The 72,089-nt window shown below is 38.3% G+C and overlaps 1 protein-coding gene across 6 annotated transcripts; it reads right to left on the reverse strand.

Annotated features, from left to right (window-relative positions):
* Positions 1 to 12,094: 12,094 nt before the first annotated feature.
* On the reverse strand, positions 12,095 to 54,228 carry LOC132053656 (kinesin-like protein KIN-7K, chloroplastic). Of its 6 annotated transcripts, none has more exons than XM_059445764.1 (23): positions 53,799 to 54,220; positions 53,624 to 53,721; positions 52,431 to 52,520; positions 47,224 to 47,276; positions 38,620 to 38,685; positions 38,490 to 38,543; positions 36,603 to 36,662; positions 34,591 to 34,669; positions 24,933 to 25,000; positions 24,744 to 24,806; positions 23,797 to 23,901; positions 23,130 to 23,234; positions 22,905 to 23,012; positions 22,683 to 22,826; positions 21,478 to 21,660; positions 21,131 to 21,289; positions 20,076 to 20,297; positions 19,588 to 19,728; positions 19,374 to 19,499; positions 19,179 to 19,229; positions 19,010 to 19,057; positions 18,719 to 18,922; positions 12,095 to 13,031 (listed from the first exon to the last, which is right to left on the reverse strand). In XM_059445764.1, the coding sequence occupies exons 1-23, from the start codon at positions 54,041 to 54,043 to the stop codon at positions 12,438 to 12,440; spliced, it is 3,066 nt and encodes a 1,021-aa protein (XP_059301747.1). In that variant the 5' UTR covers positions 54,044 to 54,220; the 3' UTR covers positions 12,095 to 12,437. The 6 variants fall into 6 exon arrangements, with proteins under 6 accessions (XP_059301747.1, XP_059301748.1, XP_059301750.1 ...); XM_059445765.1 differs by having other exon boundaries at positions 18,725 to 18,922; positions 53,799 to 54,214; XM_059445767.1 differs by lacking the exon at positions 19,179 to 19,229 and having other exon boundaries at positions 53,799 to 54,223.
* Between the last annotated feature and the right edge of the window lie 17,861 nt (positions 54,229 to 72,089).

Consider the following 72,089-nt stretch of genomic DNA (forward strand, 5'->3'; position numbering starts at 1 on the left):
GCGGAGCCTCCAGTTCCAGCGGTCCATCGAACCGCATATACGCGCTAGCCCGTAGACAGGACCAGGAGGCATTACCAGATGCAGCCACAGGTATATGAATCCTTATTAGAATTTATATTCTCATATATGCGTATCTGTAGTATAATTGCTGCTTAACGGCGGCAGGTGGAAATTCGAGGGTCGATAATCAGGTATTGATAAATAACGGTGATTAAGGCGTATTCATTGTTATTACGGATTTGAGAGTCTAGGGTAGGAAGTAGCAATATCCATAGGTGACAGGTGAGTATGGAAAGTCGAGAGAAGGGCAAAATAGTAATTGTGTTACGAGGGGTCGGAAAAGCTGTCGAAGACTTTACTTTACTTCAAGTTACGTGACAAAGGTCGTGTGGTAAGGTGAGCGTGATTTTACTAATGCTAGAGCATCGTATTCCATCGGGGTTCCGAGGTTAAGCGTGCTAGAGTGAGGGAAATTTTAGGATGGGTGACCCCCCTGGGAAGTTTTGAAGGTCTTACAACTTCAGTCAAAAGAGGTAAATGGGGAGCTAGAGTAGTCTAAAGGGACTTAGAATATACTGGGCAGGCGGAAAACTTAAGAGACCGCGTAAGCCGGAAGGGACTAAATCGGGCACAGCAAAAGAGCGTGCGTCGGCGCTAGAATCGGGGCCGATTGAGGAGTATTTGGGGGATCTTTTGTGAGGGAGAGTATATGCGTGTATCGGTATAGGTTAGCAGGTAATACCCCGTGCATGACCATATTAGTGGGAATACAGATTCCGGCAACCAATGCGACGATATAAGAAAGGCATTAATTGGACAAGACGACGAAGTTCAAGCGAAAAAGGGGAATAATGATAAGTGGCAATAAAATGAGGCAAACCAATATTGTTTTAACTATAGGGTAGACTTGGAAAGTACTGACATAACGCTGTTGGGAAGAGGAAGGAAGTGAACCGATAAATGCAGACGTGAGGCGAATATCATCAGGTAATAAAATGAGTGCACCCTAAACGGGGGGCGGGCGCGAGAACGTAAATACCGGACGAAGTAGTCAACACGATAAGATGCTTGATATGGATACTCAAGCCACAGGCAGGATTCCTTGCCGAGACTAGGTAGCAAACGATCCAAAGAGGAGAAGAGTAAGAGCTAGGACGGCAATTGGGATGATACCGAGAATTAGTTGTGGAGATTTACAGGGAAGGATACGACGAGAGAATGATAACGGATAATTTACAGCGACGTGGTGAAAGAGAGTACGACTGTGCTGGATTAAAGGCGGCGACGTGGCCAATAAAGGAAGACCCCCGAGACCCTTATACGACCTTATAAGACTAGTTGAACATTCGAGGACGAATGTTCTAAAGGGGGGAAGGATGTTATACCTCGCATTTTTGTATATTGAAACATTCCGAGTTAATTGCGGAAAGTTAGGGACAAGACTACTTAGAGATAAGAAGTCGAGATTTTTAACTACGATTCTATTTTAAGTCGTGAGTTGCTTGCAAGTGTTGGTGGCATGAAATACTAAGGAAGTTTGGGACCAAAGATGAATTATGGGAAAAATGGAAAAAATTTCATGAAACTTAAGGAGCCATGTGGCCGGCCACATGGGATGTGGGCCATGGCCACATGGAAGGTTATTATATGTAATAAGAGGGATGACTATTAGTCATCTTCATCATTTGTGCCCAAGGAAATTTCAAGAAACTTTGAGAGAAAGAGAGGAGCAACCATTCGGCTCCCTCCCTTAGCCGAACAACACCAAGAAAAAGTGAAGAAAATAAATAGTTTTCTCTAGCAACTCAACTCATTAGAAGGTAAGGAACAACATAGAGTGATTGTTGAAGCTTGCAAAGCACTCTTCTTGCTAAAGAGAAGCCTAGCCGAAGTGGAGAGATGAAGAGGAAAGGTATGGTTCAATCTTTGTTCGTATGTGTTATGCATGGTTTGTGGATATTGTAGGATGTGAAAATGAATGAAAAACATGAAAATATAAATGTTGAAGTTGAACCGTGAAAGTGGGCATTTGGTCGTGTATGTGTGTTGTATGTTATGAGTGATGAGTTAATTGTATTTAGCTTGTTGTGTGTGTTGTTGTAATGTGTTGAAATGGATGGAAATCATGAAATCTTGAAGGTTGGGTGTTGACCGTGTATGGGCGATTTTGGGGCAGCCATGGTAGACTAATGTTATATGGTGTTTTGGTTGTTGTCGTCATGCGTTATATGATGTAAAAATGATGGTTAATGATCCCAAGTTGAAGCAAAAATTGTGTGGGCTGATTTAAAGATTAATGTGGCTTAATGTAGTTTCTTGAACTTGTAAGAGTAATGATGTTAAAGTATGGTTTGTTGGTGTAGTTTATGAATTTGGAAGGAGAAAATGCGTTGTTGTTGTCCCTAATGTAGTTGATGGATTTCGGGTAAGATGGCCTAGTGCTTGAGTTGTCTTGAATATTGTATGGATCACTTGGAACGTTCTTAAATCGTATTTGAATGGCCGCGGATTACTACTTGAACATGTAAGTATTGACGTTAGTTTGAATATATGAAGTTGAATTGAACATTTGGAATGTTGTTGAAATATTTGGATAAGAGTTATTGGCATTATAATATATTTTGAATTGAATGGTAATGTTGTTAGAATGTTTGGTTGGTATTGTGTTAATGAAATTGGCCGAGTTTAATTCTCGGGGTGGTGTATTTATAGGGGAAGTGCTGCCGAAATTTCTGTAGAATTCGGTGTACGCTTGGAATCGGGTTCTAAATGCCTTTAGCTAATGTTTGACATTTAATGACGTATTGTAGATTTTGGAAAGTTCACGACGTAAATTTGGATTAGCTTGGAGAGCAAACAAGGTATGTAAGGCGCTACTTTCTATTTCTTTTTGGCATGTCTTAGTACTACTAGGCTATGACCCGTGCCTCGGGGGAAATTCCACTCTTAGAATCCGAGCTTAGGCATGTACTTTATCCGCTCCTAAAGGTCTACTCTTTAATGTAATCGACCTAAGACTTCTTATGTTTTCAAATGATTGAATTCCAAAGGACTTATAAAGAACTTTGACTACAAAAGGGTCCCGAACTTCAAACGTCCGTAACTTTTGCATACGAGCTCGGAATGCCCCAAAACATATTAGGTAAGTTTATAAGACATAAGTTTCCCTAACTATTGTAGTCGGGCTCGGATGGGGGTCGGAACCGTCCGTGGGACCCGCGGCTTTTCTATGCTACCCTTAATGACTTTTTGGGAAAAACTTATTACTATTTTCGTCTTGACTTCCCGCATATGGACTTCTTACTTATTTGATGACTTATGATTATGATTTTATGCATATGGTTACTCGCGACTCTGCTCGTGCTTATGGTCATTACCTCGTTCACGGATCTCGCCGGTTATGCTTCCGTGCGCACTATGATATACATTCCGGTGTGATGCGTGTTACGGTTCACCGAGCTCCTCTCCGCAGGGCCGGGTTCCGTTTGGTGTGATGTCGTGTTATGGCGTTATGGTTGGCTATGATGTGTTACGGGGATATGTCGGGTTACGGAGATTTGAAACTTTCTGGTGTGATGCTGTGGTATGGCGCCATTGACAGGCGGGCGACCATCGTTCTAAGAGCCTATGCATGATTTGTATCTTAACTAAATATTTTGATACTTTGCATATTACATCTACTTTCTGTATTTTGTTCCTATGGTTCTGTATTTCTGCTTTACATACTCAGTATATTAAAATCGACCCCCTTTCTTCGGGGGGCCGCGTTTCATGCCCGCAGTGCCGACGCTCGGGAGGATCCACCCGCCTAGGGCATCTACTCCGCTTTTTGAGAGCGCTCCCGTCCGGAGCCTATATTTGGTATATATACTTTTCGATGCATATACATATTTATTCGGGGGTACGACGGGGCCCCGTCCCGTCATATGATTTTGTTACTTCCGTTTAGAGGTCCGTGGACACACGTCCGTGGGTGCGGTTACGTACGTACGTGTGTGTGTGTGTTATGTGTTTTTGGGCGGTCCACGCCGCGCGCGGCCGGCCGGCTTGCCTTTGTGTATATTACGAGATTCGTACATTATGACATATGTTTGCTATTTTGCGACAATGCGAGGGCCATATGTGATTATGTATGATTATGCGTGGTAGTATGCCAATTCTGAGTGTTAAGTGCGTACGAGTGTCCAACTCGGACATTAGTCACGGCCTACGGGGTTGGGTCGTGACAGGTCTCCTCCTACTGGAACCACATCCACCAAGGGGTCCGTCTTAAGGGAATAGCTGATGCTCTTTCTTATATCTTTTGAAATCCTCGATCTACGAGTCGACAAGTGATATGGGTCTCATGTCCACCTTGAGCCTTACTTATGCTCCCATTAACAGAACTTGTCCTCTTCGTCGCACAATCACGCAATTTAGCGAAAATAGTACCAGAACGAGCTTTCCTATCATTGGCTCTCTTTTGCACGACCTATGATAAGAAAGAAAGATGACCATCCTAAATATCCTACAGCCTCTTGCCTATAAGTGTGGTGCACGACACACCCATAGATAAGACTCTGCTGGATACGACTCATAGATAACCCTAGGACGAACTGCTCTTATACCACTTTTGTCACAGCCCAACCGGAGGACTATGACGGACACCTAGAAGCTGACCTCCTAGATGCCACTAAACGTACATGACATATTTGCTCATGCTCATTCTGGGCCACCTGAGGGCACTCACAACATGATTTGTTGACTGATAGATGTCATAAACTGGAGGGTCACAGCCCTCAAAAGATATATATACATGCACCACTAAACTGAACCGGGGTACAACCCGACAAAGCTACCTAATAAAACTAGATAACCAAACATGTGCTGAGCGGGCCATACTGTCTGACTTAGTACAAGCGTCTATGAGCCTCTACTGACATACTGGACATGCTGTGGACGGGACGGGGCCTCCGCCCTACCCATAACATCAGGACACATACCCGGTCTAGATAGCAACTCCGACAAGAGAGGAGTGCTTCACTATCAAGCTGAAGAAGCCGCCTAAGGATGCGATGCTCCGTCTTCACGGCTATCCGAACACTGCGGGCGTGAACGCGACCCGCCCCCCCCTCCCTCGTACAATAGGGGGAGTCGGTATAGATAATGTGCGAGTATGTAAGGCAGAAAAGTAACATACACGGAGTCGTGAAGAAAATGCGAAAATCATAAACTAAATCGACCGACCGAATACATTTGTATGAATGCATCCGTATGTCCGCTATCCGAACATATCCGTATGAATGCATCTATATGTCTCGCATATCGAAATTGCCTGCGCGGCATATGATATGCATAGGTCATAGTGCCGAGAACGTACGCCCGATCCATATCCCATATAGGCCCTTTCGTGCATAATAACATAATGGCCCGCCCGGGCATAATAGCATAATGGTTTCCCCTTCGGCATCATAATCATCATCACTGTGCACCAGCTGATCAGGTGGTAATGCATATATAACGCCTCACCCATTTCCCCATACCCCATATATATATATATATATATATATATATATATACATAATATACGCATATATAACGCCTTCTTGGCACGGGTCAATATGCATATATGTAAATGACTGCAATGCATGACTGTGAACTAACATAATCATGATATAAAACTCAGGACCCCATGAACAGAAGGAACAAGCATAACAAGGGGTATAGGATCATCAAAAACTGAGATACTCCTATTACTTCTAAGAGTAGAGTAATATGGAGACTCGATTGGTCGTTGTTCGCTCATGTCATAGGATCATGCCAAAATGAAAGAAAGAGAAAGCCTTAACATACCTTTCGGTAGCCTTATCCACTTAACGTTTTCCACATGTAAACCATCCATATTATCATTAGGCTCAATATCATACACTTGTCTCAAGCATCCAAATGAAATCTTTTTAGAATCTGCCGAAATTTGGGCAGCATCTCCCCTGTTTATATGTCTAGCCCAAAATTATAATCCAAAGAACCAACAAAAATAATAACAATACCAACATCAACCACAATATTATCAACACCAATAGGTTCCATAAAACATCCCACATGATGTTTTACAAATCTCTCAACTAACCATAACCATTTCCACAGTACCATAATCAAGGAATTATATTTAATTTAATCTCAAATTAGTCCAAAATCTCCTTTCAAATTCACCTCATGGCCATCAACTTCAACTTAACACTTTATGATTTTTCTCCTATGATTCTTTCCTCTCTAAGAATTGCTAAACCTTTATATCATCTCAATCATGTAAATAATAGGAAGAATATACCTTATAGTAGAAGAACTTCACTTTATTCAGCCCTTTCCAAGACCAAGTTCATCGCCACTTTGAAGAGAAACAAGAACAATTACCTTCCATGGATTATCCTTGGGGTTTTGATGTTGGTATTCTCTCTTAATAATATGGAAAGGTTATGTAAGATTATGGAAGGTTATGGAGGATTATGGAATATTATGGAAGATTATGGAAATTTATAGAGAGTTATGAAAATTTATGGAGAGTTATGGAAGCCTTAAGAGCTCTCTAGAACTCTTTAGAAGTGTGGTGAATGAAAAATGATGGGTTAGAGGGATATTTATAGGTGTGTTGGGTCGGGTACTGTAGCAACCCATTTCTGCTCTGTCAGCCTAAGTTGTAACGTCCATAATTCTCTACTCCGATGTCGTATCGATGAGCGGTTTGTTGCGATGGAAACTAGACTCGAAAAACTTCATTTTAGGCTATACCTTAAAACTCCCAATATACTAGGAGATATACCCCTCCAAAGTTGACCCAAAATTCTATCAACTTTTTTCCAAATTTTCGACAAACTTATTTTCTTCGAATTGCTTGATCCCGAAACCTTTAGACGCTTGCTTAACACTTGGTAAGAGTATTCATTAATCTTATAAGGGTTCCATGACCTCTTCGAGCTTACTTTAGTTTACTCACAACGCACATGACGCGAAAATTTTTTCGAGGTGTAACAGAAAACCCTTGCCCTTGATGTTCACAATAGAGTTGCTCATTTGTGGATTCATTTGATTAACTAGTGTTGAATTTCAATTAGTATAGGTTCTTTTAGTTTGAATTCAATTGAGAGGATTTAGGTTTCATATATCCAAGTTTGTCCATAAATCCTTACTAAATGGGTCTTGCTTCTATCCTTTCTATTCACATCTCTAACTTATTCCTATCTTAAATTCCGCGTTTAATTCATCTTGTGTTTCCTCGTGTCTCCCAAGTCGAATCTTATCATCAAACAACAAGAACAACTCCAAACTCCAGATTACTTCACCTTGAAGAGTTCTCCAAATCAGCCACAAGAAGATCAACAACACTCTAACAAGTATCACTAGCCTCTTAGTGTGTAATTCACCGTGATTCCCTTTAGTTTTTCTCTAACTTGGTATGAGAACTTGGGGAGAGGGCTAGGGAGTGTATGGGGTCTGTAGGAAATGAGTCAAAAATTAAAGCCACGAAATAAATAGCTCAAAAACTAAAATTGACCGCCTCAATGTACGGTGGAGAGTACGGACACGGTTCGTATTTTTGGACCGTACATCCCATGTACGGTCCGTATTTTGGAACCATGTCTAGCAAATGGAAAATCCAACATTTTGCTTAAGAAGTACGGAGGGTACTCCACAATGTAAGGGTCGTACATACTATATACGGACTGTATATCTTGGCCAACAACCCGATTTTCGACGAAACGTATTTCCTTCGATTCGTTTAACGTCTAAACCTTCCAACACCTACTGAACATGATCTTAAACCTTTGTACTCTTTGGATTAAAATGACTAATTACTTATAACCTCAAAGATAATCTCACCCTCCATTTCCACGTCGGTTAGCTTACGGCGAAACTCAAAGTACAAAAGTACGAGGTGTAACAGATATATCGTATTGTAGTTTTCCCTTTAGTCACGTTAACTCTATTGTCGTTTGTTGTAGATTTAGTTGTTATACACTTGAGGATATGATACGATTCGGCTTTGTGGAAGACACGAATTCAATCAACAAAACGCGAAAACAAAGATAACAAACAAATTAAGGGATGAGAAGTGAAGAAATCGGAATGAGAAATAGAGGGATAAAAGCAAGACCCAATTAGTAAAGGAATTATAGGCAAATCTAGGTATATTAAACCTAAACCCTCCTAATAGATTCCTACTAACGAACCTAGACTATTTGATAATCAACCAAGAGTAATCCAAATGAACAACTCAATTGAAAATCAATGAAAAAGGGTTTCATAGCCAACAATGGAGTCCACTATGATTAACTATCACTAATCACTAGATTAACACTAATTCTGCCAACAAACTATCACTCAATTTAGAGTATTCATCTCAATTCAACATTCAAAAACTAAGTAATGAAATGACCAAGTATGGTATTTGTACTAAACAAGCTAAAGAAGACTAGACTAGCTATTACAATAATACCCTTAATGAAGTAAGGGCCTTGTTTGGTAGTCTTTTTTATGGATGATGGCTTTAATTTAGAGATTAGCCTCTTTGCATGGCTAGCCACCATAGTTTCCCTTCTTGATGGCATGAATCTATAATTAAGCGAGTTCTGAACGAACGTGCAAAGAAGTATCCTTCATCAGATCTCTTGTTCATGTTGTTTCATGTTATCTATGTCATAGTGATCCCTTGTCGAGAATTCTTATTCGGTTTAGCATCGCTCCATGTCTAGTTGAGAAGCAAAGAGTATATTTATGTCATTTATAGTATTATTATTTGCCTTTGGGGCTATATACATTTGCCTTCGAGGCTATACACTTGCTTATGGGGCTATTCAGATACACACCGAGCCCTATATGAGGCTAGATAGTTTATTTCAGTATTACTTATATGATTTGAGTCGGAGATAGGTAAGTCTACTTCCAAATTGCTACTGACTCCTCAGATTGCATTCAGTAAATCATATATATCAGTTCAGTTCAGTTTCAATTATTCAGTTGTCTTACATACTCGGTACATTATTTCGTACTGATGTCCCTTTTGCTGGGGGGCTCTGCATTTCATGCCTGCAGGTACTAATAAACAGGTAGACAAGCCTCTTCAGTGGATGTTGCCGAGTTCCAGCTTGATAGGTAAGCTCCATTTCATCCGGAGTTACCAGGTCCAGAGTTTGGGAGTCTTATGCTATATATAGACATGATGGGTGCGAGTGATAATGAATTGATTTGGTGAAAACACCAAATCAATCACAAAAAGGCGGAATTAAAGGATAACAAGAAATTGGGATGAGAATTGAAGAAAAGGGGATGAGAAATAGAGGATAAAAGCTAGACCCTAATGATAATGAATCTATGGACAAACCTAAGTATATGAAACCTAGGCCCTTCCAATTGAATTCAATCAATAGAACCTAAGCTATTTGAAATCAAGGCAAGAGATATTCAAATGAAATCACCAAATGAACAATTCTTCATGAAATCAATGGAAATGAGGTTCAAAACCAACAATGGAATCCACCATTAACTAAGTCTACAACCTAAAGGCTATTAAGCCAAACAAACTATCACTCATTTAAAGTATTTAATACATAATTCATCCAAATCTCCCTAATCAAATGAAAGACAAGCTAAGCAAAGAAGACTAATAGGCAATTACAATGCTACCCTTAATGAAGTAAGGGCCTTGTTTGGCTAGTCTTCTTAGTATAGTCTTCAATTCAAGGATTGACCTTCAATGGCCAAACACGTCCCTCCTTGCATATATGGCCCTCTAATCGACCTTGCATGTCTGGCCTTCTTGCAAGCATAACCCTCCTTGCGCAAAGTAGCGCACAAATAGCCTTTTGCGCAAATAGCCCTCCAAGCTATCTTCCAAGTCTTGCGGGTAAGGACCTCGAGCTCTAGATCTCCCAACCAAGCAATCTCCCAAACCTTGTAGGATTCCATCTCTATGAAGCTTGTAGAGACTTGGCTCTCATCATTGATCATCATCGAGTGTGTAGTGTGGAGATACACACTTGAGGCCCTTTGAAACGCTCCAAATGTGGTGAATAAGCTCCAATGAAGATCATACACTCTATGTTGAGATTCACCACGAATCATAGGCTCTATAAATGCACTCGAGCCAATGAGAATCATATCACCGAGGCCCTGTCCTGACCATAGTACAGTTATATTCTCTTTAGAGGCTTCTAGACATGTCCGGTATATTCAGTATATCAGCATGGTGATCTTGTTGGCCCTTGTATATGTTTCTTTTGGGTTTGCTGTTTGTAGACACTCATGGTCGTCTTGTCGGCTCCGTAGATGTATATATATTTTTTTGGGTGACCCATTTCAGTTGAGACAGTTGTCATTTACCAATTATTCTGAGCATGGCCTTGTCGGCATTATATATTGTTTTACAGATTGGTCTTGTCGGTCTAGATTGCTTGTATGTTCTAGGGTTTATGAGTTATAGATTGGTATGCTCGGGGTCAAATAAGGCACCGGGTGCCGGCCACGCCTCCCCAGGTTTGGGGCGTGACAATACAATATTGAGGGATACAACTCGTTCAAGACCTTTCACACGAAGCCAAGCCAAAGCCTTATAAGCCATGCTCATGCAAAGAGAGACTTTGGAGACCTTTGATGATTAACACACAAAAGTATACAACATTTGGAGGATTGCTTGGAGCGAAGGAGAAGATGCGACCCAGAACGCGGTTATGTATGCGACCGCATCCAGCCATATGCGTCGCTTCTCCTCAATATCCTAACTAGAAGCTCAAAGGGAAAACCTCCCAAATGCTGCCATAAGAAGTGACTGCATCTTGCCTTATGCGGCCGCAAATGTCACCACATCTGAGCATGATTAGTCTATTTTAGGCTAATTTGCAATTCATGCTAAGGTCACTTTTAGATCTAGTTGTAATGAAAGGCCAACACTATAAATAGTGGCTCCCAAAGTTAGAATAGCTAAGCTTGAATATTGATGAGAAACTTTCTCTTAGTTATAATCTAGTTTCTTGTGATGGCTTAAGGTAGTGTAATTCGTTAGTTGATTATCAAACTATTGTCCTTGATTTTCGTAAGTACAAATGATATCCAATCATTGGACCTCGAAAAACAAGTCATCATACGGCGATGACAGAAACTTCTTCCTTATTTTTCCATCAATAATTATTTATTAAACCTTGTGTTTTAATAATACAAAGATTACTTTAGAAAAATGTGCACTACATAACTCGCATCACGTGCTACACACGTTCCGAGAAACTAGAGATACAAGAAAAAGGCCAAATTGTCAAGGTGGTTAAGATTTTTCATTAAAGCTACGCATGTAGTGGTTTTGCAACCAATAGAAGGTCTTCATTATAAGAGAATAACAAAATGTGAGTTCAAATGACGGAAGTACCTTAAAATAAATATTATTGACCATAAGCTAACATGTCGATCCCAACATTTCACTCATGCTTCTATAATAGTAGAAATTTCTACAACTGAAAATCAAAAGATTACCGGATGTTCAATGAGACTAAGAAAAATTGAAATAATGCACTTTTGAGTACAAAGAAGTCGGCATCAACAAAGTCTTTGACTAGACAATGAAAAGACCATTGTTCAATAGAACTAACTGTTTATAGTGAACGCTAAACTGGAATTACAAAGTAGTACGTAAATTCAAGAGACCTAAGAAGAAAGGAATGAGAGTTAGAATGATACAAAATTGAAATGAGGAAGATACAGGGCAGAGATGAAGAGAGAACTAAACATACAACACGCATAAACCGTTCTATCTAACCCCTAGTCCCTTTTAACCAATTATTAATTGGGTCTGGATCCCAAATAAAACTCTCTAACACTTTATTCGGCCCAATAATCTCAACTGAATCAGTCCTATTCACCACTTCTAGCAATGTAGTCAGCTTGGTTCACAACAACCACCAAGGCTATGCAACTATTAAAACGACAAAACAACAATAATTTCAATTAAATGAGCTCTCAAAGTAACGCACGTGTTCAAATACCTTTCTGACATAATTTGTGGCAAAATTTTCTTTTATTCAAGTGACAGCATTTTGAAAAGACTCGAAAGTGAAACGTCCAACTCAAAGGGGAAAAAAGAATTTTTCTTTCTTCCATACGATCGTTATTGCCTTGCAGAGACAACTGGTAAAGGGTAGCAAACCCATTTGCCAGTTTCCCAGAATTAGTGAGCCAAATGCATGCCTATCATTCAATATTCCAGCTATAAAAATTGCAAACATCAACCTCTGTACAAGAGCAGCAAGTTCAACGTGCAGAGAACAATTCAGAGAGTCCCTCACCACTGATTTACCAACAGTAGCATAAGGGGGGGAAACAGAATAAACAGAATGGCCCTCCTAATCTGCAATAATCCCACTAAATTATCATACAGACAATCACAACTCACTGTTGGTTCTAAGTACTAACATCCCTCACTGACGCCCTCTAGACTGCACAAGACTTTCCCAAACCTCAAAACCATCAATTCTCTGGCTTTCTGATATGGTTGACTCAGGAAGATCAGATTCAACTCCCTGAGACTTCTTTAGTCTTGCAACAAGAACCCACATATTTGCCAGTTCGTTTTCAAGATAGGCTTCTCTTTGTTTGGATTCTTCGACCTTACTCTGTAATTCAGCCTCTCTCTGATCCCTTTCTGCAAGAGCAGCTTCATATGAAAGCTCCCTTTCACGGCTCAAAGCCAGTTCTCTTTTCATATCTGCACTCAACACATTTTGCTCATTTCGTCTCGGATGAGCATCTCTTCTTCCATATCGCATGGCAACACTTGGCTTACGCTGGGTAGAGGAACTCTTCTGGGTGGCTAGCTCAGCAGCTAATTTCTCATTATGATTCATTAGCTTTGCAACTTCTTCAGAAAGTGCCTTTAATTCAACAGCTGCTGCAGATGCTAGCCCTTTGGCATATGTACTCTCTTCTGCCAATTTCTGGTTCCGGAGCTCCAGTTGCTCCTTCGCCTCAACCAGTTCCGCTACTTTCTTGTGGAGTTCTTCAATCTCTCTTGCCTAACAGGAGCAAAAGCAACAAGTCAAATTGACATACTGTTGTTGATGAGGACAGCCGATTCATAACACAAGAATGTTAATTCCAACTTAAAATGTATGGGGTACCTGTTGGCACCTCAAGTATTTTGAACATTTTGTGCATAATACAAACATGTATGCATAGACATAAATCTGTAATCGTCTTCAAGTGCCATAATGTGACAATGCCCCACCAGTGAAGTGTTCATATCTTTTGTTTTTTTCTTTAAAAAAAATAAAAATAAATTTTAAAAAAAGGCTATGTTATTTCGTACCATACAATTCTATTCTTTCTAGAATTTTTTTCCGAAGACGGGTAATGAGAAGAATTCTAGGCTGGATTGCTACCTATGCCTAGTACACAGATAAATGGAAACTTTATTGATAAGACCTTTTAAATTGTAGCCAATATGAGTAATTCCGACAACTTCATAAAAGAGGCTGTTCCGGCGAACAAATAAAAGTCCTCCTCTTTCCAGACAACACATAAGTTCCTGCTATTTTATATTTCCTCTCATTTTTTTCTATTTGTATTTATTTATCATTGCTTCCATTGGATTCCGTGTTCTATAATGAAAAAACTTCTTATTTTATTGATCCACGGAATCTAAAATTCGGGCATTTCCTTTAATTGGGTAGTTTTTCGTTTTTCATTGTTACTTTACTAAAACTAAAAAAGAAATCAGGTTTGTTCATCTCACCAACCTTTATTGAATCCATTATGGATTAAATAAAGCTAATTAAAAATTGTAATTTTGTTTTTCACTTATTCTTTATTTATTCTCCCATCTATACTTTTTTGTATCTATTTTATTTGGTAGTGCCAATCCAACACAAGTCATATTTTAAAAATATTTTATTGTTTTCAATTGAAATTGCTTTTTTTTTTTTCATGTTGTTTTTTCAATATTTATATTGATAACGGTGTAACAACAACAACAACATACCCAGTTGAATCCCACAGTGTGGGATCTGGGGAGGGTTAAATGTACGCAGACCTTACCCCCACCTTGGTAGGGAGGCTGTTTCCGAAAGACCCTCGGCTCAAAAGAAAACAAGAAAACAAGGGGAGAAAAGTCAGATACCGAGAGGCAAATCAAAGCAATGCGAAAATGAGAAAAAAACAAGGGCAAAGAAGTCATGATAATACAGCATGGAGAGACAAGACCCAACCCATAAAAGCAGGAAACATAAGGCAATAAAAGGTAGAGCAAAGCTATGCCTACTAGTGCGACAGAAAAGCGAGACTACCTACTAGCCTTCTACCCTAATCTGAGCCCTCCACAACCTCCTATCTAAGGTCATGTCCCCGGTAATCTGAAACAGCGCCAAGTCCTGCCTAATCACCTCTCCCCAATATTTCTTAGGCCTTCCTCTACCTCTCCTAAAACCGTCCAAAGCCAACCTCTCACACCTCCGCACTGGGCATCTATGCCTCTCCTCTTCACATGCCCAAACCATCTCAACCTCGCTTCCCGCATCTTGTCCTCCACCGATGCCACTCCCACCTTGTCCCTGATGTCCTCATTCCTGATCCTATCTCTCCTAGTGTGCCCACACATCCACCGCAACATTCTCATTTCCGCGACTTTCATCTTCTGCACGTGGGAGTTCTTAACTGGCCAACACTCTGCCCCGTACAACAGAGTCGGTCTGACCACCACTTTGTAGAACTTACCCTTAAGTTTTGGTGGCACTTTCTTGTCACACAAAGACTGCCGAAGCGAGCCTCCATTTCAACCATCCGCACCAATACGATGTGTGACATCATCGTCAATATCCCCGTTTTCTTGTAAAATAGACCAAGATACTTGAAACTTCCTTTCTTTTGAATGACAACGGGTACCAAGCTTCACTTCCACGTCGACCTCCCGAGGTACACCACTGAACCTGCACTCCAAGTACTGCTTTGTCCTACTCAACTTGAACCCTTTAGACTCTAACGTTTGTCTCCAAACCTCTAGCTTAGAGTTGACTCCGCTGCGAGTCTCGTCTATCAAGACTATGTCATCCGCGAACAACATACACCATGGCACCTCACCTTGAATCTGTCGCCTCAATCCATCCATCACCAAGGCAAATAGAAATGGGCTAAGGGCCGATCCCCGACGCAAACCCATCGAATCGGGAAGTTGCTCCGAGTCTCCTCCTATAGTCCTCACTCGGTCTTGACTCCATGATACATGTCCTTGATCGCTCTAATGTACGCCACGTGTACACCTTTAGCCTCCATGCATCTCCACGAACCTCTCTGCACTTTATCGTAAGCTTTCTCTAGGTCGATGAAAACCATGTGCAAGTCCCTTTTCCGCTCCCTATACTGCTCCACCAATCTCCTAACAATATGAATGGCTTCAGTAGTAGAACGCCCCGACATGAATCCGAACTGGTTCTCTGAAATAGACACGACTCTCCTCACCCTCATCTCTACCACCCTTTCCCACACTTTCATAGTGTGGCTTAGCAGCTTGATACCTCCATAGTTGTTACAGCTTTGAATGTCGCCCTTGTTCTTGTACAAAGGATCATTGTACTCCACCTCCATTCTTCGGCATCTTCGCCGTCTTGAAAATGACATTAAACAACCCGATCACCCACCCAAGCTCGCTTCTTTCCTACACCCTTCCAAAATTCCACAGAATTTCGTCAGTCCGTCGCTCTTCCCCGCACATCCTACTTCGACAAACACCCTTAACCTCGTCGACCCTTATACTCCTACAATAACCACAATCGCGATGCCTCTCAGAGTACTCCAAATCTCCCAACACAAAGTCTCTGTCCCCTTCTTCGTTCAAGAGTTTATGGAAGTACGACTGCCATCTCCGTCTAATGAGAGCTTCCTCCACCAACACTTTGCCATCCTCGTCCTTGATGCACTTCACTTGATCCAGGTCGCGTGCCTTCCTCTCTCTGGCTTTGGCAAGCCTGAATAACTTCTTATCCCCACCTCTGTCCTCTAGTTCTGCATAAAGGCGTTCAAACGCCGTCGTTTTTGCTGCCGACACTGCCAACTTCGCCTCCTTTATCGCCATCTTATACTTTTCCCTATTCGTCCTCTTCTCTTCGTCATCCTCGTCGTCTACCGCCTTCGCATACGCCCGCTTCTTTGCTTCCACTTTACCTCGACTTCCCCATTCCACCACCAATCCCCTGCCCACCACGGCGACCTCGAGACTCCTAACCTCTCTAGCCGCTTCTCTAACGCAACCGGACGTCTCCATCCCACATCTTTGCTCGCATCTCCCCTGCTCTCCCACGCCCCCAAAGCCATCAACTTCTTCTCTAATTCTTGGGCACTAGACAAAGTCAAACTCCCCTACCTGATACTCGGCCGGTCATCGGCGACCCTCTTCTTCTTCTTCCTCTTGATCTCTAAATCCATCACCAATAGCTTATGTGGGTCGTAAGATTCTCACTCGGAATGACCTTGCAGTCTTTACAAAGGCCTCTATCATCCTTTCTAAGGAGCAAAAAGTCTATCTGCGTCGCAGCCACCGAGCTACGAAGGGTTACCAAGTGCTCCTCCTTCTTAGGGAAACTCGAGTTAGCTACCACCAAGCATTCATTCAGCATGATAAATGAAGTGGATCTATTTTTGTTTGATAACTGTGTATCGAACAAAAATAATTCAGCATGATAAATGAAGTGGATCTATTTAGTTTTATTTTATGTTTTAAATTAACTAGAAAATTGTGAACTGTCCTTTTTTTATTTCTTTCTTCAATGGTTTTTGGTTGTCTGATCTAATCTCTTTATTTCTTTTTCTTCGGATTGGATTTACACAATTTTTTCGATATTTTCTTCGGGTTGCTAGCTAAAGCTAACTCAACAAAGAAAGTACTCGGCTTTTAAGTGTGGCATATGGACAGTGAGGGATTCATCCATACTCTCGGTAAAGTTTGGAAGACCACGACTTCTTGGAACGGACAAAATAAAGTTGCTCAAATGAATGAATGAATGGTTAGGGTTGTGAATTAGATTATAGGGAAAGAAAACGCAACGAGCTTTTGTTTTTTATTTGAATGATTCCCGATCTAATTAGACGTTAAAAAATTATGAGTGCCTGATGCGGGAAGGGTTTCCCGTCCCATGAGTGGGTTCTTGATTTTCTTTTAATGAATCCTGGCAATTACCATTTCCTATGATGGAGATGTGTGTACAGAAGATATAATATATAGATAAAGAGAGTTTAACGAAGTCAAAAGAGGGATAAGGTTGAAAAAATAACGTATTTTTTCACCCTTTATGCATCTAATGGATAAATTCCAATTTGGGTAAATTTATGTTAGCGGAACTGAGGTGATATTCTGTTCAAAGTGAATATCAAACTGTTTTTTGGTAAGTATTTTTATTTATTTATAAGAATGGTTATATCTTTTTTTAAAGGAAGAGTGGTAAGCATCTCTTTGTATGGAGAATGAAGAGTGGTAAGCATCTCGTTTCACACTGTATTGTGTAAGATTGGTGTTTATTTATGACCATGGCCAAATAAAAAAGCGTAAGTGTCTCTCTCTCCCTCACTCACACACACACACAAAAAACACGAGAACACACTTAGAATTTTCAATAAAGACTATGTTGTTCCTACATTCTCATTAAAAACAGATACGGATGACAAAAAAACCAAATGCTGCATGAATCACATAGATGGAGGAGCTCTGCCTCCATACCAAGTTACAGACTTGGAGATTTGAAAAGCAAAGCTTCCCAAAGTTATGAACGGAAATTCAGTGATCTAAGCTGTTTCAGATCTCTGTCACTCTTTTTGGGATTACACATATTAATAGAGTAGATTATCTAAAGAAACATTTCCTGAAGACAACTTGAGGGATCTAAATCTGATGCTAATATAACCCATCCCTCTAATTTCAGAATATCTCTACTTCGGATCTTGCCAGAAAATGAAATGTTCTAAACCAACCAGATAATCTGTACTTCTAATCTTGTCTGAAAAAATCAATGTTCTAAACCAAATAGTGGTGTGCTTACTCAAACAAAAAAAAAAAAAAACTTTTACCTACACAGTTATGAAGCTCCATCTTAAGTAGAGAATACCATAACATAATCATCAACTAGAGCAGTTAGTTCGCATTACTATTAAAGATGAAAAACTTAATGAATATGAATAAATCGAAAGAACAAGCCATTTCTAGGGTGTATACTTGTGGCGGAAGGCTGGAAACTGGGTACAGAGCCCTTGCACTCTGGAAAAAAATAGCTTAGCCTCAGAGATTAGGTATTGCAAGGAGAAAAAATAAGGAGCCAAAAATTACATACATGTACACTTACATTTCTACAACAGTAATATGATTATCAGGGAATGTTGCATCAACAAGAAATTTGACTGTCAGGTTGCGTATTTAACAGTAGGTGGCAAACGCGATAAGAAAGCCTAAAGACATTTGCTGAAGGTTTTCTAGATGTAGAGAAACACTTCGCAAATCAAAATCGGAACAAAATGTAAAATGTTGAGAGAATATGACCTTAAGCTTGGGGCTGATTTTATCCCTCTAGTAAGATTCTTTTTGTTTCATCTTTCTCATTCTAGCAAATCATTTTCTTTGTGTTGCAACAAATATATATCCCCAAGGTATATGAGTCGAGTGGCCCACAAGACAGTAGGCGATATGCAAGAGTTTCTACTCTAACAGAGACAAACAGATGGGAACCTGGACCTGTAGGAGTAATGCTTCTTTTGCATCCTTTAAGGCAACACTCTCCTTTTCAGCTCTTAGTTCCACAAGTAAACTTTTGGTTTCAGATAGACGTTGTGAATGGACTACTGATGGACTGCGGTTTCTCTGGTCTGGGGTATCAGAAAGCTGTTGCTTTAAGGACACAATTGCTTCTTGTAGATTTTCACATTCATGGGTCTATCAAAAATAAGAAATCTTATTAGAACAGAGTTTCCATGGAACAATCAAAAGTCCATGAGGAAACAGCTGAAAGAGGCAGTCTACCTTTTGATTTAGCTGGTCCTGAATTATTCGATTATCGGCAGCTTTAACCTGGAACGATCAATATAACTGGATGATGTTTGCTACAATTGGAAGGGATAAACATAAACTAGAACTCCAAGGAGAAATGGAAGAAATAATATTCTTAGTGAAGACATGCAGGTCATACTACCTCAAGTTCAAAAGACTTCTCATTCAACTGTGCCAAGAGCTCAGCAACAGACTAAACAGTGCAGACAAAAGAACAAACAGTTTAAACAAGGAGAGATACTTTTGACATAGCTGCTGCCATTGAATAGTAGAAGAAGCCAGATGCTTCTATTTAATAAGGTAAACATTTTATTGATGGAGAAGAAGCCAAACTTACAACAGTTCTTTCTTGGTTTTCCATCTTTTCAAAGGGGCTAATAATGGACTCAGCAATTTGCTTCTCCAGTGAATCTATTTGTTCATTCTTCATTCTTATTTCATCCTTCAATGTCCTAATCTCCATCTTAGGCACTCAAAGAGTTAAACGTCAGAAAATATAACAGTTGCATTAAAATAAAAAGATTCAGAAGATATTGTTTCATGACTTATACTTGCACTTGTTCTTTCTTTGGACTGTGTGTAGCTTCCTCTGACAACCGTTTTAAAGCACTTGTATGCAGTGCCACTTCACCAGACAAAATCTTTTGCTGCTCCCTCAGGAGGTCAATTTGATCAATTGTCTTCATGCTAGTCTATCACACAAGAAGTAAATCTATGAGTAACCAGACCATGAAAAAGCACTGTAAACATGAAATTGTTTATTTATGCTTAAGCACAAAGCTGACAGTGTTTCCAAGTCGGAGCTTTCTAGTCTCTATTTCATGAGGTAAAACTTTGGATCCAATCACTAGGTTCCTCATCTGGGACTTCTCAGAGAAACTTCACACACCCTAGAAATGGAAGAATTCAAGAGCAGCTTTTCTTGATCAACACTATATTTAACTTTGCTGACCCTATATTGGGGTTTGCTACATGACATCCAATAGATATACTAATATTCACTTCTTTATCAAACTTCGCAAAAATATTAACTTCCTACCAGAGGATTCTCCTGGTCCAAAAGGTTATCCTCTGGAACTTCTTTATCCAATCTGACATCAGATAAAAACTCCGCCGAAGGCATGCTTTCTGTGGGTATAGAGTGTGAGTTTCTCGATTCCATGTGATTTTCAGCTTGAGGAGTGGATGGTGTACTAGTTGACTTGAGTCCACTGGATCTGTCACTGGTGCTCGCCAAGGTACCTGACCCACTGTCTCGTCTCTGCGAAAAATAGAAGAATTTGAAGCAGCACAGGTAATAAGCTAAGAAAATCCAATTGAAAGCAGTAACTTAGATTGTGGTGACTATTTTCACTAGTTTCAAAGGCTTGATTGACCCTTGGGATTGAAACTATACAACACTAGAAATTGTAGCAATGTAAACTGCAGTAAAAGAATGAAATCAAGGTAGGCATAGAATTAAACCTACCATGCTATCGTTGATTAACACAAACTTCTCAAAATGTTATTCTATCAGTGGAATCAGACTAGCTCACCTTTCCACTATGTAGACAGAAATTTTGGTTTAGTATTCGCCTAACCAACAATATTTTTGAACAAGAGGCCTAACCAACAGTTTATATATATTCTTTCAACTAAAACCTCTGATAATCCTTTTCTACAACTTTTTAAGTGAAAGTCGGAACAATTATAGCGAAAAAAGGAAAACGAAAGTACAACTAAGAACATAATAAGCTCCCCCTCCACTGATTCCATAAAACGGATAATTTTCCTCATTTGAAATAAACGGCATGTCAGAGTCTATCCACATTACATTCTGTGTATACTGCCATCTGAGTATAAAATGAGATTTTGAATAACCACTGAGATAACAAACGCTTAATGAATCTTTTGACATGTCATAGGCTGGAAAAATCATGTCACATATAGTCAGATAGAAGAGTTTTAGATCGTCATTATTAACTGTAATATGTTTGTTACTTTGATAAATAAAAACAGTTCCCATTTCCATGCCACTAACATTATTGCAAAAACATGAAACAGACATGTTAGAAGTGAAGTAGTTGTAATAACAATAGAGTAGATTCCAAATACCCGTGGCTTAAACCAGTTAAGCAATCCATTTTTCCGAGTCTTCTTTTCCTCCTTGAATGTATCATCAGAAGTGTCCGCGTTGCCATCAACCGAAACATACAAATCAATATTTTCATCTTCCAAAATGAGATCTCGTCTTCGATGTGGAAGATATGCAAGCTACACATTCAGCAAAGGAGAGAAAAAAGGACAGTTACTAAAGTCTGTAAAGGCAGGTTTCCCCCTTGTCTTAAGTGTTACATCATATTATAACCAGTTACCCTTGGAAAGGCTACTAAATACTGGAACTAAATACACATACTGCAAAGGCAATTATCAAAAGAAGGAATCATTACGAGTAACAGCACCTCTTCTTCCCCAAAGGAATGTCTTCTTCTAGGACCAGCTCGATGAGGAAATCTTGTGGACTGTGAAGTTTTAGTGGATACTAGAATTAGTTTTGTTAGACGCTGTATTCTACCAAGCAAAGCCGCTTTAGCTTCCTCTTCTTGTTCCAACCGCGACTGTAGTCTGACTTGACCATCTTCTAACTTTACAAAGTATGTCAAAGTAGATCGACTTTAGTTAGATAATGCATTACACAATAGTCACAAACCATTGTACACCCCGAAACACAATATCTTAAATGAAAACTTCCAATTTACGGTAACCAAACACTGTTAATGACAATGATATACTAACTGTACAAAAAACACACCACATTCCTTATTCGGATTCTGCCATATAACAGGAACAATTTCAGAGCCAGCTGTCTGAGACAGCCAACAACAATTTCAAGATTCCGCCAGATAACAGGAAAGCTGCTAAACCTTTGTATTCTTTACAATATAAAAGCTTCAATCAAACAACAATCTCACATAAAATCTGTTAAGAAAAATGCACAGGGAAGGAACAAACATCAATTATGCCGGTGCATAAGATATAAATCTTTGGCAGCTAAATTTCAGCTGAAAGAATTATTGAATAGTTTTCAAAGAGGGCTTCAGAACATAGCACCCTATAACCAGTAATAAAACATTACAAGCCCATTATCAGTTAAGGAAAACCTTCAGGTACAAACCAATCAAAATAAACAACTATGCCTCAATCCCAAACTTGTTGGGGTCTCTAAATTCTAACAAAATAATTCAAATAAATCTCGAACAAAGAGAAAGATGACAAATACTATTACTGACAAAGCTACAACTATGGCCGCCCATAAATGAATACCATAACTAATTATGATTGCCCTATTCATTTTTATTTTTATTTTTTGGTAAGGATGCTTGACCTATACATTTGCTTTAGTTTCGCAGAAGGTATCCCTTCCCTTCCCATCCCACCCCCTTCCTGTTATCACTTCCTTCAAGACCCTTCTTCAACAAAACCAGGCTGAAATTCATATGCAAATTGATAGCGAGGAAACGGCATCAACTCAGTCTCACTGAAAAGTAGCTGTAATCTTTTATGAAGTTATGAAACAGAAGTATGACCTTTCCCAGTCAATATTGCTGACTGGTGAAAGGGAAAAAATGAAGAGGCCAGAGGACAAACCAGCATCGTCCAAGGTTACCTTTTGTTTCAGGAGCAAAAGATCTTCTCCACTATCTTTCATTTGTGGAACTGTAACGATGCCTCTCTTCAGTTGTTCTAACTCTTCTTTTAGACGACGAATTTCGTTTTGATATTTCTTGATAAGTGATTTTTCATCAATTATCTGCGAATTGACAGTTTCCATCTCAAGCACTACTGACAATCAACAATCAAAAGCGACATGTATCTGGACTCGTCTGACCTTGTTTTGTGCTGCTTGAATCTCAATGTGTTTAGCACGGTGAGCAAACTTCAATGTGTTATGTGTCTCTTCAGAATTGCTTGACGAAGGAGTCACAGTGCAGATTAACTATTAGGGATGAAGGAAAAAAAGATTGGTAAGATATTTGGATTATTTGTATGATAGCCATGGTTCACCAGAAACATTATGCTGGTAACATCAACACATAAGAAATGAATAACTTACAGATACGCGTCCTAGACCACTTAATGAGGATTGAAGAAGCCTGGTCAATTTTGAATCTCTATACGGTATATGAGTAGCTTTCCCATCAGTTAACTTCGAAATAACCTACAAAGAAAACAAGTCAATATTACCCAAAACAAATGAAACCCAAAGATAAGAACCTTCTTTCCTTTATTCTTCTTTTTGTTCTTTTAATCACAAGCCTCATCTTGTCTAGTTATTTTGTGAAGAAATGGACCTTTTAAATAAACTTAGAGTCCATTAGTCACAACCAACAATAAAAGCATCTGCAAAGCACTCATGTATTGGACAATGCTCACACAACATTTTCTAAACCCCTTTCATAAAGCCATCATTTACCAATATACACTACATACCTCTTGCAACATGACCTTGTTCATCAAACACTTAAAAGTGATATAGCCATAGTTTGGTTTTTCAAAAATAAATCATCAAACAGTCCCAGGGTTTTAAAATCTTCTGTCCTTTGTGCACATTACAATGTCAAGTCAATATACTTGATGACTGATCATAAAACTGGTATTTTCTGTATATAAGTTTTTCTTAAACAAATAAGCCACTTTATTACTGAAATGTCAAAAAAGCAGATATTAGGTCAAGCAAAACTATTACACTGATGATACGATAAAGTCGTTTGGGTCCTTACAGTTCCAAGAGTCAGTAGGCTTTTGTTGATGTAAGATCCCTCCTTTCGGCGCATGCCGGTGGTTTCTGCCTTTGAGCTCTCAGAACCTGCCAAATCAATAAGGTGCTGCAAGCATTTTTTTTAAACAAGAAACAGAAAAGTAGGAAATGGAGAGTTAGAAGTTCTCTACTAAAACGAAGATAAACTCTTTCAGACAAATAACAGAACTTTTTTTTTTTTGAACTTAAAGGAGGGATACAACACTTTCAGACAAATAACAGAACTTGACCTAATAATTAGTTGTTAGAAAGAGAGACAAGTAGTTTAGGCCAGTGACAGCTTGTTTGGATGGTTGTTATGCATCGTTACATAGTGTTTTGTATCATCTTGTATTGTATTGTTTTGATAACTATAAACGTTTGATAAATTGTATCGTTTTTCGTCATCTCATAACACCACGTACCAGCAATATGAATAATTAACTCACAATATTAAAAAGAAAATGTTGGGCACAACTGGAATTATTATAAAAAATAAAAAATAAAAAAAGATGGGGTAAAGGGTAAAATAGGATTATTAAATATAATAAGGTCAAAATGAGAAGCGGAAAAAAAGGTAATAACGCGACCACACCAAATAGGCCGTTACATAAAATGGCACTTTTGATCGTTACATAACAATGAATTTAACAATACGATACAGTAAAACTCAAGTAACCATCAAAACAAATATTGTATTTAAAGTAATAATTTGACACAATAAAATAGGTAACAACCATCCAAACAAGCTGTAAGGAATGTATTAAGGCAGCCTGGTGCACAAAGCATCCCGCGTTAGCAGGGTCCGGTGAAGGGCCGCACCCCTTCCCCAAGGGGTGTGATGTAGACAGCCTACGCTAATGCAAGGAATGTACGATTTGTTCAAAGTAATTACGTTGAAGTCTAACAAGTCTAGAGCAGAGTTTTTACCAGCTGTGACAAAGTAACTGCCCCTCCTTCACTATATTCACCGCAGGGGCTACTTTCTATTGTCTGTCCAAAGAAAGTTTGCCAAAATTACTATATACGCATTGTTTCGACGAAACTCAAGATGCAAGTACGATCAAAATAGCATAACTAATCACGGATTTATAGTTCATTGGTAAAAACATAAAATACCAGCGTAAATATTGTATGACTTCTGCTACTGAGTAGATTGAAGTTTGTGGAACCAACATGCCTATGCTCTGCAAGAAGAAAACGAATTTTCATAAAACTTAAAACATTAATATATAACTGTAAACTCTAACGAAGGGCATAAAAGAGATATGAACAAGGCAACAAGGAGGATCAGGAGCCCTTTATTGTTGTGTTTATATGTTTGGTGTAACTAAGTGTTCCTTTATGTATAGGTCGTAAAACTTGGCACAATCTTGGTGCAATTAATAAAAAGACTTTTAACAGTTAAAATCACTGTAAAGTTAAAAATAAAAGAAAGAAGATAAATACAGCCTGTCCAAGAATTGACCCGTCAAGATAAAAACAATATATGTCTGTGCATTATAGGTCGTAGTTTTTTTGTTTTTTTGTTTTTTTTTTTTTTTTTTTTTTTGACAAGATAACAGAAATAGGTCGTAGTTTCAAACTCTAAGCTTCTGAACTAACATATCCTTGCCCTTCTGGCAGGAAGAATTCAAAAAGGCATTCATTCTACTCGTATTCTCCACTTATTATGCCTTTCTGAGTTATCATTATATGCCATCATCCCATTATGCCTTTATGTTGTCGTCGTCAATTGTTTATATTCCTGAGTCGTCTATGGGATGTGATTGACCCGTAGCGGATAAGATGAAGGAAGCGAGATTGAGATGGTTCGGGTATGTGAAGAAGAGGTGTGTGGATGTGTCAGTAAGGAGGTGTGAGAGGTTGGGTATAACAAGAGTTAGGAAAGGTAGAGGTAGACAGAAGAAGAACTGGGGGAGGTGATTAAACAAGACATGATACAACTCCAGCTTAATCAGGATATGACCCTATTAGGATAGAAGGTTAGTAGGTAGCCGAGTATTCTCCTTATTAGTAGTATTAGTAGCAATTGCATAGATTCTTTTTTGTTGCTTCATTTGCTTTTTATCTTATTATTTTATTGTCATATTTTTTCTTGATACCATGCTTCAAATCCTTTTCTTTTTATTCGAGTTGAGGGTCTATTGGAAACAGCCTTTCTACCCCACAAAGGTAGGGATAAGGTCTGCGTACATCCTACCTCTCCAGACCCCACTTGTGGGCCTATACTGGGTATGTTGTTGTTGTTTTGTACCCTCTACTGATACTTGAAAACTCATTCATGTCCCTCCAACTAAATCTACTTTTGGTTGTCAGTAGGTCTTAAAAGTAAAGGTTAGTCTTGATAGTCAAAGTGATTGCCTCAACACGTGTTAGGTTGTGAAAGGTTACATATAGATTTTTTAACTTGACTATGGTGATAATACCTTCTCCCTACACCTAAGAATTGCTTTCATCCGCCTTTTTCTGTTCATGGTGGTGTTCATGATTGGCCTCTTTATCAGCTGGTATCAAGAATGTATTTTTCCAAGGGAATCTAGAAGATACGAGATATATATATATATATATATATATATATATATATGGAGCAACCACCGTATTTTTTTGCTCAGGGAGTTTGATTTGGTGTGTCGAGTTACATCAATCACTATATTATCTGAAGTAGTCCCCTTGCTAATATCAACATAAACATTTAAGAGATTGGCGTGAGTCACCCTAATGTTGATCATGTATTTGGTGGTTTATTGATCACATGTAATGATCAAGTGGCAATTACTAAGTTAAAGCACCATCTCTTTTAACATTTTTCTATCAAGAATCTAGGGAAGTTGAAGTACTTCGTAGGCATTGAGATCGATCAATTTAGATCAATTGCCATTTCATAGGGAGCATGCTCTTAAAATTCTAGAAGAAACAAGATGACAAATTGTAAGGCTATTGACTCTTCTACGAATCCAAATGGTAAGTTCCTACCAAGTCTGGGAGCTGTTTAGAGATCCTCAACGATATAGAACGTTGTTTAGCAAGTTGAATACTCAATATTACTCTCCTGATATTGCCTTCTTGATAAGCGCTGTAAGTTGATTCATGGAATTCCCAATGATATTAATTGGGATGTAATAATTCGTATTCTTTGATACATAAAACCTGCTTCAGAGAGAGATTATCAAGCAAAGATCAAAGGAAATAAGCAGAATTTTGGGTATAAAGATGCATATAGGCCGGATTACCCTCTGGTAGATGTCTACTTCTAGTTTTTTGTTGGACACAATTTAGGGCTTTTGGAAGGGGATGAAACAATCCAATGCATAAGCAGAATCTCATGCTATGGTAGTGGCGGATCAAGCAACTGCTCGAAAAACCGAAGTTCGGAGAGATTAATCAGATGAAGCTTGTATATGATAATCAAACTGCACTTTCATATTGCATCTAGATTGATCTTTTGTGACAAAACAAGCAAATCAAAGTTAATTGTCAATTTATCAGAGAAAAAAAGATATTCTCAGGAAGGCCCAAGCGCTTTGCTCTAGTGGCGTGACACGTGATGCATGAATCAGGAACACAAAAATATGGTATTTCAGTTGAGAATTCCATAGGAAGGGGCCCATCAGCCACCGAACCGTGCACCACTAGACCTTGCAGATTTCTCGATTATAAAAAGAAAAATAACTCTCAGAAAGTATCATCATAAGGTTTATAAAGTCGAATAATCAACTTGCAAATATATTCACCAAGACACTTCCCGGTCTCCGAACTAGTTATATGTGCCGCAAGCTTGGTAATTACGATTTGTATCCACCAATTTGATAGTAGGAACATATTGTAAATATACTGGATATCAATTAGGATCAGTAAAATTAACTAGGAAGACTATTTAATCTTGATGCTCTGATAACAACAAGATTAGGGAGATCCCAAATTTAGAACTGAATATTAGAAGTGCGGAAGAAAAAATAAAAAATAAGAATCTGAAAACTACAAAATAAAAAAATGGGAAATTCGAAGGAACAATCTAAGAATTTCCCAGACCGTAAGTTTTAAAGTCTTGACAGGAACCAAGTAACAACGTATAGATAAGACAAATCTAACGCCTTTACCTAAGATAACGAATCAAAACAATAGATTCGGATCTCGACCGCTTTGTGAGTAACTTAAGACAATCATAGGTGGTGTGGAAACAATATTTTGAAACTCACTTTTCCTAACATGTATTGGATTTCTTGCCAAAAAAGGATGTCGATTTTACAATTATGGAGTTTACAAGGGGGAGAAGGGTTTTGGGATTTGAGGTTTAGAAGAAACTTGCAAGACTGGGAAGTTGGAGAATTTCAAAACTTGGTTAGTTTGGTCAACCAACAAAAAATTAATATGGGTTGTCAGGATGTTTGGAAATGGGAAACGGCGTCTTTTCCGTTAAATCTTATTACATGAAGCTTTTGGTGAGAGGAGATTGTTTTCCCACATACCTCGATATGGATCCCTAGAGTACCAACAAAAGTGTGCTTCTTCACTTGGTTAGCTACGAGGGGGTTGATCTTGACAGCGGAGAACTTAAGGAAGAAGAAGATTACTTGTGTTAGTCGGTGTTTCTGTTTCATGTGCAAAGAATCAGGGGAAGATGTAGATCATCTGCTTTTACATTGCCGTGTAGCATCTTCGCTATGGGGGGAGTTGATGAGCTGGTTTGGTATCGAGTGGGTAATGCCGAAAATTGTGAAAGAAACCATGTTTAGCTGGGCTCGTAGAAGACCGAGGTGGAGATGCAACGCCTGTGAAATTGCCCCTTTAGCACTGATGTGGACCATATGGAGTGAGAGGAATAGGAGAGCTTTTGATGGAATAGAGAAAGATATTGTACACTTGAGAAATAGCCTATTTTCCCTTATTTCTTTATGGTGCACCCATGAGGTTACTTTTTGTATAGATGATTGGGTGACTTTCATAGAAAATCATGTATTCTTGTAGGGTTTTCTACTTTTTGGTATACTTCTTGTACACGGGCTAGTTAATGCCTTTTTTGTTAATAATATTCTTACTTCATAAAAAATAAAAATAAAAAAAGACAGCGAAGGCATTTACAAAGTGAGCACAGCATACAAATTTTTGAACCAGAGTAACCAGCAAGTGCAACTTTGGCCTTGGAAGCACATTTGGAAAGTGAAGGTACCATTCAAAGTTGCATGTTTCACATGGTTGTTGGCAAGGAAAGCAGTACTGACTCAAGAAAACCTAAAAAAGAGAAAATTCTCTCTTTGTTCCGGATGTTACTTGTGTGGTGAAGAGGGTGAGACAGTCAGCCATCTATTTTTACATTGTCGGATCACAATACAGCTTTGGAGGATCTTTGTGAATCTTAGGGGCATTGTCTGGGTAATGCCAAATAGGATTACTAATCTACTCTATATTTGGGAGGAGGCAGGAATAGGAGCCTCAGACAGAGATAGATGGAGGATTGTCCCAGCTTGCATTTGGTGGACAATATGGAAAGAGAGAAATTCAAGGTGCTTTGAAGACAGTAGCAGTGATGTACAAAAGATCAAGCTGAATTGCGTCAAACTTTTTTGTTTTTGGTGCAAACAAATTTACCTTGAGGAGACTGAATCCATAATTGAAATCCTAGGCTCTTGTTAGATTTTCAGAGTTTTGGATCAGCTTTCTCGCTTTTGCTGTAACTATGGTTCCAGTGCACAGTATGCACTGATCAAGTCAATACATACCAATGTTACATTTTCAGAAAAAAAAAAAAAAAAAAAAAAAAGGACAATAATTAGTATTTAGAACTAACTGCCTTCGAAAGAATACTAGAAAGAAATCAAAGATATCACAAGAAGTTATCTTACTACCTTGAACTATGAACTAGTTAAGTTGAAAGATAAATCCCAAAACAATGCCACAAAGGTTCAAAAGAACTCTCAATATAATATTCTTCAAATCTAAGTTACAATGAAGGAACAAAAGGAAGAAGCCAAATATGATCTAAAATCTTTAATCTTTAGTTCTATGGGTTTCTTTTATTTACCCAATATTTGTGAAATTCTTGTGAGCCAAGTTACTTTCTTGTGAGCCGTGAACAGTTAAAAAAAAAAAAAAGACTTGTATTGTTTGCTCTCCAAGAAATTTCATTCATCTATTGTTTTCTAAAGGTTAAGATAGAAAACAAGAAGAGGAGATCCTAGATCTTTAAGGGTAAGAAACAATCAATTTTTCTTACTCCTTTGGTCTTGTTTTAAAAATCCTTTCCTTTTTATTCGAGTCTTGTTTCAACTAAATCCTAATTCTTTCTAGGATTCATCCTTCACTTTCTTTAGTGTCCCAAAATTCTTTATTTTACTATTAAGAGCTTAATACGAGTGGGGTTTAATTATAGATCCACAAAGTAATTTCCCAAAGGTTATTTGAGGGGAAAAAGACAAGATTTGGTGAGAACAATTGAGGGAAAAAGCCAAAATTTGAGTGATACACCATTAAAGTTTTTTTCTTTTATAAATGAAGATGGTCTTTGACAGGTGCAAGAATATATGATTATGAAGGATTGGCCAAATGGGGTAGTAGTCATGGGGTACTGCCAAAATTGCACATGTATGCTAGTGAAGAAACTGACCTCCAATGGGAATATTATATGAAGCATATATTTGCTTGTAACAATTATTGAGAGATAGAGAAATTGGAGTTTGCCACAAGGGCCTTGTCCAAGAAATTACAGAAGCTAGTGAATGATTATAACAACCCCCATTGGGTGAGATTTAATCAACTACTTTTGACTTGGGGCAATTTAAAAGAGGAATTGAGGCGTATTCATTCTATAACACAGTGTCAAGATGAAGTTAACTCCAAAAGTAATCATCCTACTCTTTCTAATAAGATTGTGAAGTATGTAATCTTCCAAGAGGGGAGTCAAGTTGCGAAAAAGATAGTGACTCTTCCTCATGTGTAACTTCTCCTACACAAGTAGAAGTTCCTCCTCCTCCAGAAAAAAGAGAAGATGAGAGAATAAAAGAATTGAGTGAAAAAAGAAAACGAGAAGGAAGAGAGATACAAAATTGAGAAGAGTTAGGGAGAGCAAAATGACAATCCAAGAGAGGAGAAAACGGAGTTCCAGTTGAGAAAAGCGAGTGAGTTATCACAAGAAAAGGGAGGAGAGAAAGACAAAAGCAAGATTGAAAAGAAAGAAAAAAAGAAGTTGAGACAAAAGACAAACAAGAGAATTTGAGTGAACTTTAACTATTATTCTTATACTAGCACTAATGATGCTTCTGCTTTTTCTTTTGGTAGTTTTTCTTTTGTAGGTACTCATGGGAAGGAACAAAAAGAAGAAGCCAACTATGATTAAAATCTTTAATCTTCAGTTCTGTTAGTTTCTTTTATTTACCCAATGTTTGTGAAATTCTTGTGAGCCAAGTTACTTTGTTTGGAGAGATAATCTTTATTGATTTTGATGATATTTGGCAGTACCATAAAAGTATTCAATTTGATGCATGTTGTAGAGATACTTGGGCTAAGTTGGTGCTCGAACAATCTTGTACATTGCCTTCTTTACCATACCAACAGCGGAGAAGTCTTGGTTGGCAAGATGGTTTGGGGTACTTAATTGGTGAAACCAACTTACATATGTAAGTTTTATTCCTCAAGATTATTGGTGTTTCAAAATCTTGTGAGTATCTCTTTCTTCCTTTCCAAGTGAGTAGTGAATTGCTTGAGAGAACGGTCTTTATAGAATTATATGATTCACGGCTATATCTGAGGAAGGAAAGATTTCCTGCCGAAAGAAGACCCAAATTAGACCCAAGAGGAAATGGTCCATTTGAAGTCCATGAAAGTATTGGAGACAATGCTTACAAACTTGATCTTCCAAGCGAATATCAAGTTAGTGCTACCTTCAATGTTTTTGATCTTTCCTTATTTGATGCAGGTTTGAATTCGAGGACGAATGTTGTTCAAGAAGAGGGGAATGATAGCATCCATGGCAGCTCAACGTCATTAAAGGACATGGATGAAGCTTTCGAGGTTCCAAGAAGACCCATGACAAGATCTCAAACAAGAAAATTTCAAAATAAGCTCAATGGCCAATTAGCTATTAAAAAGTGTCTTGTGATGGAAGAAGAGCTCCAGCCAATGAAGATATTATGTCCAAGTCTTACACCTATTTGGAGGCCAAATTAAAGTCCAAGATGAGATGAAATGAGGCCCAAATCTGCCTCAAAAAAGAGAAAAATACAGCAGCCCAAATCTGCCCCAAAACTAGTTTCTAGAATCTATATTTAAGAGTTGTTTTAATCTATGTTGACTTGCATTGTTCTAACTGTGGGCAGCCTTCTATGCCCCTAGAAAATATCATTCCTATTTAATTTTGTCTTTGACCAGCCCCCTTCTTTACTAATATATAAAGGGGTGCTTCGTTCCTTCGTTGAAACTTACATTTGAAAAATATTTTATAACCAAGAGTTCTTTTGAACCTTTGTGGCAGATTGCTTTGGGATTTATCTTTCAACCTAGCTAGTTCATAATTCAAGGTAGTAAGATAACTTCTTCTTTGATATCTTTGGTTTTTTCTTGGTATTCTTAGAAGGCGACTAGTATACATACTAATTGTTGTCTTTCAAAGAAGAATTAGTATTGGGGCAGATTTGGGGTCAAGATCCGAATTCTAAGTTTGATTCATTTAAAGTAAAGGCGTTTGGTCCACCCAATAATCAATTCGTTGTTACTTAGAGCTTTTCAATCTTCAAAACTTGTGTTCTTGGAAGTTCATGGAACTATTTCCTTGAATTTCCCATATCTTTATTTTCTAGTTTTCAAATTCTTTTCTATTTTGGTTTCTGATCTTTTTTTATCAAGTAAAGGTATTTTCATTCATAAACTGGCCAAACTAGCCGTATACAAGGTATATACCAAAAGGTAAAGCATCTACACAATATGATTCTCTACAAACTCTGCCCAATCATCTACACTACAAGGAACTTTCTGTTTTCACCAAAAGAAAATAAGGGAGCGGAGACTACTCCTCAACTGAGAGAAACTCGACTCTACTCCATCAAAAGCTCTCCTATTTCTCTCTCTCCAAACCACCCACAACGCAAGCGAAACCATATTCCAAGCCCTTCATATTCTCCTCCTCCTCCTGCTCTTCCAACTGACCATCAACTCTTTCACACTTATTGGCATTGCCCAAGAAGTTCGAAATCACTTTAACATATCCCACCATAATCTCATGGTAAAGCCGCAATGTAGAAGAAGATGGTTCACGTTCTCGCCCGCAAGCAGCAATGTAGAAGAAGATGGTCCACGTTCTCGCCGGCCTCCTTGCACATGTAACACCAACTAACACAGACAACCTTCCGCTTTCTAAGATTTTTCACTGTCAAAATCACCCCTCTAGTGGCTAGCCAGGTGAAGAAACACACCTTCCTCGGCACACTTGGAACCCATATTACATTACATGGGAAATCAACCTCCTCCCTAACCAAAAGCTTCTCATAGAAAGACTTCACAGAGAACACTCCATAATTTTCCAGGCCCCACCACCATGACTTGCCTATAAAGCAATTCTATCAATCTTTGAAACTCACTCACTTCCCACTTCTAAATCTCAAGTCCCAAAAAGTCGCTCCATCTTGTGTCCCCCTAATTTGTTGAATTGACAAGTCTCTTTGACAAGAAATTCTGTACAAACTGTGAAAATCATCTTTCAATAAAATGTTCCCACACCAGTTATGTCCCCAAAAAAGTACTCTTCTCCCGTCTCCAACCTTGAATGAGATATTTTCCACTAAATGATCTCATATATTCATGATATTCCTCCACAACCCATATCCAAAAGGCAAAGCGATGTCTCTAGTTTTCCACCCCCCTTCCGTAATCCCATACTTATCAACTATCACCCCCTTCCACAAAGCTTGTGCCTCCACCCCGAACCTCCACAACCATTTGCCTAATAAAGCTTTATTAAAGACTTTTAAATCTTTAACTCCAAGGCCTCCCCGTTTTTTAGGAGATGTGACAGTCTCCCACCGCACCAATTGAAACTTCCTTGTCCCGTCCGCCAAATCTCTCTGAAACTTTTCCAACTTTTCAATGACCGAAGTTGGAGCAAGAAATAAAGACATTGTTGTTATCATGCTCCTTCCGCACTTCTAATAATTTAATTATTTATTTAGGATCTCCCTAACCTCGTTGTTATCATGCTCCTTCCTATTTTAAAATATATACATCACAACCCAACTCATAGTTTGATGTAATAATCTCAGTATGCGATTCCCCCCAGTTCTTTCTCCCATTCTCTTATATTTCTCATAAAGGCAACTTAGCTAAGGGCCGAATAGACGACGGGCTGTAACCCTATAAAAATATAGTCAAGGGCTATACTGAACAATACCCAAACTAGAGGGATGAATTTGGGGAAAGAAGTTTCCCAAAAGGTATAAAGCATGAAAACAGAATTAATGTTGCTGCATTCAACTATCATATATGCACTTTAGGAAACATTACCAATATACATATGTTCTCTTGGCATGATATCTGTAGCAAAATTTTGGTTCTTAACTTGTAGTGAAAGAACTTCCCAACAATGGAGGAAAAACTGGTCTAATACAATTTATGCAGAAAAATTAGCGTGAAATGCGGGCAGTTGCTGATCAACATCAGTTAAATGTATGCTTTTGCAGGGATACAAAGGTAGACAAGGAAAAAGCAAAACATGAAAATGGAAACATTTCTGTTTATATTTTCTCTTGTTGAAGATAGTTATGCTGTGACTTGTAAAAGCATCGGCTTATACCTTCCCCAGCAGCAATAAGGGATAGAGCATGAGCGGGGGATAAAACAACTTCTTCCTTAATTCCTTCCACAAAGGTCCCCTATAACCAATAAGGAGACAACAAATAAGAACACTGTATGTTTAGAAATCAGAAAATTGAAGGGCAATGTGCTATAAAATTTCAAAGCAGCTTGCATCAAATAGAAGATTCAACACACTGAAATAGCTTAGGATGAAGAAAAATGTGCATAAGCAATACTTTACAAACGAACCTGAACACTGTAAACTGCTTTAAATGAAAAAAAAAAAAAAAAAAAAAAAGACCAGTGCAGATTGAAAAATAAGCATCTAATACTCTGTTTAAAGCAGCTAGAATCTCAACAAATGTCAACAGCTTTAAGGACTCTCTGCATGTGAGATTGGCTTCTATGAGAAGGTCCTTATTGCAGATTTAGTAGCACCTTGGACATCCCATCAGGAAGATGCTTAGTAGAAATTTAACACAGAAAGTTGGCTAGAGATATGTTATATACCTTGCAGTAGATATGTTATTTAAGTGAACTTAGTATTGTCCTGCTTATTATCTCAAGAGGGCTCGCACAATTTTTATTAGTCAGTAAAATCATTCAAGTCACACACTTGGGTCACGTTAGATGTGGACCATGAATTCATGAATCGTGATAATATATCTGTAATGTTCCCGGATTCTCTCCAACATACCAGGTAAGCTCTTACTAGCTGAGCCTTTTTTTGGATTGAAATGTTAAGAGAAGTTCTCCTTTTCGATTGATAAGAATTGCTAGCCCAAAAAAAAAAAATTGCTAGACGAGTTGCTTTTCAAAAATTTAGTTCAATGGAAACATGGATGTATGGGAGGCACATGTCACAAGTTCGAATCTTACCAGGCGAACCAAGTTCGATACTTAGTGAAGAAGGGAAAGGTGCAGACCATTATTCATCGAGTTTCAAAGTTGGAGTACAGTGAATTCCTCGATTATCAAAATCCTTTCCAGAATTAGAAGCCACCTTTGTAAAGTTAGTCATGTAGTTAAAGTAGTTATGGTTCACATTGTAAATGAAAGGACTCCTCCAATACAGGAACAAGCCTTTTGCTTACATTCCAGAGGATTACCTCCTACACTTTTGTCAAAGGTTTGAATGGTTTCCTTTCTTAGCTTAGGGATTGAACTTGTTCATTTCTTATTTTTTGAAGAGGTAAGGCAGTCAAGTCCCCCCTCTTTGTACTTTATTCATTAACTATTAAATTACCAATGAAGGGTTTATTTCGACAAAACAAAAAAATAGTAGAATAAAAAAGAGAATGGCTAGGAGAGTTAAGAAGTTTTTTTACTGTCTACTCAATATTAGTTCAGAAGTAGCTTTGCTTCGCAAGTATATCTCAATTTTATTTCCAAGTTATCTTAGTAACCAAGTAGTTCATGCAACTACTTAACCCCCAAGTTATCATATGCTCCATGGCCTATTATGGTAGTTGTACTAACCAATGAGACAATGATTAGTCCGAGGCAATGGAGATATATGTGCAATAACCAGCAGCTAGAGCGCTTTCAGATTTGGTAAGCTTGGAGGTGAATCTAGTATTTGGAACAACCTGCTGACAATGCCATTGTAGCATTTCTAAGGAAGCAACTATTCATGCATGTCATTTATGATTTTCCACCATTGCAGGTTCACAACATTTTACATGTGTAGATATATTTGTCCAATAGGTTGATCACTGAACCTTTTGTTTCTTTTTGACAAGTAAAATTTCATTGATTGAACCAAGAAGGTGCAAAGAATAGATTGATCACGCTTAATTAAACTGCACTTCCTCCAAGATGTAGAAGTGGCAGTTTCTTATTATTAAAAGGGCTACCTAGCAGAAAAACAGGAGCTGCCAAATGAATGGAAGTTATGAAACAAGAAGGAAGTCATACAGTTAATGACTTGATACAGCATCATAAAGAAAGATAGGTGTGTACCAGCATTGTTTACATGAACATGCATAAGAATCTTAATGGAAATAAAACCTGAGTGTCCTCTCTGATTCTTAAATTCTGCCCAGCTGGATTTAGCAAGTCATTAACAACCTGAATAGAGCAGACGTTACTGATACTATCAACTAACAGAAAAATGCTTCATCTTTAAACAGAATCAACCCTTTAGTTTTCAAGTAACCACAATTAAGCAAAAGAAATTAGTAGTCTGATATGAAAGAGGCATGCAATTGAGACTGATGGTAAAAGATAGCAAATGAATGGATTTTTTTGGCCAAATACCTAGATAGCCCCTTAAACTTGGCACAATTTGTAAGAGTTAGCCACATAAAAAAAAACTTAGCTAGACTTGGCAAAAGTGTGTCCCCTAAACACATAAATCCTACATGGCACACTGTGTATCGCAAATTCCATTTTGAGCGCATGATTGTGCTATTGTGCTAATACGGCAGAAGCTCTACTTTTAATATCCCAAAATCACCCATGTATTTCAATTTCTCTCTCTCTCTCTAAACCATAGAATATTTAGTACACACCCACAATCACTGAAACAAATTTGACATTATGAAATGAGAATAAAAAGTTTACTCTGCATTTAGGATAAGCACATCTATTTAACTCATTCGACCAACTAACTACAACAGAGAATCAACAAAAATAGCCAAAACGTGTGATATCAAAATGGCACCCTATTTTTGTCAAAAAATATAATAATATGGCACCCTATCTGTGCCTATGGTGAACTGAAGAATGGTATCTCTGTTTCTGAACTAAATCAAAAAGAAGATTGAAAAATAAACTCATTGAAAAATAAACTCAACTCTGCCATCCTTTACGAACCCACATTCAATTCTTTAATAATTTTTGCAAATAATGAAGAGAAAAGAAAACAGAGAAAGGGAGACGGTTCCGAGGCTGAGGGAGAAAGGGAAAGAAACAGAAACAGAGAGAAATATGGAGAAAGAGAGGGAAAAAAGAGAAAAAAGAAAGAGAAAAATAAATGGAAGGTTGGGGGCGGGGTGGAGTTTGGGGAGAGAGAAACTGTTATTCTTTCTGAGCTTTTTTTTCCTGTGATGACACGTGTCTTTATTCAATTAGTTATCTAACATATCATCGGCGTGTAATTTCAAGCACCTGGTTTTGCTGAATGGTGTGCTTAGCAGACACATTTTTGCCAAGAAGGTATCTATCTGGTCACTAGCTAATTTAAGTGGCTAACTTACATATTGTGCCAAGTTTAAGGGGCTATCTAGGTATTTAGCCTTTTTTTTAATGTGTAAAGAAAGCAGCTCAATGAATCATCAAGATGATGTCAAAGCCTTAGGAGCTTATGCTTTACATGAATCAAGCTTACAGGTCAGATGATTGATAGCTTATATCTCAAAAACAGGAAACGGAAACATATGGGTCATAGTTTTGTTTTTCATTCCAACCATTCATTTTTAGAATAAAGAGAGAAATTTCTCAAAAGAAAATTGTTTCAGAACTTTCTTATAACTGGTAATGGTGTTACATTTTTTTTTTTTTTTTTTTAATCAAGTAAATATATTTCATTCATAAACAAGGCCTTAAAACGGCCATGTAACAAAAACATGTTACTCATTTTTTTAATAATTGTATAGATGAATTCTTATAAGCCATTCTCGAGTTTTATCTATATGTATAATTATAGTTAATGGAAGCTATTTGTTGAAAAGATGTAAAATCAAACTTTATCATTATCCCGTGGTAGAAATCATGGAGATGGAAGAAGTTCGGCATTTAATTAGAAGGGGTCAAGAAATTAGGATAAACAGCAAAAAGTAGATCAAGAAAAGGGATTAACAGTTGACATTTACTACACATTATATAGAGAAGAACTACGGACTTTAAGCAGGAAAAAACACAAGAAACAGTCTCCATAAATGGTTGGAAACTCACCTCATTGTAGATCTCCAAGTATGAGACACGAAGCAGAAATTCTCGGCTCGGAGTCTAAACCAGCAACAAATTCAGCCAAGTATTTATGACAGAGTATATAATCCATAAAGTTTGCACTAACAAGAAGTACCTCTTGGATAATGCTGAAGGCATCCTTCACAGCCAATGGTATAATACCAGGAGATCTTTGATCACCCTATGATGAGACACAAGTTACATAGAATTATCAGATTCCGTCCCTCAAATGAATAGTAAGTCGATTGGATAGGCCCCTATTTAGCATAAAGTACAGAGAACCTGCGCAGCTCCAATTTTTAAGCAAACAAAGAGCCAGCCTATCATGTGAAACCTACACTTGCCAAGACAGTTTAAAGATTTGTGGACTCCTTGTAGTATGAATTAGCCTTATTAAAAGCCCCATGTTGTAACTTAAAGCAATGAAAAGGGGTTATCGCTTCATGGGTGATGCCATCCACTTTTACTTTTGCACTATCATGTGAAACCTACACTTGCCAAGACAGTTTAAAGATTTGTGGACTCCTTGTAGTATGAATTAGCCTTATTAAAAGCCCCATGTTGTAACTTAAAGCAATGAAAAGGGGTTATCGCTTCATGGGTGATGCCATCCTTTTTTACTTTTGCACTTCAAACAATAGTGCGCAAAGTGAACCCAACAAGGATCCGTCGCTTCTTTGAATTTCAACTTTTAGGAGTTGGATTAATATTGGCATTGGATATTGAATGCTGAAATTAGTTGCAATTTAACTTTTTTTTGTACTAAATCCAGTGTTCTCTATTTTTTCTGTGTGCTTCACTTCGATCCCCATGGGCCTTGTCGTTCTTTTTGCTCTTTTTGCTTTTAAAAACACTAGTATGGATGGCGCATGAGTTCAGATATTTCAGGAACTAGACAAAGAATGGTATATAGATTTCACTGTCTATTCTTGAAAGTTGCCTTCATCATTTTTCTCATTTCCAATGTTTGTAAACAACAGACACCTTATCTTCCAGTATGTGGTTTTCAATGTTTATCATTAAATATCATTATTCTCACAAATAGTACTGTTAGACAATGATCTGATGTAGTTTTAACTGCAATATCAATAAGAGACAAGAAGCTGCAGAGAGAGAATGTCAGTTTACCCTGATGGTCAAAAGCCCAAGACATCGGAACACCACTTGCGACTACTAGTTCATAGATCCGGCCACAGCCAAGGTGTCGGAAGATCCAGGCGACCAAAACACAAAAGTGGCTTCCCAACTGGAGCAGCTACGCACTGACACACACTGGAAGGGAGGAGGTAAGTTCCGTGAGTATCAATCATGCGCGGCACTTGTGATGGATTCTAGTGCAACACCACTGTTTCCAGCCCATTCAGTTTTCAACATACCTCATTGGCCGGGATTCTGGCAGCTTAATTTTCAGAGAATGTTTTGCTATCTGGCTGAACAAAGAAATGTCTGGCGAGAGAACTTTCTGGACAAGCCAAGATATTCAAATCAGGGAAGCATAGGCGTGGCCAGCTTTGAACCTGGAGGGTTATAGGAAGATAGACAGCGGAAGAAGCCCGGCTTCAACTGGTCTTGTGAGAAACGCGCAGTTGAGAAAGAATATTTGAAGACCTGTTTGGTAGGAATCTTCGCAATACGGGGTGAATCGTAGTAGCTACAGCGGACTGGGCAGCGGAGACTGAATGTCCCACTGCTAGGGGCCTTCGATTTCTCCCCAGATTTGCTGACTAAAGGGAAGCACCGAGGTTGTTGTGAGAGGAGGGGGGGGACAAAGTTTAGACAAACAAGGAGAGAGTAGAGGAACAAATAAGGAGGGAGATGAGAGGGTGGCTGGAGAGGGACATAGGGAAAGAGGAGGTTAGGGAGGTGGTGAATAATTGTGAACAAGACAAAACTCCTAGGTCTGATGGTTTCTTTTCAGCTTTCTTCCGAAAGTACTGGAACACAGTTAAAGGAGAGGTGAGGAGACAATAGCTCCATTCGACAATATCAGAAGTTCGAGAAGAGCCTCAAAGCATCCCTTATTGCCATTTTTTCGAATAGGGAAGGAGCAGTGAGCATCAAAGACTATCAGCATATTAGTCTTTGGTGGGTCATTTGGAAATAAGGGAATCATAAATGTTTTGAAGGAAAAAGTGAGAACACACAAAAGCTGAAGTTCAATGTCTTATCCCTCTTAGCCTTTTGGTGCAACACACAAAATATGTATGATGTGGAGAGCTTCTTAGATTTTCTGAGAGAACTCTCAGGCTAGAGTAGGTAGGAACTGAGTTTCCGGAAGGTTCCTGGATATGGAATTGAAATACTTCTAGGGCTCCTGATGTAATCACCGCAAAATCTTTGTGCTTTTGTTAATAAAATGCTCACTTATAAAAAAAATTAAAAAATTAAAAAATAGGAGGGTGTTTGAAGGGATAGAGTCTAGCTTTATACGTTGGAGACAAAAAAGTCAAACATGCTCCCAGGCACGAAACCCAAAACACTCTCTCTCCTACTTTCTAGGTTTGCAGAATGCCCTCTTTCCGGTGCCTCTACCGGAATTTGACCCTCTTTCTTTCTAACACTCAGTCTCTCACCTTCTGTGACCACTGTTTAATTAACTTTTCTCTTCTTTTCCGACGAAATCTTTTCTCCGGTCATGGGAGAGAATATCTTCTTCATCTCATGTGATAAATCTTTCGAAAGTTATGAAGATTATGGGGGCTCGGACAGATGATTCGTATGGGTAGAACGAGATCGCAGATTTACTAGTCAGATCAAGATAGATGAGGAAAATCTTAGATGGGTGTGCACTCAACTGCGACAAGCCTCGACAGGGCAGGGGAACCTTTATAGAAGGTGGGGAAGAAAGATTCAAACTTTTGTATACAGGGTCTACCAAAATTTCAACATCTATGGTAGATATCTCAGAATCAAAACAATCACAGGGAAAAGGAGAAAAGGCATTATTATTCCAGAAAATTATTACAATGGGGGCTGGGGAGATATTTCAGGAAAGATTTTACATTGGTTGGGAGAAGCCTCTAATAAAAAATTCAAAGTGATCACTGATATGCATAAAAAGTCTTTTCCTCAACTCAGCCCGGATCTCTTCATGGCCTTTGCAACAAAAAGAGCAAACTGGCTACTCTGGAGAAGTGGGTGAAAGCAGCCTCTTCCTTTCAAAGTGCCTGGTGGGATGTTTCAACGATCCCTTTCATCGTAGCCCCAAAGCTGATACAATCCAAACTTGGTTCATCAAGAGATGGCAAGTAACCGCTGGTCTTCGAGTTTCCCTGATATCACACAACGCCTTCATCTTTGAGCTTCCATCTAGGCAAGAAGCAGCAAGAGTCAAAGCAGGGGATTGGTTCTGGAATGGGAGACATGTAAAGCTTTACTGGTGGACTCCGGAATCTGGGTTAGAGCCGGTGAAGATGGATTCGGGTCAAAAATGGATCAAAGCCTTTGGGCCTCCCTCTAAACGGCTGGACTATGAGATCCTTTAAGTCTATCGGTGACGCTTGCGGCAGATTCATAGGGATAGATGAGGATACAAAGGATAGATCTCACTTTTTTTGGGCTCGAATTTGTGTGGAAAATAATCTGGAAGAAACACCGAAAGATGTCAGTTTGGAGATTGGGAAATTGAGGTTCAAAATCTCAATCTTGGAGGACCATCTCATTCAGATTATCTCCGACCACCAGAATGAAGAAAGAAGAAAGGAAGGAAACGCCAGAAAAGGGATTGAGGAAGCCTCTACGAGCCAAGCGGTGAATACTCTGGTTTATCCGCCGGTCAATAACCAGAAACCCAGTCACAATGGCAGCTTTAATTCAAAAATCTGGCAAGGGCACGTGCCACCTAAAGTTGGGCCTCAGATTCAGAATAAAAATGCAACAGCTGTTTTTGGCCAACATCTTGCACAATCTTATTACAAAAGAGGCCCAAACCCTAAGCCCAAGCCATAAAAGAAAACAAAAGCCTCTAAAACTAATTGGAGGGCCAGGGGACCACTTATCGATCCTTGTCAACAAAAGATTAGCCCTTTCAAACATACGAACTATTTTGACCCTCTGTCAGTGGAAATTGAAGCCTCAGAAGCAACAGTTGTCCATCACTTGGATACTACATGCGATTTCTCAGAAGCAGACGATGAAGCAGAAATTCCACACATGTTAATCCCAAGATACCTGCCAGAATTTGAAGTAGAGCAAGGAAGTAGCACAGATATTGACCTCTCCTCATGTGATACTCTTTTCTCTTCCATGGCACAACGAACAATTAGGAGGTTCTTTCCAGATCTCCAGTCCAGCAGTGATTTGATGCCTCAAGATGGGCTAAAGGAGTTTTAATGAGGGCAGGCAAGGTCTTTGGGGTTAACGCAGTGGGTTTTGAACACGAATTACTGGGCATGGTTCTTCGAATGGATCAGAAACGGCAAGAACAGATTCAGCAAAAAGGAAAAAAGAAATCGGGGAAGACAAGGCAATCCTTGGAATTGGGTAGACTCAAGTGGGACATGAACTCAAAAGGGAAAAGAAAGACATTACTAGCTGGAACAAAGAAAATTTTGGGATGCTGGAAGTTCAAAAGGGCAGACTTCTAGACGATTTAGCAATCCTAGAGCAATCAGTAGAAGGCAGATACATGACACAAGTTGAAAAAGAGAGATCACTTCATCTCAAACTTAGGCTGCAGGAAATAGCTAAAATTGACGAGATATCTTGGAGGCAAAAGTCCAGATGTTTATGGCTTAAAGAAGGGGATAGGAATACCAAATTCTTTCAAAGACTAGCAAACTCTCAGAGAAGGATTAACCATATTGACAAGCTGCTGATTGGGGATGAAGTCTGTGATAACAAAGATGATATCAAAGCTGAAATTCTAAGGTTTTATCAAGATCTGTACCAGAAGAAGAGCAATGGAGACCTAAACTAAGATTTGATAGCCTTAACTGCTTAACACAAGCAGAGAAAATTTGGCTAGAGGGGAATTTTGAAGAAGAAGAGGTTAAAGCTGCTATCTTTCTTGTGCCCCGGATAAAAGCCCAGGACCAGATGGTTACACAATGGCTTTTTACCATAGTACATGGGATTTCATTAAAGCAGCTATTATGGGAGCTCTCAATCATTTTCATCAGCAATGCCTCATTCATCACTCTAATCGCTAAGAAAAAGGAGCTCAGAATCTCAGACTTCAGGCCCATTAGTCTCATCGGCAGTGTCTACAAGATACTGGCCAAAGTATTAGCTGAAAGACTTAAAACAGTGATCTGGAAGATTGTGTTAGGGGAACAAAATGCTTTCTTGAAAAATAGACAGATTACAGATGCTTCCTTAATTGCCAACGAATTGCTTGATGGAAGGCTCAAAAGTGGACTCCCTGGGGTGATGCGCAAGCTGGATGTGGAGAAGGCATTTGATAAAGTTAACTGGTCCTACTTGTTGTCCTTATTGAGTCAAATGGGATTTGGGAGCAGGTGGATCAAATGGATTAAATTTAGCCTCACCACTGTCAAGTACTCTATATTGGTTAACAGGGCACCGGTTGGTTTTTTTTTTCCTCCTCAGAAAGGAATAAGACAAGGGGACCCTCTTTCCCCTTTCTTATTCTTACTAGCAATGGAAGGTCTGAGTAAGATGTTGGATAAAGCAATTCTCAACCACTGGATTGAACGGTTCAAGGTGGAAAGCAGGCCAAATCACTCTATCAGTGTCTCTCATCTGCTCTATGCAGATGACACTTTAATATTTTGTGGGGCAGAAAAGATCCGAGTGCAATATCTAAACTTAACTATCATGCTATTTGAAATCGTCTCGGGTCTCCATATCAATATGTTGAAGAGTAAGATTTATCCGGTGAATGCAGTGCCTAATCTGGATGAATTGGCAGATATAATGGCTTGTGAAATAGGCTCCTTTCCAACAACTTATCTAGGTCTGCCTCTGGGAGTAAAATTCAAAGCAGAAGAAGTATGGAATGGAGTTATAGAAAAGATTGAGAAAAGGCTAGGGAACTGGAAAATGCAGTACTTATCCATGGGAGGAAGATTAACACTCATTAATAGTGTTTTAGACAGCATCCCTACATATATGATGTCCCTTATACCAATGCCTTCTGAGGTGTTGAGTAAATTGGATAAACTGAGGAGAAACTTTCTTTGGGAAGGGAAGTGAGGAGCATAAATTTCATTTAGTTAAATGGGAAAAAGTGATACTGCCTAAGGATCAAGGAGGATTGGGCATAAGAGATTTAAGCAAACAAAACAAGAGTCTACTTTTGAAATGGTGGTGGAGATTCAACCAAGGAACATCAACTCTATGGAAAGAGGTGGTCAGTGCCAAATATGGGAGACAAGACAATTGGTGCACCAAGAAAACCAGAGCTCCACATGGAGTGGGGCCTTGGAAACACATTAACAATTTGAAGGATGAATTCTTCCAAGATGTGTCTTTCAGGATTGGGAATGGTAACAAGGTTAAATTCTGGAAAGAGAGGTGGTGGCTCAATCTTCCATTGAAAGAGTCTCATCCTAGGCTTTTCTTAATAGCTACTGATCCGGATGCAATAGTCGCAAGCAATAGAGAAGGCAACATTTGGGACATACACTTCAGAAGGAATTTGCAAGATTGGGAGTTGGGTGAGCTCACTAATTTGTACAGTCTGCTAGAAGGTTGCTCAGTAAATCCTCACATCCCAGACAGTCTCAAATGGGATGGTTCAAGCAAAGGATCCTACACAGTCAAGGAAGGCTACAACAGACTTAACATGACAAATGCTTTAACTGACCATTGGCCTTGGAAGCTGGTCTGGAAGACTAATCTCCCTCCAAAAGTCAAATGTTTCATTTGGACAGCTCTTCTAAATGGTACCCTCACTCAAGACAATCTCAAAAAGAAGGGTATTCAGATAGCCAGTAGATGCTTCACGTGCCACCTTACAGATGAGACAGTGAACCACTTGTTCTTACATTGCCCTGTGGCAACAGAAATTTGGTCCATGTATTGTGCAGTTTTTGGTATCAGCTGGTCAACACCACTCACCCTAAAAGAAGCAGTTGCAAGTTGGAGTAGGGAAAGTGGATAGATCCATCAAGAAAATCTGGCAAATGGTACCAGCCTGCATATTTTGGTGTATTTGGATGGAAAGAAACAGCCGGTGTCATGATGGGATTTCAACTCCTAACTGCTCCCTGAGATCTAAAAGCTTACTGTATCTTTTTAGCTGGAGCAATCTTTCCCCTGTAAATGATGCAATTTCCCTTTTAGATTTCATTAGTTCCCTCTCAATGGCTTAACAGACTTGATTTTTAACTCCCAGATCTTACTTCTTTTTTTTTGTTTTCTGGAGTTATCACCTACTTTTTCTCTGTAACTTTCTTGCATCTACTTGATGCTTTTCAATACAACCACTTACTTCATCAAAAAAAGCTTCTCTCTTTTAGTCAAGTTTTTACTCCTGTTTCTATAGAAGATTGGATGTCTTTGGTAGGGTGTAGGTTCCCTACTTTTAGATTCTCTACTCTTTGTATATTGGTTGTATACGGGATTTAACCTTACATCTTTTATATATTCGATATAAATTATTTACCTTATAAAAACAATCTTACCATAGTCTTGTTATCAAAAACACTGGAGTCTTACAAGAAATTTTGAGAACTTCAAAGTTCCTACACAGTGATCAGTTTCATACCATCTCTTTTCACTCAACAGTAGCAAACAGTTTCAATATCTGCTACTGCTTCTGGTCCTTATTTTCGTGTGGGGATAGTCGGAACAAAAAATAAAGTTGAGCGGTCTTAAATCCTTTCAATGATAACTAGATTCTAGCTGAACTGGCACGTGTCTAAGGAAAAAATTCATCTTTATTTCTTTCTTTAGCACGAATGTATTACCAATTAAAATAATAAGGAAAATCAGAGAAGTTTGGATAGTGTTTTACCTATGAACAACCTTTCATCTAATCCCGTTTGTTCACCTGGTTTTTGAGTTCTTCAATCTGATATGTTATAACATGTTTCCTTTAGATATATTTCTTTTTTCTTTTCGGGATAAGTCTACATTTTCTTTGGTGTCCACTCAATCCAATCTTCACGAGTCGCATGACTACAACAGGCTTATTATCCATACACTTTTTTAAAGAGAAAATGGCTATTTATGTCATTTATACACGCAAAGTAGAAATCATCAAAAATATATCTAAAGAATAATGCCAAAGCAAGAAAAGCAAAGAGTTGATCTACTGGGTCCCTATGAACAGGTAATAATGTAGTTGTTTAGCACTTATTAATGAGATCATCCACACAGCATTATGATCAAAGCCTGTTTACAAAGAAATAAAAGGATAATTCCCTGTCTAAACCACATAGTAGCACATATATATAGTAGCAAGTTTAACTAGATATAAAACAAACTTTCACTGTCCAATTCTTGCATACGTTTATTATCAAGGCACAAATATAGCTTTCTCCAAACAAGACAATGCACAATCCCTTTCCAGAAGAAGGGACATGAGAAAACCTAATAATATAAAATGCAAAAGACCTATTTAATAAATAAAGCTAGAAGAAGTAATCAAACAGGCTTGCCATTCGTCCAAATGTAAGATCCTTATATATAAATTCCCACTCCTAAATCATGTTTCAACTGTAGGCTCGCATAAGGATGTTTCAGTTGCTGGAAGAGGGAAAAGATATGCTCTTTATATATAAAATCAACAACATAGAAAAAATTATCTTACATGCATGGTATGGGTTTTCCCGCTGCTCGTAACCCCATAGGCAAAGATCGTGCCTGCAATTAAAAAAAAAAAAAAAAAAAAAAAAAAGGATGAATATCTGACTGTAAAAGAGAAATATCAGCATCTCAAATTTCCTCGAAGGATTTGAAGAAAACTCGTTCCAAAAATCAATAAAACTGTGAGATTTATACACAAAAAAAGAGCAGGAGAGTTAAAGGTAGGCCAAAGAAGTATTGTGGAGAGGTGATTAGAAAGGGCATAGCGCAGAGCTTACCGAGGACATGATATTAGATAGGAGGTTATGGAGGACTCAGATTAGGGTAGAAGTCTAGTAGGTAGTCCCGCTTATCCTTTCATACTAGTAGTCGCAGTACTGCTCAATAGTTTCTTGTCCTTTGATTTCTGCAGTAATCTATCGTTTCTTGTACTTCGATTATCTTATTTATCTGTGGTAGCTACTGCTCCTTTTTTCAGATTGCTTTATCATGGCTTTTTCGCTTTCATTATTTTCATTTTCATACTGCTTTGAATTGCTTGTCTTTATCTGACCTTTTCTGTCATGCTTTCTCTTGAGCCGAGGGTCTTTTGGAAACATCCTCTTTACCTCCCAAGGTAGAGGTAAAGTCTGCGTACACTCTACCCTCCCCAGACCCAACATTGTGGGATTTCACTAGGTATGTTGTTGTTATTGTTGTAAAAGGAGCAGTATATATGGTGCTGGATGAAGGGTTCTCATCACAAATGAATATAATAGTTGGTCTCAGAAGAAAGACTAGGATGAAATTACAACAATTCCGAGTTTATCAAATACTGTTCTCAATATGAAAATACACTCCAGTGGGTCATTTATGTTCTCCTTTGCCAATTTACATTTCACTCAATACAACATAAACAGATGATCAATTACTACTGCAAGCAGTAAGCTACAGATATGACCACATATTTTTCCCAATTAGCAACTCAAAGTTGTGAACACAGCACCACCCTATATGTCACTACTTGCTACGAATCACAATTCCTTGATCCCAGTCAAGGTTGGTAGATCTTGTCAAGTAGTCATTTGAATTTAGAGATATCTTACGCTTACATTACTCTTGCATTGAAATCTTTAGGCTTGACTTGATATTGCTCAAAAATCATCAATTCTCTCAAGTCACAGTTACAGATAGCTAATCTAGGACTGGATTGGACAAAGTCTTGTCTCAATACGTGGATCATTTACAGGAACCTTACTGCACCTTCAGCTCAAGCTATTCTTTTTCTTCTTTTTTTTTGAACAGGTAACAACTTTGTATTGTAAACCAGTACTTGGAAAGTACTGAAAACTCCTTTACAAAAAAGAAAAAGCAAAAAAGAAATAAACAGAACAAACTGAAGCAGAATAGCAATCCTAACATGAATCTAAAACATCTAGGATTGTCACTGTGTCTTCAGGATATGCCTTTGTACACCAAAAACAAAATAGCATAACACAGTTGAGTTTGATCATCTGAATTGTTTTTTTTTTTTTTTTTGATTAAGCACCGGGTGTCCGAGTCTCTTTGAGCCCCGACTAATCCCGGGGGTGCACAGGCCCTCGGCAAGGAGTTTCCCGCAAGTGCACCACGGTTAATTCAGGGTTTCCCCGATCCGATGGCCCTCGAAATTGTTTGCACCCAGCGGGTTTCGAACTTGAGACCTTGAAAGGGAGCACCCCAAGGCTCAAGTCAATTGCCACCAGGCCAACCCCTGAGGGTTGGCCTGGTGGCAATTGAGTTTGATCATCTGAATTGTGCTACTGCTAAAAAAAAAAAAAAAAAAAAAAAAAACTGTCATTTCTTTTTTGCCAGATTGTCCACCATATACAGATTGGGATAATCCTCCAGTTACTTCAGCTCTTAGCCCCAATCCCAGCTTTCTCCCAGCTCAAAAAAGTTTCAACAATCTTACTAGGCATTGTCCAAGAGATGCCCCTGAGATTGAGAAAAATCTTCCATAGCTAGCCTGTGACCTGCAGTGACGAAATAAATGTCTTACAGTTTCAGCTTCAGTCCCACATAAACAACAGTTTGAGACTAGGGTGATGCCTCTCTTCATCAAGTGCTCATGTGTTAGCACAGATTCCTTGGCTAACAACCAAGTAAAGCAAGCAACCTTGTGTGGTATCTTGACTTTCTAGATATGTTTCCAAGGTCAATTAAAGGTATGTGGCTCGATTGTATTCATAATCTTGTACCCAGATATCACCATATACGGCCCTTTGATGTGTCAAGTCCACCAAAAAAGTCCTCCCCATCTTGCACCCCTTGAAAAATTTCCCTAAGGCTATAAAGTTCAGTCAATCTGGGAATCTCCCCATCATTCATCATTCTCCTGAAAGTTAGCTCCCAACCTTGACGTGATCACATCTCAGCCATTGTCTTATTCTGATGCTGAGACAGAACAAACAGATCAGGAAATAAATCCTGCAAACTTCTACTGCCCAACCACTTGTCTTTCCAAAAGATTGCTTTGATACCATTATGAACTCTAATAACAGAGTGTCTCTTTAGGAAAGGCCACCAAGCTCTTTTTTTTTTTTTTTTTTTTTTATGACATGGGAACCCGCAGCCGCTACCCTTCGGGTGCGCACAGGGTAAACCCAGCTCCTATGCATGGGCCACCAAGCTCTTCTAGACCTCCAAAAGGTCACGCCATAAGGATTATTTTCTTCCTTAGTGACCCAGCAATCTAATTCCCCATACAGCCATACTTCATCTTGATCACACTTACCATAGAGATTGAGGCTCCCTTTGAATACCTCCATAGCCACTTCAACTTTTTTTTGACAATGGTAACATTAATTGCCACTTCAACTTTAATGCCTTGCTATGGTTCTTCAGATTTTTTATGCCAAGGCCACCATGTTTTTTGCTAGTAATCAGTTCTTTCCACTTGACTAAGTGAAAGTTTCTTTTGTCCTTGTTCCCATGCCAGAGGAAGGATCTTCTAATCTTATCCAATCTTTGAACCACTACAGAAGGAATAGGGAACAAAGATAGCATGTAGGTTGGTAGAGCATCAAGCACTGCATTAATCAAAGTAAGCCTGCCTCTTAGAGACACTAAGATTTTCATCTGGACAACTTCTTTTCACACTTCTCCAAAACTGCATCCCATATCTCTTGGATTTTGATTTTGCACCCAGTGGCATCCCAAGATAGACATTGCGTAACTGACCCACTTCACCTCCTAAAATTGAGACCAACAGTTCCAAATTAGGAGTAGAGTTAATGGGATAAATATGGCTCTTCCTCCAACTGATATGCAGTCCAGAGATTCCTTCAAAGAAAATCAGAACGAGTCTCGGATACTTAGCCTGTTCCTCCTCTGCATCGCAAAAGATTAAAGTGCCGTCTGCATATTAGAGGTGAGACACCTCCAGGCTCCTTTTCACCACCTCTAGCTACCTCAAAGCCTGTAATCCACCTTTGATTTGGCTACTTTGATCATGTTGTTTAGACCCTCCATGGCTAGAGTGAATAGAAAAGGAGACAAAGGATCTTCTTGTCTAATCCCTCTGTGAGCATCAAAGAAACCCTCAGGGGCACCATTGATAAGAATGGAAACTTGAAAGTGGACACACAAAACCTGATCCACCTGACTCAAGCTATTCTTTTCTACACTTTCTTTTTTTTTTTTTTCTACAGTTACAGATAGCTAATCTAGGACCGGATTTGACAAAGCCTTGTCTCAATACGCGGATCATTTACAGGAACCTCACTGCACCTTCAGCTCAAGCTATTCTTCTACACTTCCTTTTTTTCTTTTCTTTTCTTTTTTTTTTCTTTTTTTCTTTTTGATACAACCCAAGTTGCATCAAGGCCCTTTACAAGAAGTCAAGTTCGTGAGCTTCAAAACATGCAAGGGTTGTTCATGAAGAGAGATGTACTTGAGTACACTTTTGAGCCTCACCGTGGGACCCAAGTTCAAGTGTTGATGATGATTACATGGGCCATGAAGGGGAGAAGGAAGGGCATCAAGAGGGCCGTTTGTGTGAAGAGATGGCTATGCATGCAAAGGAAGCCATTCCTTAAATTGGAGATTTCAACAAAAGGGAGACTAGCCAAATAAGGCCCTTACTTCATTAAGGGTAGAAATGTAATAGCTCATTAGTCTTCTTTCTCTATCTAGTATAAGTAGTAGTTCTTTTATTTTGAAGACTTAGTTTATGTTGATTATTGAAATTGTTAAACTCTTGAGAGTTGAGTGCTTGCTAAAGCTTGTGATTGTGAGAATTGTTGAGAGGTTGGTTGCTTGGGGACTTAGTTTCCCTTGAGGTCAACTTAAGAGTTTGGTGCTTAATAGAGTGTGATTAGGAGGTCTTGATTATTATAGAATCTTGGTTGCCTAATTGTGTCTATCTTTGTGTCAATCTATATTTTCCTTTTATTTCTTTGTTATTTTCTTGTTTTCCATATCCGTTCTTGTATCAATTTTGGTTTGACAAGTACAGATAATAAGCTATTGATTGTGCACTTACAGCACATGTAGGTTATCATCATGGATGTTGTTTACGATTAAGAAGTTTGCAAGATCATAGATAAGAGGATTTTTTCGTTCAAATCCCAGCTGAGGCAAAAAAAACTCTAGGTGATTTCTTTCTGGTGGACACAGTTACGCCAGTAGCTGTGTTGGTGGGAGGTAGCGGGTGCCCCGTGTAATTCGTAAAGATGCGCGCAAGTTGGCCCAGACACTACTGATTAAATAAAAAAGATAAGATCTTTACAAGAAACTGAAATTACTTTTTTTAAATAGGCAAGAAACCTGGAGCTACTTTCAGACATGGAAATACACCCTATAACAATTGGTTGCTACAGATAAACCAGCTACCTGTCAGAGGCCTAACTACAGCTCAAATTTAATGGAAAAACATCATTCTACAACTAACTTTCTGGTAGCTTGCTCACTGAACACCACAAAGCATGCCATAGATGGCAAAGGTTTCATCCTGCTTACCGCTTTTTTTTGACACGGGTATTTGCATTTTCTAGGCACTTATGGAAAGTCAAATGAGCATCCATTATAAATTGTTAGCTTTCCATATTTCTTTTGCAGTACAGATTATCCGAAAAATAAGCACGCAAAATGGGTAGTGTTCATATAATCAGCAAATGCACATCCAAGGCTACATGCATTCCATTTACTTTTGTAAACATAATCCTTGATCATATGATAAGAGCTACATACCGTTTATGCCTTCCATGGCACCGCCAACTACATGCTGTGCAGCAACATCATAGACATGACGTGTTGTGGTGGTAGGACCAAAAACCCTATCTGCAGAGAGTCAACCACATTTGTTAGTTAGCCTATGAGAGTAGTTAGATATGAAACAATTGTCAGACAGAATACACGAAAAGCATTGGACTGAATAATTATTATAGTTTTGCTGAAATAAGCAGTCTAGTAAAGAATAATGAGCTCAAACAGTCTTAACTACTGTGAAACACATGAAAGCTGCAATAAACAATCAAACCCCCTGACTCAAACAATCAAGTCTGGCATAGCATGCTGAAGCGTCCTTATGCTAAATTTTCAGTCACATACAAAGTGAAGTCCTTTCCTTGGGATGACCTCAATTGACAAAGTGGCTCAAGTTTCAACTTCTTGTTCCTTCTTGATCAAGGAACTCACATACCTTCAGCAGCATGCAAGAAGAAACAATTTGAGATTTTTCTAGAATCGTTTTGAAAATGTTATCACTGGATATATGATTGAGTTTTCATGTCTACCATTGAATGTGAATTAGGATATCTACAATTTGTTGATTTGTCGTGCTAATTTAACATTTTCTCTGGTATTTAACAAACAGTACTATTGCACTGCATATTTTATTTTGTTTTTTGATAAGTACTACAGCACTTCATAATATTATGACGTAGTTGACAAATATTGTGGTATCTATATCAGTAGAAGACGTGAATTCTTTTTTGATGAAGTAAATAGCTTCATATGATGGCATCAAAAAGATGCCAAGTAGTAAAAAAGAGGTTACAAAATGTAATGAGTTAGCTCCATCACATAACTGGCTATTCTTTATTTTACAGAGATTCTGGTGAAAACTTCAATCTTGAAGCATGGGAGCATTCTAAACCAGGGAGCTAACAAAGTTCATAAAATTATCAGTTACGTAGAGGGGACAAATTGTGCCAGCTAAAAAGATACAAAAGGGATCTAGCCTTAATACAGTGATTTGGAGTTGATAAACCATAAAAAGAAATTTTTAACTCTAGTCATAAATTAAGTTAACTGCTAACGGAAACCAATTTTGGGTTGAATAATAGGTTATTAGGGGACTCCTCTAAAATAGAAAGACATGAACTCCAAGCAATAAGGAAGCAAACTCTATGTTGTCTATACTATACAGAAAGAAGACATACCATATGCATAAGCTAGTGGAAGATTATGCTCATTTCTAACAATAGTTTCTCCATCTGCGTACCATGAGATTTCCTCCCCTTGTCGAATCTCCCTGGGGCTAATCACAGTAACGACCAAATTAATTTCAGAAGAAAGTAATGCCAATTTTCCAAAACTGAGTAAAATCAGTTCCACCTTAGAGGTCGGAAACGCACTGTCACTGTAACATTCTCTTTGGGTCTCTCAGTCTCTGCTGCTGACACACTCTCCGAGTAATACAACTGCTGCGGCTTACTCCTCACAGATGAGGAAGCCGGCGAGCTCACGCCATCTATAGAATGTTCTGGAAACTGCTTAGATGATGATGCCGTTGATGACGTGGGCGAATTAGCTACTCTTGAGCTCAATTTTTGGGATTTCGACGCTTGTCTTGTCGCCATTATCTACAAATATACATTAGAAAAAAAGATAATGAAAACACTGACAATCAGAACCTACATTCAGCGAAATCTCAACAAAATTTTGTAGCTCAAATTTCTGCTGTTTTTTTCCAGGGCAGTATCTTGCTTTGAGACTCGAGGTTAAGTCAGCAACAAAAAAAGCATAGAAGTGAAAATAAAAAAATGTCCTAGAGGGAAAATTGCTGAAGTAGGGGCATGCATTTACAGTTGAGATTGGGGGAAAATACCTTAATCAAAAAGGAGTATATATGAACAAGTACATGTTCACTTTAGTTTTAAGATCTAAAAGTAGGTGAAGAAAAACATCATCATTCTCTCTTCATCAATGAAAGAGTGCCTTTTAGGTGAGAAGGATTGTGTTTGGATTGGATATTCTGTTTCTCTCTCTATCTATTTTAGCTTGCCTTGGAAGCGATGTACACTTTCTCTCTATTACCTTCATGAAAGCTTAAACCAACTCCACCGTTTAGCACAATGCCACCATAAGTGTGGTATATGTAGAGAGAGTAGAGAGAGAGAGAAAGGACAGTCTCACACTAGTGTGTGCCTGATAACTGTGTGTAGGTATAGAGTAGGCTAGAGAGAGAGAGAGAGAGAGTACGACTCCGTCAAGTCAAGGGTGTCACAGAGAGATAGTAGTAGTAGTAAAATAAAAGGGTAAAGGGTCAAAAATACCGCGGTTAAAAGGCTAAAAATATTCTTGTTATAAATTCGGATCAAAAATATCTCACATTATTAAAAATTTTAAATATACTTTTATCTTAATAAAAATTTCCAAAATATTTTAATTTTATTTTTAAACTCGACTCAACTAAATAAAAAATTCATATGAGTTACCGCTTCTATGTTTAGTGGCTCCAAATGTAAAACTCAGGAACAAGTTAGTTGCGTATGGATTTTTTAAGTAGGGTCGGATTTAAATAGAGCGGGTTTAAAAATAAAATTGAGTTATTTTGGGGGATTTAGGGATTTCTGTTAATTCAGGGGATATATTTAAAAACTTTGATGACTAGAGAGGTATTTTTTATCCAAATTTATAATGGAAGATATTTTTAGCCCTTTTTTCAAAGTAAAGGACATTTTTTACCCTTTTCGCAAAATAAAAGGAGTTGAATGCGGTGTGGCTGAACTTCTGTATAAGGAAAACAGTCAAGGGGAAAGCTCGCAGTGGAAGAGTGCGGGGGTGGATATGCTAGTTTTTAGAAATTGTGGGCGTTTTTATTTAATTATTTGTTTCATTTTTTGGTTACTATTACTGCTTAAATTGTGGGGCAACAAGGGCAAATTAAATACAGACAGGTTCACAAGACTCTTGTGCTCGAAGACGGGTTTTCCTACTTTCTCAACATTCCCTATCATACTAGCTTTATGAGGAAAAGAACAACAATAAATCGATATAGATATATTATAAATAAATAAATGGATGAAAATCATTTTCTTTGAAGAAATATAAGTAGAATTAGAGTATTCTACTGGTACAAAATTGTTAATGAATTGCGGCTACAGTTAAAGAACTGTGGTGCCTAGGTAGGGATTCATTTGAACTCCCTTCACCTGAAAATTATACTATATGATAAGGTATGTTTACTTTTTTATATTTTGAAGTTACTTAATAAAAATACTGATTCTTCATCTTTGACTCTGCTTTAAAAATCAAACACCTTCTTCAACTTTGGACAATAGACATTTTTTCTCATTTATTTCAATTTAACAATTTAAGTGCCTAGTTTACCCTCTAAGTTATCAACATTTATGTCTTTCTACTTTTTAATATTATAATATATTTTTTCTCGTTTAATGTATATTATGAACTTACCTATATATAGACGCATATATCGTTTCAAAAAAAATGAATTTACCTATAGAATAATTACTTTTTTATAAAATAAAAAAGTAAAAATAAATTTTCAAGCATATATAATGTTGGAACAATAAAAGAATTAAACACTATTAAAAAATTAATTAGTATAATTTGTTCGTATAATTATTTTTAATAATAACAAGCAAAACTCAAAAATTTGTGTACACAATTGAGAATTAAAGTTTTTGTTAGATATTTATTTCGGACTGGTCGCCCATGTGAACTGACTCGACCCGGTTAGGAGGAAAAGATAAGAAGAGATAAAGCGTGAAGTTACCACACCTCTTATTACCTACGGTTATTAACGTGGAGTATTTGTGGGGAAGTTAATTCACTTCTTCTCTGCTTTAAAAGAGAAAACAGACAATGTTTTCTTTTTCAAGAAACAGATAAATCTTTTTTCTTCTCTTGTTCTCCAACAACACACAAGACATCTAGTTTGTGATATCAATTTAGCTTCCCAGTGATTCAAAGTGGACTTAGGGCAATTGTCACACCCTTAATCCGATAGGGTGTGATGGGCATGACCACCCTTACAAAGTAGAAGCGAACCGTTGCATTTTTGTAATACACATAATCATACCGGGCCCGCAAACGTGTCAAAATGCGTGAAGAAAATTTTCAAAGAACATCATACTTTTCCTTTTTCAAATCAAATAAAATCTTGTAGTCAAAACGAATCGTAACATAACGCGTACCGATATATCGGCACATAGCGATTACAAAACAAATCGTCAAAGATAATGCATAATAATACATCGCTTACGTGACCGCTCACAAACCGACATATCACACACACGACAATCGTCCTCGCAAAGTCTCTACCATAACTTCCGGATACCATACAAAAAGCACTCTCACTCCGGCCTCCCGGAGGAAATGGAGCTCGCGAATCCAATTTCGGAATATCTTCCGCTAACATCACTTATCATCCGTGCGTACCGCGTGGCATGAAACGCAACCCCCGAAAAGTGGGGTCAAGACGAAATATGTACCGAGTATGTAAAGCATGGCATACGGAAACGAGATCATAGCCGAAGCGAGTAGTATTTAAAAAAATAGTGCAATAATCGAACCCACAAGACTTACTTTTAAAACCTAATTCGTGCATATCCATATCATATCCGAATCATCAGCGAGACTTAGAAACATGAGTAAATAATCATCATACCATCATGTTATCATATATCATATCGACTTCGTGTCACATCATATTTCGAATACATATCATACTTCGTATCACACCTCATATAACATATAACGTGTCCGGCCCTCGCCGAGGGACTCGGTGAACGAATCATCATATCATCACCATATATATACATATAGCGTGTCCCGCCCTCTAGCTGAAGGACACAAATCCCTTATGGTGTCCCGCCCCTCTAGTGAGGGACTCTGTGGTATAAGATCATATCATCATATTATCACATATCACATACCACATATACACACACACACGCGTCAAATATCCACAAGGTCAGCCATATCACACATACCGCGGTCAAGTATCCACGGTCAATATCACACATACCGCGGCCGCATCCGGCGGTCAATATCACACACACACATACCGCGACGGAACCCGGTAATAATATCATATACACATACCGCGGTCGGGAACCCGGCCCGGCCGTGGGTAAATGTAACAACGCGCACGAACGAATCGTAAGTAACCAAATACGGCTTTAAAACATCTTCAAAGACTTAATAGTTAATCAAAACGAACCATCGTTTATAAGCCCTGTCAACAAGATGGTCAAATCGCATTTTCTTCCGAATACCACTCGGGAACATATCAAACCGAACTTCGAAATCATAGTCACATATCGGAATCATAAGTATACTAATCAACATTTCAGGCTCAACAAACAAATATATAATCATACTCGGGGGTCGAAAAGGTAGTCATATTAAGTTCTTTTCAAAAAGTCGTTAGTACTACACAAAAAAAAAGTCGCGGGACCCACGGACGAGCGTCCACCCAATCCGGGCCCGCCTACGAAAATCATAGTCATCCTATGTTATCGAATCATTATTACAAATTCAAAAGATAAGTAAACCTATCGTACTTGAAATCGGAATAATAATCATATCATATCCTTTAAAAAATCGTCAGAAGTACATAAGGAGAGTCGCGGGACCCACGAACGGTGTCGACCCGGCCGGCCCGCCTATGGAAAACATAGTCATCATACGTCAGCGGAATCATTTTAAGCATATCAAGGCCATCCGGTTCTGTTTGTGAAAGTTACGGACGTTCGTAGTTTTCAGAATCGTTTAGGAACAATACTCTTTTTTTTTTATTTTTTTTTAAAAACCAACTTTTATACAACTTTTGAAATTTAGTCATACAAAAGACATAAGATTCTTTCGGAACAAACCGTGTACATAGCATTTCAAATCCAATCATCTCAAGGACATACGGATCATGCTTGACCATATTAAGGATGCCAACGTCACCAAGCGAATATGAATCATAAACATGTTCGGATTTTTCGAATAGAATTACCCCAAGGCTCATAACATATCATACCTTACTCATATCTAAGACATGCCAAAGGAAGGAAAGGTAAGCCTTACATACCTTGCTTGCTTCCTAAGCTAATCCAAATTCAAGTCTCGAGCTTCTCAAAATCTCAACACGTCATTAGACACCAAAACATTAGTCATAGGCGCCTCGGAATCCCATTTTAAGCTCGCACTTTATTTACAAAAATTTGGGCGACATTTCCTAGAAATTCAACACCCCGAGAATTTAACTCGGCCAAATTCATCAACAACAATACCAATAAACATTCTAACAACATCAACCAAAACATAAGGCAACCCGAAACCTTCCAAGTCCAAGGAAATATCAACAACGCGTTTCTTTTCTTCCAAATTCATAAACCATACCAACAATCCATACTTTAACAACATTAATCTCAAAAATACAAGAAACCATATTAAGATCACATTAGGTTCCAAAACGTACCCCACATGATTTCAACTTCACTTTGAACCATTAAGCCTTCATTTTACAACATAGAATCTACAACACAACATCTAAACATACCAAATGAAATTAGTTCTTCACTTCTACCTTACACCACACATACACGGCGACAACACAACAATTACAACTTCAACTCAAATCATTCAATACCTTCATTCTCATCACATAATCATGACAACAACAACCAAAATACTAAGTAAAATCAATTCGCCATAACTTACCAAAAACTTTCCTACACGGTCAACATCAACATACATAGATTCCATAATTTTTCATCCATTTCTACACACTACAACCACACTCAAACATGCTAAATACAATTAATTCATCATTCCTACACCAAAGCAACATGTACACGGCTACTACAACTTCCACACCACAATTTCATGAATTTCATTCTTTTCCACATATCACAACATGCACAAACCATTCTTAACATATAAAAAGAGATTAAACTTACCCTTTTCCACTTTGTTCTTCAACTTGGCTAGGGTTGAGATTTGTAGGAACAGGATTTGTTTGCTCCAACAACCACTTCATGTTGTTTAGGACCTCCATTAGTGGGAAAACTAGAAGAAACCAATTTTTCTTGGTCAATTTTTGGTCCTCGATTTTCCAAGCCATGGTGAATGGTTGCTTGGTTTTCTCCAAGTTTCTTGATTTTTCTCTAAGTGTAGAAGATGATAAAAATGATTGAGTTGGTCATCTTTTGTTACATATATAATGCTTCCATGTGGCCTATGGCCCACATGGCCACATATGGCCATTTTCATGAAATAATTAGTTTCCAATATTTCACTTCTAGCCCTTAATTTTCATGAAATGCCCAACTTTCCATAATTCACTTTTGACCCCAAAATTTTCTTATTCCAATTTTACCCTTAACACTCCATGCCAATGAAAAGATGAATATGCAACTTATGCACTTTTAACAAAATCGGAAGAAATTACAACCTTTTCCTTAACTTATCATGACTAACTCGGATTATCCCAATGTACCAAAATACGGGATATAACAGCAATTTTCTTTAGTGGTAAGATTAACAACTTCCTCTGCAATTGAAAAGTACATAATTCGTTGTTCTTGCCCCGTTAATGATTTCTAACATTGGCATCAGAGCCTAGGGTTCTAATTAATCCCCTAGTTAGTAACCACGATTTGGTGTTGTTATGTTTGCGTTGAAAGTTCCTTTGGGTTATTTGCGACTGCGCCACTGGAACCTGTTACATCCCGTACTTTCGTACGCTAAAGTGCGAGTCGACGTAAGATCGGAGAGCAAAACTAATCTCAATTTCACAACTATTTAAAACCATGTACAAGACATGTTGGATGGTTTAGAAGTTAAGCGAATCGAAGAAAATAAGTTTCGTTGAAAGTCGGCAAGTTAGGGGGAATGTTATAACCCGTACTTTTTTGGGGTAATACTAGGAGTGCTTAACATGCTACGAAGGTCGTGTTATTAGGTATTTCAATAGTATAATCATCGTATGTTAAGTTTTGAAGTCAAGCAAGTTGTAAAACAAAAGTCGGGAAAAGTTATTGCAATTTAAGTTCATAAGTTCTTGAAATTTGGGTTTAATGTCATTGAGCTTTTCTCCCAATATACTTGGAGTTACAGGGTAATACACCCACCAAATTGAAGGTCTACAAGTCTAGTTTTTAACTCATTAAACCGTTCGTCGATACTGCATCGGAGTAGAGAGATATTCGCTTCTTCGTGAGATTGCGCAGGCAGCCCCCTTTGGGACCCACTTGAGGCGGTGGAATTTTCTAACTTTTTATTTAACCAGTGCTAGAATTGTTTTAGTCCATTTTTCAACCAGACCAGTCTCTTAACACTTCCCAAACTCTCTCTAAGTGTCCTCCCATGGTTTAAGAGTAAATCCAAAGGTAAACTATTCAAATCCAACATCAAAAGTCTTGTGAGACTAAAGAAAAGTGCTTTTATTGTGTTATTGTCATGTTGAGGGTTGTTCTAAGTTGAAGGAAGTACTTGTTGATGGTTGTTCTTGTTATCTAAGGTAAATTTTCCCCTCTTACTTGTCTTGACATGATCTAAGCTTTAGCTAAGTTGTAAGGATGAGTAAGTTGCAAGATAACATTTGGAAGTTGTTGTGATGTAATTGAGTTGCGTTGGGCTATTTAGTGTTGTTCTTATGATAGGTATAAGGCTGGAAATTATGTGAATATACTTGTTTAGATGTTGGGAGTATAAATATATAGTATATGAGTTAGGTTGACGATTTGATTATGCTTAGAAGATGTAAGTTACAAGTTAAATGACTAGATGAGGTAGCTGAAGTGTTGTTTGTATTGTATAATGTGTTGGGGCTGGTTTTGGTGATCGTTTTGTTATAAGTGCTTAATATATGTTCATATGTTGATTGATGAAGGTTCAAGGATTAGAAGGGAGTTAGGTGAAGAGATATGTCGTAAAAGCTTGTATAGGATGATTTGTCGTTCGTCGGCTTGTTGTTATGTTTCTCATTGTTAATTACAGTATTGTCTTCTTGATTATAGCTTGAGTTGCAAGGGGAGCTGATTTGACATTCTGTTAAAGGTCGGCTTAGAGGTATGTAAGGCTAATCATACCCTTTTCTTTGGCATGATTCCATAGTAAGTTCCTTTTTCAAGCAACGAGTTTCAAATGAAATATTCAAAAATGTTCTCTTCTGGGGTTCAATTGCCTTTATGCTCCTATTTCATTATTGCCCCGATACTATAAGCTTCCCGTATCTATTTATGGTTCACGCTCCTCATAGGAAATGCAACTAAGTTATAGCGGCTTCCTCGTAGAGGCATCCTTCGTATAATGACGCTTAGTATGAATTGCTCCGTATATGTGCTAGATAGCTCTAGAAATTTCCTTATGTAATGTTGCCTTAGTGATACGAGTTCCATATGTTCATTGGTAATCTCTTGTTTTTGTCCCACAACGTATACGAACCACAACAGCTCCCTCGTAAGAACTCATGTGTTAAAACAACCACTCGTAAGATTTGTTGTACCTATTCTCATTGGTAGTTCCATATATGACTTAATTAGTAGTACCTTGATAGCTTATTCTAGGAGATATGCCTCCCCCAATTTGGACCAAAATCCTGTCCGAAAATTGAAAAGTACATAATTCGTTGTTCTTGCCCCGTTAATGATTTCTAACATTGGCATCAGAGCCTAGGGTTCTAATTAATCCCCTAGTTAGTAACCACGATTTCAGAATTGTTGTTATGTTTGCGTTGAAAGTTCCTTTGGGTTATTTGCGACTCTGGCCACTGGAACCTGTTACATCCCGTACTTTCGTACGTTAAAGTGCGTCGTAAGTGAGTCGACGTAAGATCGGAGAGCAAAACTAATCTCAATTTCACAAGTATTTAAAACCATGTACAACACATGTTGGATGGTTTAGAAGTTAAGCGAATCGAAGAAAATAAGTTTCGTTGAAAGTCGGCAAGTTGGGAATGTTATAACCCATACTTTTGGAGTAATACTAGGAGTGCTTAACATGCTACGAAGGTCGTGTTATTAGGTATTTCAATGTTATAACCTATTCTCATTGGTAGTTCCATATATGACTTAATTAGTAGTACCTTGATAGGTTTAGTTCCATGTACTTGTTAGTAGCTTGTCTGTCACACCTCGTAGTTTCGTCTGTTGAGATTCGTTAAGTGTTAGTTGTCCTAATCGTGGAAATTGGAGTTACCTTAGGATATATGAGATTATATGTTCCCATATTATGGTTATGGGGGTTTAATCCCATGAAATAAGCTATGGAAGGATTTGAGGACAAGCAAATCAAGGAATGGAGTTTGTCGGAATTTTGGGAAAACTTGGCAAAATTTTCGGACAGGATTTTGGTCCAAATTGGGGGAGGCATATCTCCTAGAATATGAGGATTTTTGGAGTGTTTCTTTTATCCAAATTGAAGTTCATCGAGTCTAGTTTCCAACGCAACAAACCGTTCGTCAATGTGACATCGAAGTAAAAAGTTATGGGTGTTTTAAGATAGACTGTCCGAGCAGGAATTTTGAGGACCAGTTTGACGCCCCGCAGGTGTTATAGCCCGTATTTCGTGCGCTCGGACATTTCGAAGAAGTCGTGGAATGTGGAAGGTAAGATCGTTTTTCAAAACTATTTTAATGCGCAAGTGGGTTATTAATATTATTTAGGAATATTGTTGATATGGAATGCGAGAAAGGTTGAGGGCGAAAACGGAAAATTCGCAAAGTAGTTCATGGAAATGTTTAAAAAGTGAGGGTAAAATGGTCATTTCATAAGAGTTCAGAAAGTTCCAAAAGGGGCCATATTGGCCATGTGAAGACAAAGAATGAAAAATGATGACCAAAATGAGTCATCTTTTATTTTAGAAAAGATTCAAGAAAAAGAAAGAAAAATCTAGAAAAGAAAAGTGGAGGAGTGGGCATGTGCCCCTCACATGCTCATGGGGGCTATATATATATATATGTGTGTTCATATTTTAAGTTGATAGAGTGGAGAGAAAGAAAGAAAGAAAGAAAGAAAGAGAGAAAAAAAAAAAAAGCATTCGGCCATGGTGGCCAAAAATTTGAGAGCAAGAAATTGTCCACAAAAATTTATTTCTTCTAGCCTATCTACTAAAAGGAAGGACCTCTACAACATGGAGGGTTGTTGGAGTAAGAAAAGTATTGGTTGTGCAAGTTAGAAATTCTTGCCAAGTGAAGGATCAAGGAAGGAGGTAAGAATCCATTTTCTTTTATATGTTATGAATGTTTGTGCATGTTGTAGTATATAAAAATGAGTGAAACTCATGAAGAATATGGAGGTAGGGGTGTGGCCGTGAGTTGTAGTGTGTGTATGTGGTGTTTGATTATACATGTAATGTATTGTATAGAAAGGATGGATTTAGTGTATGTAGCATGTTGGTTGTTGTTGTAATATAAAGAAACGGATAAAGAGTTCTTGAAAATTTCGTATGATGTTGTTGTGGCCGTGTGTGCATGATTGGCCGTGTGTGTGTGTGTGCGGCATTGTGTGAGGAAAGATTGAACGAATAAGTTTTACTTAGTCTTATGTCGTTATTGTAGTGTACGAGAGATGGATGTAAATGCGTGAAAATGTGTAAGGAGTGATTATGGTTGAAATAGATGTTTTGGTAAGTTAGTGTAAATTGATGTAATTTGACATTCTAGTTGTTGTCGATATGGATCATGTAACGTGTAATGAAGGTTGTTGTCGAAGTTAATGCATACGAATGATTATGAAATACATGGTTTGTTGTTGAAGTTGAAGGTTTCGGATAAAGTAGTAGGTTGATTGAGTTCTTTGGAAGATTATGTGAATTGAATTGAATTAAATTGAGTTGGATTGAATTGGTTATTGAAGTGTTGCTAGAATACTTGTTGGTATTGTTGATAGTTTGGCGGGTTGAATTCCGGATTGTTGTTGATTAAAAAAATTGGTGAGATAAACTCTCGGGGACGGTATATTTATAGGGGAGATCTTTGTAGAAATTCCGGCAGACCATAAGTAAATGTATTTGAAAGGCTAAGACAAGTACGCGGTAATGAATCTAATGATTGTGTCAATCGTCTTGAATGTAGACTAGCGGCAACGAGTTTGGACGGATAAGCGTAGCTAGTAAGGCGCGGCGCAGGTATGTTAAGGCTCGTCCCTTTTCTTTCTATAGCATGATTCATACGTGAGATGAGTTAAACGCTTCCATAACGTTTCATTTTCAAAAGCTAGAAGAAATGGTTTTAAAGCATGATTTCCTTCCTAAAGGTTTATAAATGTTTTTCAAAATATTCATTTTTCTCCAAAACCAAGTCCTATGATTTTTGAGGGCTTTTACGACCAAAACGATGAACATGATCACATAGTGACAACAATGATGCCAGATACGAGAAAATGTCTATGATGAATATGACGAAAATATGTTTCTACCATGAACACGACGATATGAAAAATGATAAGCTATTTCTTGATTTCTCAATTCTATTTATGGACAATGACTATTTTAAAGGTTCCAAAGTATATGAAACGATATGTTATGATCCTGTTTTATGTTTCCCGTGTTGTTATTCTTCATTGACAGTCTCGCCTTATAATTGTTCCTTCAAGGTGAGACATGACGATCCTGATTGTTCCATAATGTAATCGGAGGTTACCGACCTTACGTCACTCCGATAGGTACATGACTTTCCTTGGGCTCTCATGCATGCTAAATATGTACATGGGGGGAGGGAGGGGATACATGGGGTATGGGAAAGGGATACATGTTCATTGCCACTGGTCGGTGGCGTTATCATTCGGACGCGGGATGCCGGACGCGGGATATATGGGCGAGCGACGTATTTCGGCGCTATGTGGGTGAGCGAAATGACTCGTTCGGCGCTATGACATGACATGACCGGATAAGCATGCATGGCATCCGCCCTCGGAGGCATTCATATGTACGAGTTCTGACTTTACATGATATGTTCCATATGTACGAGGTTCTGACTTTACATGATATGTTCCATATGTACGATTCTGACTTTACATGATATGTTCCATAAGTACGAGTCTGACTTTACATGATATGTTCCATATGTACGGAGTTACGACTTTACATGTGACATGTTCCATATGTACAGCTTACTCCCTTACACATGATATGTTCTATGTTTTTATATGGATATCACTCATATGTATACTCCCTACTACGCTATTTGTTCATGCCTTACATACTCGGTCGTTGCTCGTGCGCGCCCCTTTTTATTAGTATTTGCGTTTCATGCCGCGCAGGTACATCCAACAAGTAGAAGCCATCATAGAAGATGACCCAGCGGTGTTGGCAAGCTCCATTTGCCCTGGAGAGTTGCCGAGTCGGCGTACATGTGCTATGATTTCTGATCACAGTTAGAGACTTTGCAGACAGAGTCGTGGGTCTAGAGTGTCAGTTTTGAAAGCGGCCCTACTAGCCGATATGTTTTTATTATACATTATGTTATAGAGTCCTTACGCTTACAGACCGTGTTCAATTTGAGAAACGACGAAAAGATTTTGAAAATTTTACTATGTATTTTACCTTCAATTGATTTAAGCATCCTAAGAGAATATGTGTGTAACAAGAGTCCGAGGGTTCGCTCGGCTCCGATTATGGGGTCGGGTGCCCATCACACCCTAGTAAGATCGGGGTGTGACGGCGAGAATTTGACCCGCGAGAATTTACAACGCGCCGTCAAATTGCACCTTCCCGACGTAAAACGATTCTGATGAACCATATTGTTGAGCGATTCTACGGAGCATTTTGACGGCCCGTAGGAAATTCGACGGCCCGTCAAAATGGGCGCAGGATTGCCCGAGGGGATTTTAAGTTCCGCTTTATATATTTCATTCCACTTTATTTGGACATTTTATTTACCTAAATCAAATCCAAGAGCTCTCCAAAAATCCTCTCTTCAACTCCATAAACTAATCCAAGCCAAAATCCAAGGGAGATTAAATATCAAGAGGCAAGAATCAAGATACCCATGTGTTAGAATCTTGCTAGGGTTAGTAGACTCCAAGAATTCTTTGGGTATTGAAGCTAGGGTTTTCATATAAGTTGATAGCTTGCTCCAAAGCTCATTCTTATGAGATAAAAGGTTAGCTTTCATGCTTATTACATGTTATCAAGAATATTTAGTTGTTGAACAACTTGAGTGGAAGGAGAAAGTAGAAGAGGAGTTCTAAATGTAGATTTTATGATGTTTATGAGTAGTAAACTAAATCGAGTATCGAGTCATGATTCTTAGTATGATATGGATATAATCATGTTATGGAAGGTAATAATGGTGATGAAGAGGCATTATATGAAAATGCGCTAAAATGGGTGTGAAGTTGTTGGCATAAGTTGAACATAAGGATGAATTTTGAAGGTTTAATGGAATGTGATTGCTTGATTATGATATTGTGAGAGTATTATGGATGTTTGGGAGTTGTTTGGTAATATGGTAGAAGTTGACGAAATAGGGGAAATGCTGCCCAATTTTCATTAGATCATAAATTGTTCTGGTTTGAATTTAAGAGTGTCAGCTTAAACCTAACCATGGTATGAATCCTTCTAAATGTAGATTATTCAAGCTTGACGGTGAACGCTAAATAGTTAAGAAGTCGAAGAGGTATGTAAGGCTAACCCTTCTTTCATTAAGGCATGGTTCCCTTGCTATATGTATCCTTTCATGAGTTCCATAATGTCTTCCAAATGACTCTATCTCTAAGATTACCAAAGCTTATGATTCTCGATACGTTCACGATTCTATTGCCTCTTTTATATGATAGTTGATCCTCTAAGGATAGATATAACGAAAATGATGATGTCAATGATGACGATCATACTCATGAACTCCTACGTATACGGATTTAAGTATGTATGACTATTATGTAACACCGAGCTTATATGGCCGGGTATGATACCTATTGCGTACACACCACTGCAGTTGGGTACGGATAACACTGAGCCTTGGTAGGGCCAGGTATGTATGACACCGAGCCTTGTCATGGTCGGGTATGTGAGACCACCGAACCTTCGTGGTCGGGTATGCTATGGATACAAATATGTATATGAATACGGATATGAATATGGATACGAATATGTATATGAATACGGATATGAATATGAATATGGATACGGATATGGATATATGTATATGTATATATGTACGTACACGAGCACGCATTAAAATGGAAGGTCCCTATGAAAGACAAGTAAGTAATTACCATGGTGGCTACTATCTCCTGATTTTCCCATCTTATGCTATTTCTTATAATGTCTCTTATGCTCCTATTATGATGTTGATTATGCTTTACATACTCAGTACATTATTCATCGATGTCCTTTTGTTTGTGGACGTATTGCGTCATGCCGCGAGTGGACGGAGACGAGCTTGATCCGTAGATTTCTTTTCGGGGATCGGGCATGTAGAGGGCTCCATCTCATCCGGAGCTACAGCTTTTGGGTATTATTCTTTTGTGTACGTACTTATGGGCATAGCGGGGTCCCATCCCACCTATATGATATTACATACTCTCCTTAGAGGCTCGTAGACAGTTGTGTATGGTTAGATGTCTTGCAGCCTTGTCGGCTCATATTTTGTTTATCATTTTGATAGCCTCGTCGGCTTGTGTTTATGGATATGGGCATTGTTATTGATGATGATGTAAATGTGTTGTTGCCCAACGAGATTAGCACTATTGATGTATGTAAATTATGAGTAAGCCATGTGGCTCACCTAGATGTGAATATGAGAGTACGATAAGTGGTACCTGGGTGGGCTAGCACCGGGTGCCCGTCATGGCCCTCCGGTTGGGTCGTGCCATTCTCGTTCCATTTAGAAAGTGTTTACAAGCTGTAGTAACTCTCTTATGAGAATTATAGCTCAAGGATGATAGAAAGTAACCCTATGCGAGTTTATTGTTGTTGAAATACGTAGTGAGGATGAGATAAGATTCCTATTTGATGGATAGATAAGTCCTTTAAATGAATTTTCTTTTACGAATGAATAGACTGTTGGTTTCTTCTTGTTTTTGTGAGCTTATGCAGCAAAAGTGCCACTGTCTTTGGGACATAGCTGATGTCTCCTGAAAAGGAAAACGTTTTTTCAATCAAAAACATTAAATCCAGAGAATAGACAACAAAAGTATACTGCATACAAGTCGGTCTTCAGACTCTTCCACTTTTTTTTTCCTGCTATTATCCACTATAACTGTGTACGCCTTCCTTATATTTAACATTCACCTTATTCAGTTGCTAATTTTGTTTCTCCTCGACTGAACCAAAGTGTTGGTTTTCTTTTGTCGCCTTCTCCAATGTCAGTTAAGGTTAGTATTGGCAGAGATCAAGACTGCGTTTCTTTTTCAATACATGACTGAATATACAACTTTCTAGATGTTGGTAGAGAATTGCGTGCAAATGATTCTTTTACTTGATTCTGAACATTTTGTCGATAAGCTGACTTTGAACATCTCGCATAAATAGCACCTCTTTCTGGATGAGAAATTCAATTGTTCTCCTTCAAATATTTAGTTTCAGCTATTATTACGTTGCTCTCACTTAGGATATGGGACCAGTCTCATTCTGTTGGTTTTTATTTTTCGAGCCCATTCTTCTTCTTCTAAAGCTAAATTAGTTAGAACTTTATATGCTAAGGTGTTTGATAAAATGTCCAAAACAACTGAGAATTCATGGACTAGATTTATAGCTTTTAAGTATGTAGTATACAACAAATACCCAGTGCAACCCCACAAGTGGGGTATTTAAGTATGTGGTATATGCTCTTTTAAATAATTGCGTCAAGTTAGAATTGAATAACCACATTGGGACAAAGGAGAACAATTTCCAAGTAAACATCTAAATAGTAGACTTCTATCTAACACAAACATTGTGCTTGGTAGAATCACCAAAAGAAATTGAGTACTCAATGATACGATCCCGAGGATCACACATAGGCCAAATCAAGCATATGACGTATGGATGATTGCTTGGTCGTGTGGGGCGAAGATAAGAAGATGGGACGTGATGGTGGCTAGCTATGCAAGGGGGTTATTTTCGCAATTCAAGTCATTATCCCTAAATAAGACTACCAAACAAAGCCCTTACTTCATTAAGAGTATTTTTGTAATAACTAGCTTAGTATTCTTTAGCATAGTAGTATAAATACTACACTCAGTTATTTCATTACTTAGATTATGTTGAATTGAGATGAATACTCTAAATTGAGTGATAGTTTGTTTGGTAGTTTAGTGTAGTGCTAATCTAGTGGTTAGTGATAGTTAATCATGGTGGATTCCATTGTTGGCTATGAAACCCTTTTCCATTGATTTTCAATTGAGTTGTTCATTTGTGGATTCATTTGGATTACTCTTGGTTGACTATCAAATAGTATAGGTTCATTAGTAGGAATCGATTAGGAGGGTTAGGTTTCGTATACTTAAGTTTGCCTATAATTCCTTTACTAGTTGGGTCTTACTCTATCTTTCTATTTCTCATCCCAATTTCTTCACTTCTTATCTTTGATTTCTAATCTATCTTTAGTTTCCGCGTATTTGTTGTTGAATCTGTATCTTCCACAAGCCGGATCGTATCACTCAAGGATCCATATTTCATGATAAAGCTACCAGTGCAAACATAATAATTGCGGCATCTACAGGTGCTGAACCCTATAATTCATATTATTGGTGTACGAATATAAACATGATATGAGATTTTCCTTGTCATAATCTGTTCACTGGTTACCATTACATCTCTGAGTTATCTATGCAACAGTAATATCTACTATTATTTGGATCGAGTGTCAACACAAGCCCAACGGGTTCAGTTTGGTCGCTTGGTTTCATAAACAACAGCAGGTCCCTTTTTCCTCAGACATGGTCCTTTAGGCACTTTTAGTTAAATTACGTGAACTGCCTCATGTAAAAGTTTAAACTGTACTTATAGTGGGAGATACTTTTATATAATTATCTCTTAACACTTCCCTCCTGAACTTCATCTTATTTATTTTATAGTAAAATTTAGTACCTTAGTAATATCGAATGCGGAGTTGTCATGATATGTTATATGAACTTAACATGCAAATTCCTCCCAAAGATTAAAAGGAAAAAGAAGGTTATTAACAAAAGCAACCAGACAGGTACCTAAACCACAACTACACAAAATTGTTATGGTAGTCTTTCAAAAGCTTTAGCACATTCATAATATGGATTAAGTTAGTAGAACTGTTACACCTTGGAAATTTCCCGTTAACATACAGTGAATAGACTAACGAAGGGCGCGACGTATACGATGTTTTGATGAGTAAGTAATAGCATTTGATGATCCTAATCGAAATTTCAAAGACATTCGAGGTAGGAGACGGGAGTTGTTAAGGAAAGCAAGGTATATGTTGTGTGACGGGCAAGATGTACAAATATCGAATTAATGAGAGCTTAATGATGTTTTGAAGAAGAGCTATAACATCCCTTAGAGTGTTAGTAAGGTGTTAAACAAGTGTTAAGAAGGTTCCATAAGGATTGGAGATCAAACGAGTCGACGAGAACAAATTTCGAATAGCTAGGCAACATACGGTCCAACATACTGGCCGTATAAAACATATTGGCCGTATGTCTGGCCGTATGTTCTGCCCAGAATGAGGGACTTCACCGGACCAAACATTCGGTCCAGATATACGGTCAGTATAAAAGATACGAACCGTATGTTGGTCCATATGTTCACGTCGGGACAGATTTTAAAATTTGATATAAGGATCCAATCTCATTTAATTCATTTCATTTTCCCATTCCACACTTCAAGAACTCTCTAGAAAGCTCTCCACTCTTCATCCACAAGAACCCAAGAGAAATCTATGATCAACTTCATCAAACCAACAAAATCAAGTAGGTGAAACACATTGAAGTTCATCCAAGCCAAGGAATTCCAATGGAAGTGAACTAGGGTTTTGGTGCGAAGAAAATATTTCCACTCAAGGCTTGTTCCTACACTATCTAAGGTAAGTTTCATGGTATCTTCATGTTGTTTAAGGTATTGAGAAGTTGAAACATGTCACACCCTAATTTCCGACAGGGTGTGATGGGCACCCGGCCCTTACTTAAGGCCGAGCGAACCCGCTGACTCTCGTAATACTCATAACCATCTTGGACGCAAAACATGACACAAGTACGTAATGAAATTTTTTTTCGAAAACAAACATGCCTTTCATCTTTGTCAAATCAAATAAAACTAGCATCGTATGAAATCTGTAAACATATGAAGTTCGTAGCATAATGCATAATAATACATCGGCTTACATAGCCGCTTACACAAACCGACATATCATACACACGACACGTCGCAAAGTCTCTACCATAACTTCAGACACAATACAAAAGCACTCTGACTCGGCAGCACTCCGGATGAAATGGAGCTCGCCAGTCCAGCTGGAACATCTTCCGCTAACATCACCTACTCATCATCCAGGGTACTGCGCGGCATGAAACGCTCGCCCTCGAAGAAAGGGGAATTGACGGAATATGTGCGAGCATGTAAAGCATGGCGTACGAGAAAACGAAGTCATAATCGAATAAGGAGTACGAACGTGAGCCAATAGCGAATACCAAAGTGCTTGTGTGCGACATACAAATCATACATAAGAGACACAAAAGACAAATATGATAATCGAATGCCAAAATGCTTCGC

The sequence above is a fragment of the Lycium ferocissimum genome, chromosome 4 (genome assembly GCF_029784015.1).
Source record: "Lycium ferocissimum isolate CSIRO_LF1 chromosome 4, AGI_CSIRO_Lferr_CH_V1, whole genome shotgun sequence".
NCBI classification, from domain to species: Eukaryota; Viridiplantae; Streptophyta; class Magnoliopsida; order Solanales; family Solanaceae; genus Lycium; species Lycium ferocissimum.

Excerpts from the sequence above, each read along its gene's own strand:
- LOC132053656 (XM_059445764.1), bottom strand. The coding sequence starts at position 54,043 with ATGGCGACAAGACAAGCGTCGAAATCCCAAAAATTGAGCTCAAGAGTA. Across the intron at positions 38,544-38,619 it reads CCTTCAGCATTATCCAAGAG|ACTCCGAGCCGAGAATTTCT; the intron begins GTACTTCTTGTT and ends TTGCTGGTTTAG. Across the intron at positions 24,807-24,932 it reads GTCATACAATATTTACGCTG|ACAATAGAAAGTAGCCCCTG; the intron begins GTATTTTATGTT and ends TTCTTTGGACAG.